Source organism: Lissotriton vulgaris, chromosome 4_1 (assembly GCF_964263255.1).
Source record: "Lissotriton vulgaris chromosome 4_1, aLisVul1.2, whole genome shotgun sequence".
Taxonomy (NCBI): Eukaryota; Metazoa; Chordata; class Amphibia; order Caudata; family Salamandridae; genus Lissotriton; species Lissotriton vulgaris.
Window position 1 is genome coordinate 1,516,389,339 of NC_141691.1, and position 72,089 is coordinate 1,516,461,427.

Sequence of the window (72,089 nt, forward strand, 5' to 3'; positions counted from 1 at the left end):
GATTTACCGGCAGGGCATTCCAGAATCTGGATGCAACCACAGAAAAAAGCTCTGCCACCTTTTCTAGCTCGATGGAATCTGGGGGGAGCAGGAGACGAAGGTGATTAGATCTAAGAGTACGTGGTGAATGGACTAGCTTCAACCTTCGTCTAAGATATCCAGGACCCCTCCCGTTCAGAGCCCTGAAGATCAGTACCAGGGCTTTAAACTGGATACGTAAAGATATTGGCAACCAGTGAAGGTTCTTCAGGTGAGGGGAGATAGAGTGGCGGTAGGGAACCTTGCAGATCAGCCTGGCCGCAGCATTCTGCATCTGTAACCGTTGTAGGAGGTAGGCTGGTACTCCCACATAGAGGCTGTTGGTTTAGTCCAGGTGGGAGGTAATGAGGGCATGGACTACCGTCTTCATTGAATCTATGGGCAGGTAGGGGGAGATCTTTTTTATCATGCGTAGTTTGCCGAAACAGGCCGAAGTAACTTTGTGGATTGTGTAGTGGACAGGGTAGTGTGTCATAGGCATTCCTTCCAGTGCAGTCAGCGTGGGGCTTATGGGCTGTGGTACATCAGGAGGTGGGGAGAGAAAGGAGTGAATGTCCTGGGGCCGCTGCCTGGGACAGATGGGGGGAGGGTGGGAAGGAGAAAAGACGTTGCTCATGCCGCGGGTGGATTGGGTTATAGGTCCTGAACCATGATGAGAGTGCCTCAGCGGGGGAGAAGGAGTAGCAGTGGAGGTACTCAGGGAGTGGGTCTGAGGGTCCTAGGCTGCCGTTCAGTTGGAGCGCACAGTTTCATTGATAGGGGAAAGCACAGAGAGGCGTAGATGTACGATGACAGGGATCCATGTGTGGAATATCCACACGTCTGATTGCCCAGCAGGGAGGGGAGGGAAAGGGAGAAAAAGTGATCGGAAGAGGGATAGGATTGGAGGAAGAGATGCAGAGAGGGAGAGAGGGAGAGAGGGAGAGTGGAGCAGGCTGGGGCAGTGAAGTGGGAGGGAAGAGGGAGGGAGGCAGGAGTGAGTATGGGGGCAGGGAGTACGTTCAGGGAAGGCGGGCCCTGACAGCGTGTGAGTGGCACAGCCGGGCGGGTGAGTCGGGGGGAGTGCAGCTAGCCTCTGCACCCGTTAGGGGTGGGAGGCGGTGTCGGTGCGATCAGCCTCAGAGGGCATCTTGGAGGAAGGGTGCCCATGTCTGAGTAAACACCTTGGCCAGGTTCTGCATACCATAGGTAACACACAAGTGGGACGCCGTCTGTATGATTCTCACCTTACAGACTTCGTGAGAGGGGGGTATAGGCGAACGCCACTGGCGAAGGATGCAAAGCTTGGTGGTGGACAGTGCCATGTGCAGGAAGCGGCGTTGCGGCTGGTATGAATAGGTATGGGGAACCTCTGAGACCCTGCAGGAGAAAGACGGAGGGAGTGAGGGGGAGCTGGAAAGGCATGGTTGTCCCCAGGGTGTCCCTGAAATGCGCCCAAAAGGACTGGATTCAGGGGCAGTCCCATAGGCTGTGGGTGAGGTCACATGGGCAGCCGAACACCTCCAGCAAATCCAGTGGGACAGGAGGCCAGCCCTTTGCAGTTTTTGTGGAGTCCAGTACCACTCGTGGAGTGTCTTAAACAGGCAGAATTTCAACCAGGCTTCCTGGGCGCCTCTGTCCAGGGCTTCCAGGAAGTCAGGCTAGTCCTCTTCCTCAATAGTAATTTAAAGGCGGTCCTGCCACTTGGTGCTGAGGCTACGAGAGAGGGGTTGGGAGAAAAAGTGATTTGTGAGGGTGCCGTAATGCCTCGACATCACACCCCGATGATGCCCCCAAGTGAACAAGTGTTCCACAACCGGCGAGGGTTGTTGGGACCATAGAGAGGGGCCACGGCAGTGTCGCAGGCAGTCTTGCAGTTGTAGGTACTGCCAGAGAGTAAGTAACAAAGTCCCTAGCATAAAGTTTATACAAAAGTGGGGATATTGTGGTTATCAAGAGCTCGTAGCAAAACATACAGTTACGCCAACAGTGTCAAACAAAATTTACATAAAAACAAATAAGTGCACAACATAAAAACCCAATAGGAGAAAAACATAAAGAATATATATCATTTATTCCAAACATGACAATTCCATCTTCATTTCATTGTTATAAAAACACAATCGTAATAAAATCATTGGATTCACAAAGAGAACAGTTGTCAACGCAGCGTTTCGGTTTTATGCTTTAAAACACCTTCATCAGGACCATTATTCTCTGTATCATATGCAGGGTGAGCAAGAAAGGGATGTCCTATATTTCTCTAGTGACATCTACTGTGCATGAAGATAAGAGGGAGTAGGTTTTCTTATCTGGATGACTTCCTTTGTATATTTAAGGAGCCTGCATGGGTTAATCTGTGTTGGAGCCACCGTTCTTTTCGGCTAAAAACAGGTTCAGTAGCAAGAAACTTGGCCACAACTGTTCTCCTTGTGAATCCAATGATTTTATTACGATTGTGTTTTTATAACGATGAAATGAAGATGGAATTGTCATGTTTGGAATAAATGATATATATTCTTTAAAAAAAAAATCTCTAAATTATATTGTTTTTATGTAATATTTTTTTGACACTGTTGACATAACTGTATGTTTTGCTATGAGCTCTTGACAACCACAATATCCCCACTTTTCTATAAACTTTATGCTAGGGACTTTGTTACTTTCTTGAATTTCCCCCTGTCCCGGATTGGATAGTTAGGGGACCTCCTTTGTTTTTTCTGTAGGTACTGCCAGGCCTGTCGTGGGTGGAGGCCAAACTCCTCCTTCAGGTGATTCAAAGTTTTCAGGTCGCGTCGAGCAGCACCTGGTCCAAGGTGTATATGCCCGCTTCCACCCAGTGTGTCCAGATAAGGGCCTGGCCGTCAATGTGGAAGCTTTCATTACCTCACAATAGCGCCCTGGTATGTAGTCGCTGGTCCACCCCAAAGAGGCGGTGGGCACAATGCCAGGCTTAAAATGTGGCCTGCAGCACAGGGTGTGGGTGGGGTGGTTGGAGGGCATGGTGCCCATAGGGAAGGCTAAGACCCTTGCCGCGCGCGAGGAGCGATCGTTCTGTGTGAACCCATTGTGAAGGGTCTGGGGTGCCTGAAGTAAGTAGGCAAGTTGGGAAAGGTGCAAGGCCAAGAGCATAGTTCTCAACACACGGAAGTCCCAGGTCACCACTGGAGCGATGCTCCATAAGTATGGCTACAGCTCGCCAGGGTCGGGTGGATCCCCACACAAATACCAGGATCCGGGAGTCTATGAAGCCAAGCGTGGCCAGAAGCACCGTGACGGGGAGCATGCGAGTATGTAGGTAAAGCGTGGTAGCGTGACCATCCTGGGCCCTGTCCCACATAGAAAATCCTAGAAGGGATCACTTGTCAAGGTCCCATTTAATATGCGTGATGAGGGGAGTCAGGTTTTCTGTGACCATCTTAGTTAGCCCCGTTGACCAGGATCTCCAAGTACTTGAGCCAAGATTCTTTCCAACGGAAGGGGTATATGTGGATTGCCGCCTTCGTGGTGCAGGTCGACAGACGAAGGGCCTCGCACTTGTCCCAGTTCACCTTGTAACCGGACAGGACCGCAAAGTGATATATGACTTCCAGTAGCGCTGGTAGGGAGCTGCGAAGATCCTGCAGGGTGAGCAGGATATCATCTGCACAAAGATATACTTTGGAGAGGCCTCCGGTGATAGGGATGCCAGCTATAAGTGGCGAATAGAGAATGGTGGACGCCAGGGGTTCCATTGCCGGAAGGCATAACAGTGGGGAGAACGGACAACCTTGGTGGGTGCCCCTCCAGATCTGGAAGGGGTCCAGAAAAAAACCCTCCACAGTTGACCTGCGCCATCGGGCAGCCATACAGCAGCCGCACCTTGGAGATGAATTGGTCCCCCAGTTCGAACCATTTCATGGTGGCGGAAACGTAGCCCAACTCAATGCGGTCGAATGCCTTCTCGGCGTCGAGGGAGAGAGCCCCAGCCTCCTTCGGGAGGTTCCTGGCAGTCCAGAGTGTCTGGGCCTAGGTGCAGAGATGATTCCAGAAGGAGTGGCCTGGTACAAAGCCGACTAGTGAGTTGTGGATGAGGGAGGGGAGGAACTTTCTTAACAGTGACACCAGAATGCTCGTGTGGATCTTAATATCACAGTTTAGGAGAGATATAGGCCGGTAGCTGCCACACAGCAACGTATATCTTCCTTGCTTGGGCAGGACCGGGATCACCGCCCTATTAAAGAGGGGTCCCAAAGACGTTGTCAGCTCTGCGTCCTGGAAGGCAGCATGAAAGGAGTTGATCACCTCTATTCCCGTCCACCGGTAGAATTCAGCCAGGAAGCCGTCTTCTCCTAGGGCTTTGTGATGGCCACTGCGATCTCTTCCTTACTAATGTCCCCCACTAGGAGTTTCTGGCCCTTTTCTGTTAAGCGTGGGAGATCGACCTTCTCAAGGGATGCTGCAATCTGATCCGCTCTTGCCGTTGCCTCCGGGGTGTAGAGTGTTGCCTAGAATGACGCAAACTCATTGACAATGGACTGCGGCCAGGTGAGTATCTCCCCGTCCATCGACTGGTTAGCCGGTTTAGCCATTGCAGCCTGCCGTTGCCGCTGCTGGGCTACCAGCAAACGGCCTGCCTTTTCCCCCTGTTCGTAGAGCATCCCCTTCAGGCATTGAAGGGCAAACTCTGCCTTGGAGATATAGAGGCTATTTAGGGACATGCAGGCCTGCTCCAGGCGGGAATTAAAGCGGTACATAATGGGGTGGTGATGGACGGAGCATCTGAACCAATCAAACACTCACACCTAGTCAACAGATCTGGGTTTAATCCATCACCCTTCTTTAGCCCACTCTGCCACCCCAGTTCAGATATGGCCATATGCAAATCAGTCTGACCCTGTGCCTCATGGGAACAGTCCAGCCCGAACTGCCAAGCCATGCCTTCCCTGGACCGGATTCAAGCTTCCTAGGACCGGTTTCTGGAATTACAGCCGTCTTCAGCCAGGTTTGCTTGAATCCAGTGGCAAAGTGAGCAAGGGACTCACATCTGAGTGTGCCCTGCCAACTTATGGCGAGCAAAGCGGTATAAAAGGGGGTGGAGATGGACGGCGCATCTAAACCAATCAAACACTCACACCCAGTCAAGAGATCTGGGTTTAATCCATCACCGTTCTTTAGCCCACTCTGCCACCCCAGTTCAGACATGGCCATATGCAAATCAGTCTGACTGTGCCTCATGGGAACAGTCCAGCCCGACTGCCAAGCTATGCCTTCCCTGGACTGGATTCAAGCTTCCTAGGACCGGTTTCTGGCATTACAGCCGTCTTCAGACAAGCTTGTTTGAATCCAGTGGCAAAGTGAGCAAGGGACTCACGTCTGAGCATACCCTGCCAACTTATGGTGAACAAAGCGGTACAAAAGGGGGTGGTGATGCACGGAGCATCTGAACCAATCAAACACTCACACTCAGTCAACAGACCTGGGTTTAATCCATCACCGTTCTTTAGCCCACTCTGCCACCCCAGTTCAGACATGGCCATATGCGAATCAGTCTGACCCTGTGCCTCATGGGAACAGTCCAGCCCAAACTGCCAAGCCATGCCTTCCCTGGACCGGATTCAAGCTTCCTAGGACCGGTTTCTGGCATTACAGCCGTCTTCAGCCAGGCTTGCTTGACTCCAGTGGCAAAGTGAGCAAGGGACTCACGTCTGAGCATATCCTGCCAACTTATGGCAAACAAAGCGGTACAAAAGGGGGTGGTGATGGACGGAGCATTTGAACCAATCAAACACTCACACCTAGTCAACAGATCTGGGTTTAATCCATCACCGTTTTTTAGCCCACTCTGCCACCCCAGTTCAGATATGGCCATATGCAAATCAGTCTGACACTGTGCCTCTCATGGGAACAGTCCAGCCCGAACTGCCAAGCCATGCCTTCCCTGGACCAGATTCAAGCTTCCTAGGACCGGTTTCTGGCATTACAGCCGTCTTCAGCCAGGCTTGCTTGAAACCAGTGGCAAAGTGAGCAAGGGACTCACGTCTGAGCATACCCTGCCAACTTATGGCGAGCAAAGCGGTACAAAAGTGGGTGGTGATGGACAGAGCATCTGAACCAATCAAACACTCACACCCAGTCAACAGATCTGGGTTTAATCCATCACCGTTCTTTAGCCCACTCTGCCACCCCAGTTCAGACATGGCCATATGCAAATCAGTCTGACCCTGTGCCTCATGGGAACAGTCCAGCCCGACTGCCAAGCCATGCCTTCCCTGGACTGGATTCAAGCTTCCTATGACTGGTTTCTGGCATTACAGCCGTCTTCAGCCAGGCTTGCTTGAATCCAGTGGCAAAGTGAGGAAGGGACTGACGTCTGAGCATACCCTGCCAACGTATGGCGAACAAAGCAGTACAAAAGGGGGTGGTGATGGACGGAGCATCTGAACCAATCACACACTCACACCCAGTCAACAGATCTGGGTTTAATCCATCACCGTTCTTTAGCCCACTCTGCCACTCCAGTTCAGACATGGCCATATGCAAATCAGTCTGACCCTGTGCCTCTCATGGGAACAGTCCAGCCCGAACTGCCAAGCCATGCCTTCCCTGGACCGGATTCAAGCATCCTAGGACCGGTTTCTGGCATTACAGCCGTCTTCAGCCAGGCTTGCTTGAATCCAGTGGCAAAGTGAGCAAGGGACTCACGTCTGAGCATACCCTGCCAACTTATGGCGAACAAAGCGGTACAAAAGGGGGTGGTGATGGACGGAGCATCTGAACCAATCACACACTCACACCCAGTCAACAGATCTGGGTTTAATCCATCACCGTTCTTTAGCCTACTCTGCCACCATTGGTTCAGATGCTCCGTCCATCACCACCCCCTTTTGTGTCGCCAGGCGGCAATTAGGCACTGTTGGGTGGGAGGAGTTGAGGCAGGTGAGGGAGGAGAAGCCTGTTTATGGCCACGGTGGCTTCCCTCATTAGTTGGCCATGTATGATTGCCTTCGCAGCTGCCCAGAGCACCCTGTGGGAGTCCATGGAGTGCGTGTTGTCTGCCAGGTATGCAGAGACATGGGCCTGCAGTTTGGACTTGCCCTGGGGTGAATGGTATCTTTGTAGGTTCAGGCACCATGGTTTGGGCCCGGTAGGTCAGGGCCACATCTAAAAACAGCAGTGCCAGGGAGTGGTCAGACAAGGCAGCCTCCAGTATGCAAGATTCCCCGTTGAGTGGCTGAGTGGGAGATGAGGAGGTAGTCTAGCCTAGATTGCGTGCCATAGACCGAAAACAGGAAGGTATACTTCTTATTTGTTCGATGGCTGAGACGCCAGTGATCAACGAGGCCATGGTCGGAGGTGATATCTCACAATAAGGCACTGCCTACATTGTTTTCCCTATTCAGGGGACCTGTCGTGTCTAGAATTGCGTCGCGGGCAAGGTTGTGGTACCCTCAGATGATGTACTTAAATGCACTGATCTCCAGAAGGAGGCGGTGCAGCTGGTGGAAGAAAGGGTGTTTGCCCCTGTCAGCGCATACACCAAGCCCACACACAGGGAAGTATCCCCCACCCTCAGCTTGGCAAACACATACCTGCCAGCTGGGTTGGACCATGTCTTCACGACCATGACAGGCAAAGACTTGAGGAGGAGTATCGCTACCTCGCATGTATGCTGTGGACTGCCTTCGGTGGTGGACTGTATTGAAGCACTGCTTTGTATCACTCTACCCACCCAGTCGCTACACAGTGTATCGGCTTCTAGGTCGCCCAAGTGCGTCTCCTCTAGGAGAGTAACATCCGCTCTTTTAGCCTGCAAGTACGAGAGCACTTTTATCCATTTGATGTAGTGCGTGAGACCATTGACATTCCAGGAAAGAACGCGCAGAGGTTGAAGAGAGTGCAGAGCAGGTGCAGTCATGTGGAGCCCGGGGTCCCACGGGGGGCGGCAGCATGGTGCGTGGGACAAGAGTGGGTGGAGGATGCCAGTCGAGAGGAAATGGCGCACAGGGACAAGGGGGGCAGTCCAGGCTGCTGGGGGTCACGTGCCATCAGAGGGCCGGGCAGGGGGGTGGATGGAAGGTGGGGGAGGGATGGGGCTAGACAGGGGTCAGGAGGGAGGTAGGGGTAGAGGGTAGAGAGCACAACGGGAAGGGGGGTGAGAGAGGGGGGTATAGTGGGGGCTGGAGAAATGGGAGTAGGGAGGAGGGCTCAGGTAGGAAGGAGAGGGAGTAGGTAGGCAGGGGTCCTGGGCACTCAGCGGGGGCACCTGCAGGCAGACAACAGCTGGGGCAGAGTGGAATATCTTGCGGCGCTAGGACACAACAGAGGGAGGTTCAAAGGAGGGAAAGGCAGGAAGCAGAAGGAGGGAGTTGGTGGGTGGTTTATGTGGAAGGAGCACAGCGCCGTGGGCTCTAAACTTTGGGTTGCGGGTCTAGGATTGCGGATGCAGCATGCAGAGAAGGCCCTGTGGGAGGGCAGGTTTGATAAACAGGCGTGGAGGCTGCAGTAAGGGTTTAGAAAAAGGTTTATTAACAAAGGATGAAGTTGTGATAGGGCGTGATGTCTGTCTTTGGGTTTCTTCGTCTTCTTCAGATGATACCCATGAGCTGGAAGGGCTGGATGTGGGAAAAGGGGTTTTGCTTCCTCCTTCCTCTGGACCGGGGTGATTACCCCGGAGGTTCATAGGAGTAAAGAAAAAGAACAAAGGGAACCGTAAGAATGTATTCTGGTACTAATGTGGTCGTGTTACACCATCACCACACTTCAGTGCTCAATGAATTTCTGGTGCCTGCACAGAAGAGGGACAAAAGGTCAAGGATAGGTTCCTACACCGGGATCTGTGCTTAGACAGGAATGGGGCAATTGTGAGGTATTTTTACAAGAAATAACCAAAGATACGGTATGTGAAGGTACTGTGCCCGTTCCACCCTCCTCCCCGTTTCAGGAACAACAATATCCCTCCCTCTCCCCCTCAATACACCCTCGAGCCGTTTGTACTCACCGGCTCCCGCCGTAACTCTCCTGAGTCTCGGCCGCTCCCCAGCCACCTCCGGACACCACCAGTCCTCGAACCAGCGTTCCTCGTCATCATCAGGATTCTCAGCTGTTCCGACCTCCGGTACTGTTTCACAGCTGCAGTCGGGTCCCGCGTCTTCTCCTCTGCACTCGGGTCCCGCGTCTTCTCCTCTGCACTCGGGTCCCGCGTCTACTCCTCTGCACTCAAGTCCCGCGTCTTCTCCTCTTCCGCCTTCGTCTCCTACTCTCTCTCTCCAGCTTACGATCGGCCCTCCTTTCATTGGCTCCTGCAGTTCTCTTCCCGTGTGCAAAGGCGGTACTTCCGGGTCACCCTTCCTTGGGGTAAGTACCCGTACCTCCTCACATCCCCTTTCCCTTGCTGTCTTTCTTCTAGGGAGGCAATCTTGTGGGTATCTGGAGAAGTAGTCAGCGTTTCCCTGCTCTTTCCCTTTCCTATGTTTAGTGTGGAATCTATACGGTTGTAACTAGAGAAACCATCTCAGTACCCTCTCGTTGTGTCCCTTATTTCTCGCCAACCTTTCTAGTGGTGCATGATCCGTGAACAGGGTGAACTCTCTCCCTTCCAGATAATATCGCAGGGTTTCTACTGCCCATTTGATAGCAAGGGCTTCTTTTTCGATGGTAGCATAGTTTTTCTCTCGGGGAAACAGTTTACGGCTGATGTACAGGATGGGTTTTTCTCCATGGGGAGTAACTTGTGACAAAACCGCTCCTAGACCCTGGTCAGAGGCGTCTGTTTGTAAAATGAAAGGTCGGGAATAGTCGGGGCTGATCAAGACAGACTCTGAAGTCAGGGAGTTTTTTAAAGCTTCAAAGGAGTTCAAGACCTCACTAGAAGGGGAACGTAACATGTCTTCTGTCCTACTGTTCTTCTGTAGAAGATCAGTAAGAGGAGCAGCCATTTGTGAAAAGTTAGGGAAAAACCGTTGATAATACCCTAATAACCCAAGGAAGGCTCTTAGATCTTTTTTGGTACTGGGCAACAGAATCTGTGCAATGGCAGACAATTTAGATGTCTGAGGTCTTATGACGCCCTCCCCTAACAAGTAGCCTAAGTACTTCACTGTTTGGGCAGCTAAATGACTTTTGTTTGGATTGATCTTCAATCCATGTGACCCCGACGTATGTACTACTTGGAACAGATGCGATAAATGTTGTTCCCAAGTATCGCTATAATCACAATGTCATCAATGTAGGCCCCAGCATAGGTTTCATGTGGTCTTAGAATCGTATTCATAGCTCTTTGGAAAGTTGCACGTGCCCCATGTAATCGAAATGGTAGCATCTTAAACTGGTATAACCCCTCTGGAGTTGAAAAGGCTGTTTTTTCTCTGTCTTCTGTCCTCAAAGGAATTTGCCAGTACCCTTTACATAAATCAAGGGTACTAATATATTTGGCTCTCCCTATCCTTTCCACCATTTCATCCACTCTTGGAAGGGGATAGGTGTCAAATTCAGATATTTTATTGACCTGCCTAAAATCAATACAGAAGCGCACCGACCCATCAGGTTTTGGCACGAGTACAATAGGGGAATTCCATTCACTTTGGGATGGTTCTATGATGTCCATTTGTAACATCTTCTATATTTCCTCCCTTATGATCTGGCGACGGGACTCTGGTATTCGATATGGCCATAACCTGACTCGTTTCCCAAAAGGGGTTCTGATAGCGTGTTCAATCAGAGTGGTTTTCCTAGGATTTAGGGAAAAAACAGAGGCAAGTGGCATTAAAGCTTTGCTCAAGTCGACCTTTAACGAGTGGGGCAGTTCAGAATCTATGCATTGTGAAAACAGGGGATTTTGGGTTTCCACGTGGTGTACTGCTATTGGGAGGGGTCCCTCCCATTTTTTTAGTAAATTCACATGATAGATTTGGGATATTTTCTTGTTGCTGTCTGTTTCAATACGATACGTTACTGGAGTGACCTGTTGGAGAACCTTGTAAGGTCCTTGCCATTGTCCTAATAACTTCTGTTCTGAGGAAGCCATCATAAGTAATACCTGATCACCTACTTGAAAAGTTCTCAATTTCGCCACTTTATCATAGTGTTTCTTCTGGGCCTCCTGGGCATTCTCAAGGTTATTTCGTACAATGTCTCTGATCTGTCTCAATGGGTTTTTAGGGTAGAGACATAAGCATGTAGGGGTTTTATGTTGTTAGGTTCAGTCTCCCATTGTTCCTGGGCCATGTCCAGTAAGGTACGTGGTTTGTGCCCATACAACAATTTGAAGGGAGAATAACCTGTGCTTTTCTGCTCCTTACATCTAATAGCAAATAGTGCCAAAGGTAAGATCTCTTCCCATTTCCGGGCTTCGAGGTCTAACAATTTCTTCAGCGTGGTCTTAATAGTGGCATTGTACCTCTCAACCAATCCATCTGTTTGAGGGTGGTAGGCTGCTGTACGGATTTGTTTAACCCCTAACTGTGTACATATATCCTTCATCATTTTTGACACAAACGGGGTCCGCCGGTCGGTCAATATTTCCTTCGGAAAACCCACCCGAGAAAAAACACTGATCATGGCTTTGGCTATATTCGCTGTGTCTGATCTCCGAAGAATATGGCCTCAGGGAATCTGGTAGCATAGTCTACTATGACTAGTACATATCTACAGCCGCTTCTAGAGGGAAGTAAGGGTCCAATGATATCCATACCTACTCTGCAAAAAGGTTCCTCGATAATGGGAAGAGGAAATAACGGTGCTCTTGGGGTTGATATCGACTATTCCTTTGACAAATAGGACACTCTCTACAATACCTTTTCACCTGATGATATATGCCTGGCCAATAGAAATTATCCAAAATGGTTTTCTCAGTCTTTTCGGTTCCAAAATGACCCCCTAACAAATGGCTGTGAGCCAGATACAACACTTTTTCTCTGAAAGGTTCTGGAACTAATAACTGTGCTTTCTGATCAGGATTGCCTTTTCTGTATAACAAGCCATTCTTAACAAAAATATAAAGAAGGACCTACGTGCTGTGGAACCTCTTCCTCAAGTGCTTTGTTCCAAGCTTACTGCAATACAGGGTCCTCTCGCTGGGCTGCGTGGAAATTCCTATCGGTTTCCCATGGGTTTTCTACTGGAATAACTGGCAGTACTAGGGGATCCATCCCTTTCTCGGCTCTTCTCTGTTTCCTGCTTTTTCTGGGTTTGGAATGTGGCCATTCTCTCTCTGTGTCATTGGAGAAGGGGGCGGAAGCTAACCACTCATCCTCGCGTTTGGGTGACTCTTGTAACAACAGAGGCAGTTTATCATAATCAATGCCTAGAATAGCTTGTTCTGGTAATCGGGGTATTAACCCCACAGTAAGTGAAGTCCCTGTATCTTGAGGGTGTTGTATGAGTACCCTGGCAGTGGGGTATGGTTAGGTGTCACCATGTACACATTTGATAGCTACCATTCCCTCTATGGGACCTATACTTTTACCAAGGTCTTGTGGTCTGACTACACTGTGTAAACACCCCGTGTCAGCTAAAGCGGTAACAGGTTGTCCATTTACGGAGACGGAACATTTATAAGGAGGTAGTTTTCTTTCAGGGGGAGAACAGTAGTAGTTACGGGCCATCCCTATTTCCATGGGCTTCTCTTTTTGTGGACAGAATCTAGCTATATGTCCCATCCCGCCACATTGGAAACACTGGGGTCCTGTTGTAGGAGGCTGAATAAATGGGACACTAGGCAAAGGGTTACAGGGGATAAGAGCCAGAGGTTCAGGTTTCTTGGTTAACGGGGGTCTGGATGGTCGATGGGTCACATGTCCCCCAGTCTTCCCCATAGCTTCTTCTCTTCCCTTTTGAAAATCTTGTGCCCTGTTATATGCACTAGCTATTTCAACTGAAGTTTCTAAAGTAAGATTGGCTTGTTTGCGGACCCAGCGTCGAATGGGTGGATGAAGAGAAGTCAGATATTGCTCAAGATAAATATTAGCCATGATTCCATCCTTATCAGTGGTCGACGGTTTAAGCCAGCGATCCGCCATGTCCTTCACCCTGAAATACAAGGCACGAGGAGTCTCCTGAGGACCTTCTTTCATTTGTCTTAGCTTTATTCGATATGTCTCGTCATCTATTCCTAATCTTTCCAAAACGCATTTTTTTATTTCTGCGTATGGGACCGCCCCTTGTAGAGTGGCTGCCTGATAGGCTGCTTGCAAATCCACAGACAGAAGAGGTCTCAAATATTGGCCCCATTTATCGGCTGGCCAGGAGGCGGCAGTCGCCATTCGCTCAAAGTTACTGAAAAAAAATCTGGATCCTCCCCAGCTACATATCGCTGTAGCACTACAGATGGCAAGGTGGTGGGGCCTCGTTGTTGACCTAGGGCTTCAGTGAGTTTATCCATAGCAGCTCCATGGGTCTGCCCTTGTCCAGTAAGTACCTGTTGCAACTTACTCCGATCTTCCTCTACTACAGTCAAAAATCAATCCATGACTTTGCCTAAGTGTTCTTGGTTTTCAGCCATCTTTGCTAGGGCAGTCTCCATTTCGCCTTCAAATCCCACTTCTGACACCACTTGTGGGAGGGCAGGTTTGATAAACAGGCGTGGAGGCTGCAGTAAGGGTTTAGAAAAAGGTTTATTAACAAAGGATGAAGTTGTGATAGGGCGTGATGTCTGTCTTTGGGTTTCTTCGTCTTCTTCAGATGATTCCTGTGAGCTGGAAGGGCTGGATGTGGGAAAAGGGGTTTTGCTTCCTGCTTCCTCTGGACCGGGGTGATTACCCCGGAGGTTCATAGGAGTAAAGAAAAAGAACGAAGGGAACCGTAAGAATGTATTCTTGTACTAATGTGGTCGTGTTACACTATCACCACCCCTCAGTGCTCAATGAATTTCTGGTGCCCGCACAGTAGAGGGACAAAAGGTCAAGGATAGGTTCCTACACCAGGATCTGTGTTTAGACAGGAATGGGGCAATTGTGAGGTATTTTTACAAGAAATAACCAAAGATACGGTATGTAAAGGAACTGTGCCCGTTCCACCCTCCTCCCCGTTTCAGGAACAACAATATCCCTCCCTCTCCCCCTCAATACACCCTCGAGCCGTTTGTACTCACCGGCTCCCGCCGTAACTCTCCTGAGTCACGGCCGCTCCCCAGTCACCTTCGGACACCACCAGTCCTCAAACCAGCATTCCTCGTCTTCGTCAGGATTCTCAGCTGTTCCGACCTCCGGTACTGTTTCACTGCTGCAGTCGGGTCCCGCGTCTTCTCCTCTGCACTCGGGTCCCGCGTCTTCTCCTCTTCCGCCTTCGTCTCCTACTCTCTCTCTCCAGCTTACGATCGGCCCTCCTTTCATTGGCTCCTGCAGTTCTCTTCCCGTGTGCAAAGGCGGTACTTCTGGGTCACGACTATCTGCCCGCTCCTGTAGAGAAACAGCAGAGGGATATGGAGGCTGTAGTCCGTGAGGTTGACGCTGCGCTGACATCCGCAGCGGGACACCCTTCCTTGGGGTAAGTACCCGTACCTCCTCACAGGCCCTTTCTGGGGGCAAGGCAGGCTGGAGGGTGCACAAAAGTGCAGGTGTGGGCACGGGGAACAAGAGGCGACCAATGGTCTGAGGGTCCCTGGGTGCAATTCGGGGTGAGGGCCCGCTGCTTCCAACGAGGAGCATGGTGCCTGAGACAATGCCATGAGTGTAGCGCGCAGTGGAGGATCTGTGTAGGAGCATGTACGGCATCCCAGAGAGAGCAGACATGTTGTGCGCGAGGGTGTGGGGAACAGGGGTACTTATAGCTGGGGAGTCGTGGAGGGGGGTAGTATGCCGTCCCCGGTCAAGGGATCAGCGCAGTGGTGCATGCATTGGTCATGATCAGGGGACCACGCACGGAGCGTGCAACAATTAAACACATGATCAGCAAACAGTGGCGGGAGAGCAGCATTGAAAGAAATAATAAAAGAAACAAGAAACATTCATAAGAAAAAAGAAAAGAAAGGCTGTCTACAAAAAGGCAGTCGGTTTAAGCCATCTGCCTTCTTTGATTGTCAACACTCGAGACGGAGTTACCCCATGGTATCAGGATTGGTGCAACTGCACAGTCCTCAGGTTTTGATCTCTGGGTCAGAGGCTGGTTTCAAAGGGGAGCAGGACTTGTCCTTGTCCTGCTCATTTGTAACTGCAACCACTGCGTGGAGAGTCTGGCTCTTGTTGCCTTGGGAGCGGGCCGCACTGTCATGATCCCTGCCTCTGTGCCGGGAGCCCCCATGAGTTCCGTCTGAGGCCACTGGCGGTGGTAAGATGGGAGGGCAGAGGCAGAGAACAGCCCTCAATGGTAGCTGAAGTGGCAGTGTCCATGAGTAAGTGGAAAGTTTGTCAAGGAAGGGGCGTAGGTCCTCCGGTTCGAAAAATTCTTTCGAATCACTATCCTTGGTAATCCTAAAGCAAGCAGGCTCAAAAAGACCATATTTGATGTCCAGCTGGTGGAGCTGAGGGTGGATGGATAGGAAGGCTTTGTGACACTTGTTTGTCTCCCTGGAGAATTCTGCAGCCAACAGAACTACGTGCCCTCAAACATACGGGCCATGGCGGGGGATGCCTAGATGAGCTGTCAGGCCTGTTCGTGGTGTAGAAAACAGGCTTTGAGGGGGTGTGTTGACGTGCTGTGCCAGTCCTATGCAGTGAGCTCGCTGCATCTCCAAGGTAGGGTCAAAGGTCAGGCCGATGAGTGCCAGGAGCATATCCTTCCTTATGGAAGGTTTTGGCATCCGGCCCCTCGATGAACTCCCGAAGCTGAAACAGTGTACATTGTCCTGCCGGCTCCGGCCCTCCAGGTCAATTACCTTGCTGCAGACGATTAAACGTTCCTGGTCCTGCTCTGGCAGGGTACTGATGAGGTCGTCCAGCATGAAGACTTGTTGGGTCAGGCCATCCACCTTGGTCTGGAAGCCTGCGATGTCCGAGCCGATGGATTTAGACTCGCCCGTCAGAGCTGAAATGTTCGCATCCATGCCCTCTAGGCAGTGGTCCACAGTGGTGATCTCCTGGGGGATGCGATCCACGGTGGTTTCCGGAGGACTGGCTGAGGTGGGTCGGGCGGATCCAGAGCAGGGGGAGATGCATGGGGGGTGGACATCGTTCGAGGCTGGGTGAGGGCCTCAGAAAAGAGCAGCTGCAGAGCAGGTTTGCCCATTGCCTTGCCAGGAGACATCACTGGTCGGTGGGCCTCAGTGGGCGGACGTTTCATGGTACATCAGGGGGTAGCGATGTAGGGGGCCCCGGAGGAGGCTGCAGGAGATTGAGCATCACCGCACATGGTCCCCCAGTGGTTCGGTGGTGTCCATGAGAAGACTGCGCAGGCGGTCGGCAGGTACACTGGTGCTGGCGGTGCAGTAGCCATTGAGAGAGGGGCAGACGGAAGGCCCCAGCACAGGCCCAGGCCCAGCATTCTGCGGTCTCTGTGAGTGCTCACCCTCAGGTGGTCCAACAGTCAGAGGAAGGCGCTCTGGATCATGCAGGGATCCATGTGGCATGCAGGTGTAAAAGGCACAGTGCTCCTCAATTCCCCCAGCGGGCTCTGCGGATGAAGGGAGGGCCGCATGGTCCTAATGCCGCCTGAAGTGAACGGGCCGCTATGTCTGCTGAGGTCTGCCCTGACAGGTCCGCCGCGGTGTAGAAGTGGTGGGATTGCGGGTCTGCTTCATGCTACCAGGTCTCAGTCACAGTGTGACAGGAGTACCGGTGCCTGCTGAAGAAAGAAGAGAGGGAGGGGGGACAGTATCAGTGGTCAGTGAGTGCGCCCTTGCTTCCCCTTGACCCGGAACAGCTCACCGTTATCCGGGCCATGGTGAAAAGGCCCAACTGTTGAAGAGCAGCCAACCTTACAGGCGAGCGGGCTGCAAGCAGTGTCTTTTGCGGGGACAGGCAGGAGCCTCTTCGGGTGCAGGCAAGGAGAAGATGGTGACTTCAGGTGCCGGATGCCGCCTGGAGGTAGGTCGCAAGTCAGCGCAGGCCACCCGCCTGGGGTGCACCAAGTGGTGGCGGCGTCATCAGGGCTGGGGGATCACACTTGGTGGGTCAGGGGCCGGAGCCGCGCCTCACTGGCAAGGTGTGTTGCAGGTATGGTGGGGGTACAGTGTTTCAGACCCTACTACCCTGTGAGGGGGCGCACCTGTCGCCCTATGTTTCTGTCAGAACTCCCTGCTGAGATCGGCCAGGCCGGGCCTCTCACAGTGTTGTGGGCAGCGGCTCCTCCTCGTGATGTAGGCCTGGCTCGCCTCAGTTAGCTCGGGACCTGGAGGAAACATCTGATAGCCCAATGATGCCTTCCCCCACAGTTTTGGTGCCAGTGGCAGGTACCCTGAAAGCAGCCGTGTTAAGCAGCCGAGGCGGGTGGCAAGTTGGATGAGCCCCCGCTTTGCAGAGGACACTGCAACCACAGCCCAGGGCCCATCTCTTTGTGGAGATCCAAATTCAAGCAGCTATCTCCATTTGTGGCAGAGCCCGTTCCCTACATGTGTAACTTTCAATTGGGAACAGCTATTGAGTAGGAGTTTAGGCCCTCTGAACTCAGACTGTAATAACACATCTTTTAGTAAAGGTGTTTTTTAAATTGAGTGTTTGAAAAATAACACTTTTATGAATTGGGTATTTTCTTGTGTACCTCTGCCTGTTTGTGTATTTACTGTCTGGTTTTAGAGTGAGAGGAGCTGGGGATATGCATTCACTCTAGACAGTCACAATGTTGGTTGAGGTGTGCCCTGTCTTTCCTGAGGGACTCATAGCCAGGCTGAATAGACCTTTCTGCATTTAGAGTGGTGAGAGGAGTTTTCACTAGCACCTGACTATGCTCTGTCTGCTCAGCCCAATGCTGTCTCTACCTCCTGTAGTAAAGTTCAACCAAGGAGGACAGACTGGTTTTTACTGAGCTCAGATACTCATGCAACAAAGACTATACAAAGAAAATGGGGAATAATTATTGGCCCTGAAACCCCAGAACTTTAGATCACTTCTGAAATCATGAGGAACCTCTCCCAAGGAAGAAGAGCTTAATAGCTGTAAGGAGGAGCCCTGCCCCTTTGCTGTATGATGCTTTGCTGAGCTGGCCTGCAGTTGTTGCTTCTGCCAAGCAAAGGACAAAGACTGGAACTTTGATGTGAAGCTGCTTGTGAAGAATCTCCAAGGGTTTGTGTGTGCTTGCTTCCTGTTCTGAAGTCTCAATGACACAAAAACTTTACCACCAGCTTCCTTTAACTCCACTGCTGGGAGTTCTGACCTGCCAGGAGATTCCTGTTCCAGTTATAGGCCTCTTGAGTTTTTTCCTGTTGCTGGGAGCTGAAAAAGCTTGATGAAACCAAGAAAATTGATGCATAGCCCTTCCAGCTCCTGTTTTTCCAATGCAGCACCTCTGAGCTGGAGACATTTTCGTGCTCCGCCACCGTGCTGCTGAAGAATTGACGCAGTGCCTACCAGGGGCTGAAAATCTGTTGCACACTGAGTCTTGTGCACCGATCCGAATTCTTTGCACCAACTCCAAAACAGACCCTGCTGTGTAACTGAAAGAATCGTGGGAGCGCGGCTGAAGAAATCCATGCAGCGCCTTTTTACAGCACCCGTATCTACCTTCGGCATGTCCCTAATTTCCACGCATCGCACCTGTGCAGCAAGTTCTCTGATGCATCCCCCACAGATCAGCACCGTTTGGAATCAATGCATCGCTTCCCCCTACAGTCTGGATTTGATACATCACTTTTCCTGTTGCAGCAGAACTGTTGCATCGCCTCCCCAAGGCGTTTTTCAACGCTGCCCTTCTCTGCAGCTGTTTTGCTTTGTGAATTTTTACGTATCTAAAGGTATATTGTGTAAAATCACGCATCCATAGATTTCTATTGACAGAATTGCTTGAAACCTTTTAAAAGTCATATTTTGAATTGTGAATGTTTGCTTTTTGTCGTTTTGGTCTTGTTTGGTTCAGATAAAGTTATTTTATTTTTCAAAACTGGTGTGGTTTCGATTTGTAGTGTTTTCACTGTGTTACAGTGAGTCTGTGTGCAAATACTTTACACATTGCGTTTGGGATAAGCCAGTTTGCTTGCACCAAGCTACCAAGGAGTTGAGCAGGGTTATCTAAAGTGTGTAATCACCTTACCCTGACTAGAAGTAAGGGGTCCCTTCTTGGACAAGGTTCATACCTCTGTCAACTAGAGACCCCCATTTCTAACAGTCTCTAGCTAGGAGCACATACTATATTGAAAGGACACTAGACATGTTGCAAAAACAGGTGAATATATTATCAGCATCCAATAAAGGAAGATCGCCCGATGGTCTGTCGTCTTCGTCTTCGTCCTCGATTCCCACAGTAAACGTCCATGTCGACATGGAGTTATTCAAAGGTGGCTACATTGTATTACAAACAGTTACATCAACAAAGGTTCTCATGGGAACCTTTTGCAGGCCTACTCTATTAGCTGTATGGTGGCCCATTGTGTAATAATGAGCTGCTTCATGGGATTCTGGTATGTCATGGTTAGATCACGAAATGTAAGCTGCATTAAGCATCTTCTTTTCGTAAATACGCTTTTTCATTGTGAATATGTAGCACATAAAACAATCTTAATACAATAAAGTCATATGGTATGAGAAGAAGAGAAATACAGTTTGCATGAGCCTGCACATTTCAAATAAAGGACAGGCTCTATATTTCAGTCATAACGGTAAATCATTATTTATGAAAGGCTTTTATTTTTCTTAAAGGGATAGAGAAGAATAAGTATAGTGTGGCATAGCAGTTGGAGAATGATAGTAATGAAAGCTTTCTGCAAATTTAAGCAGCATTTCCATTTTTGCATGTTTAATAAAAGCACATTTTCTAACATCTACTTTATTATGAATTTCTATGTTAATGTTTTTAACACATTTCTAAATTATTATGTAGGTACATTTTTCATTAAAATGTTTAGCTTCTTCAGCTGTGATACAATTGGTTGTCATTCATGTTAAGTTTTTCTAAAATTGGCTAGTGTTTCCTAAGCCTCATGGGAGTTGTAGTTCTTGCCTACTGCTATTTAAAAATTCAAGAAAGAAAATCATAATAGGAGCCTCTGGTCTTGCCAAAGAAAAAGATGCAAACAATTGTGTGTGGAGGATTGGGTTCCAGTCAGGAAACCTATGAGAGTGCAAAAAGGAGAGTCTGTGTATTCCTCACAAACTAAAGTGCTGAGTGCCAATACTGATGATCAAACAAACAAAGTATTTTTGGCAATTCACAAAATGTAAATGACAACAGAGTTATTCGTAGGACTTGAAAAAGGGTCCTTCCTGCAAAGTGTGATGATTATGGTTTGTACTGAACTTATCATTGAGTATTTATTAATTGATTGATTTTATTTATTTTTTAAAAGAAAGGAGGTGTTGCATTGATGGGTATTTATGAACATTCATTGCATGGTTCCTGCTTGGAAGGCATGTGGATGTTGGATTTTGACTCAATCAATGTTATAATGGGATGTGGAATGTTGCTGTAGGTATTTATGGGAGGTGGTGGAATCTTTGGAGGCTTTTCCTTTTCTGGTCTTGCTGGATGATGTATTTACTGTACTCATCTTGTGGGCCTGTTTATTGAAGTAAAATACTTGAAACTTTCAGGCTGCATCCTGTCTTATTAACAAGCATTTGCAATGCAATATATCTCGCCTTTGCAAGAGTTTAAGCTATTGGCAATGTAAAGGACAATGCCTTTTAATGATCTGTTTTGATAATTAACACATAAATTAAAGGCATTGCCATTTACAATGCCAAAAGCTCAAACTCTTGTAAATGCACAACCTATTTCATTTTAAAGAATGAGCTGCCATTGTCCCGGGCTGCTTGGAAAATGAAAGCACACATGGCGCAATGAATGTTGCTGGAAAGCATGTCGTGCCTGCTGTAGGAGAAACTTGTTAAAGAAAATAATGCTTAAATAGACATGCGGTGTAACAACAGAAGTAACAAGCGTTGGCATAGCCAATAGGTCTCGACTTTGGGACCTTATAAGTGGTTAGCCAGAGCTATCGCCTTTGTTAATGTCTTTAATCTGTGTTGAGTCTGCCTTGACACAATAAAGAGAAATATTTGCTCCTTGTAAAGATCATTATCATCGTTAGGAGATGCAAATGTGACTTTGATGAAGTTGCACTTATGGATGATGTTTAAACAACAATCTAGCAAGTTTGTACCTGCGTTAAAATAGTGTACAAGAGATTTTATTGTTTTTGCGCTATAATAGTTTCTTTTTTTAAAAGTTTACCAAAACACTCTACCTAACACTACTTTCATTTTTGACCCACTGTTTACACCTCCATGTTACCATTGAAACAGAGTCCCTCAGCCCGTTACAGTAAAATACCTTTCATCCCTTAACAACCAGTTCCCAATTAAAATATACACACGATCAAAAGCAAACAGACGCTGAGGAGGGACATGGCACAAGACAGTGCATAAACGTTTCGGAAATATAAATAAGCATGCGCGGAAAAGCAAATTATAAACAGTTGGCCCCAGAAATGTGTACGCATGCAGCAGCTACAGGTTTAAATTAAAGCAGAGCTGACTGTAACTTTCATGCTTCATACACAGGGGAGAGCATTATTGTAATGCTCTTATGTTACATTATAAAGACACAATATAAAGTTTTAGTAGCCAAAAACAGAACCTTTTAAGAAGCGCTATATAAAAAACTGATTTTATTAGCAAGGGTAATTTTTAGACAGCTGCTTAAAACACAAGAACACATTTCCTTTTGGAAGGCATAGGGAGATTAACTGATTTGACCAGAATCACAGGATGGTGAGCCAACACCGTGACTCAAACATGGTTCCCCAGCTTCCCACTCAGCAGCTCTTGCCATTACCCACATCATTGTGCTTTAGGGAGATTGCCTGTCGTTGTGTTCTGTGCCTATGTTCTGTTTTTGTATGGTTCTATTGCAGAGAGGGCTTCTGTGCCTCTAATGTTATGTGCAGTGCGCCACAGTGATGCAGTGCATCAGGTGTTGGTGTGGAAAGAGGTACTGTCCCTCTCGTTCCTTAGTAAGCGGCAGACTGAACACTCTACGCAGGGTACTGCATATAAATATTACAATACTCCATAGATTATCAGAACTGTTCCGATCTTAAACTCTCAAAATAAAACTCAGAAAAAGTAGTGTTTCAATCTGTAAAAGTAAGATTTGCATAGTCTTACCAGCACATGTCAAACTTTAAGAAACATGAGGAGCCGAAGAATCACGTGTTTCAAAAAAAGGTAAAAAGTATGCGCAGTAATGTCTTGAACACAAAGGGCGCTTCACAATCTTGAATAACATAACAAACAGTGTCATCCCATTTCTCAGACTGTTGTAGGGCATGAATCCTTCCTAAATGCAAGCAGCTAATTTGACAGAAGTGTCTGCCTCGAAGAGCAACAGTTAGTAACAAACCTGGGTTTCCGGTAACATGCCCCCCTAAAATAACAAACCTCGCAAGTGAGGCGCCCTGCGTGTGTCACGGGACTCAGCACTAGAATCTGTGCCCCGTTCAGCGCGGTCAGCCGTGAAGAGATGAGAGTCCCAGTGTGTAGAAGCGGTGCACGTTTGTATTTGGTCTGCTCTAATGTGGGATTTTATTTTGTTGCTTTCATGGATCTTAAACTACGCTCTAGTCATTTTCTTTTGCAACTCCTTTCAAGTTAATGGTAGCTTTCAAAATGGAATAACACAAGTAAGACAAGCATTGGACGCGCGGGGCGTTTGAAGGTGAAACTCGTGGGACTGCCTGTTATTTTCAAACTTATAACACATGTACAAAAGGAGTAACAGCTTCCTGCCTCTGCACCGCTCCCAGTGAAGCTGCTGCGGCGCTGTGCTGTAGAATAGAGATAGGATCTCTCATGTGTTTTTGTGCATGTGTATTAGCGATCAAACTTCATTAAAAACAAGCATTGCTGTGTGGCCGTGAAAGTGACGCGGCTGCAAAAGTGAAAGTCATCACACCCTGTAAGGGTGCCGCGAGCGAAGCGCTTAATGAGCCATGACGGAAAGCAGATGGTACCTGTGCGTGTAAACGCGCACATAACCACAAGCTTTAGATGCTCTGATACCTCCGGGTCTAGCCAGCGCTATATAAAACTTTTCAAATAAATAAATAAACAAATAAATAAATAAGCAAAAGTGTGTGGTCGGATTTTTAAAGCACACCTACTAAATGTCTCGCCTTACAGCGTCTGCGCTGGCTAAGGCGAGACCTAAAAAAAAGGCCAGTCCACATGGGAGGTTAAAAATGAAGACAAGGCGGTACTAAGGAGGAACTAACAAGCCTATTAACGAATCAGAAGCCAGCATTTACAAAGGACAATGACACAAGGAAATTAAAAGTATGGGCGGAGCTTTAAGTCCATACTCGAATATAACATGCCTCGCAGAGCATAGGGTGTTTTGTTACATCAATTCAAGATGGAGAACAATGTAAACACAGTTATGTTAGTATAAGCTTGGTTTCCAAAGTATTCAAAGCAAACAAAAAGAAAACAACTCTCACAACTTCCAATGTTAACACAGAAAAAGTAAGAAGCTGACGACTTTCGAACTAGGAAATCATGTTCGAACCTCGGCGTCGCTAAACATCCTGTGCTTCTAGGCAAGTAACACAACCTCGTCAGCTTAAATGCCTGCGGGGAGAGTTCGCACTATAAAAAAAAGCAGAAAATAGAGAAACAGTTGTAACCATTGGAACATGGCCGATTTGTGCTGGAGGTATTCTATGGAAAGCTCTTACCGTCTTCTATTTCAATGTAATTTTCATACCCGAAAACGGAATCATATATTGCATTCGACGGTTCGTACGAGTTATCTTTTAAAGATATAACAGTAATTCACACTGAGAGGAGAAACGGTGCTCAAGACAGTGGTCTTTTCGGGCGTTTCTAAGCCTAAAATCCGATGCCATAATTGTCTGCCATAGCGCCCTCGCATGTCTTATCCACACCTAATATGGCCGCCATCGAGAAGTGTCTTGTTTAAACCTCACTGTACTGGGTCTGAAATGGTGTTTGCTCACTCTTTAGTCGCTCTTCTATGTCTCCGACTTCAGCGCATCGTTTCAGTGTCCTTGGCTTTGGCAGGAAGCATGGCAGCGTCAGGGGGCGCAGGCGACAAGGGTTGGCAGCTTCTACGGAGCCTCCCCAGAGTGACCCTGGCTAATCTCAGGCCCAACCCGGGTGCTAGGAAGAGGGTGAGAGACGGAAACAGAGAGGATCGAGAAGTGCAGTGTTTATATTTAGCCCTACTTGCGAATTCATAACTATCCCGACAGGGCCACTTAATAAGGAAGACGAGCACATCAGCTTAAGCATTAAATGATAATTTCTCAAGGTTCCCTAGATTAAGATGTCTTCCTGCGCTAAGATATGCAACGCAGCCCTCGTTGAATTTTGTTGGCGTTTTATACCTGCCCAGCTTTCTTTTTCGTTGCCTTGTATCGTATGCGTTAGGGTAATTCCCACCTCTTTAGCCCTTTAAAGTGTGTAAACTGACCAGGTGATCCCTAGGGCTTCTAGACTCCGAGACGTTGAGATCATATGTGGGCTGGCTTCTTAGTTTTGCTTACGGGATGTGTGTTACTCTAGGATGTGAGCGTTGTTACTTCCTTCAGGTGTTCATTGATTAATATGATCTGGTGGGGCCCAATGGCACTTATCTTTGGGTACCAACACTTCGTTTTCCTCACTAGTCATTGATGCACAGTAAGAGAGAGATAAACATACAAGGGGAAAGGAGAAGGAAGAGAAATGTGGGAAAACAGTGAGAACGGAGAAGCAAGGTCCAAAAGATTCTGCAGGAGTAACATAAAGGGATAAGGACTTCCTAGTAGCATATTAAAGTGGCATAAGGTGGCATCTCCACTAGGAACCCCTGGTATTCGGCACCCCCTATTTTCTGATAGCACAGGCCGAAGGCTTCTGAGCATAACTTTGGAATTATTCTTTAACAAGTTAAGCAGCGAGGGCCCATTGTACGATACTGGCATTGTACTGGAATTTCTTTGTGGTTTAATAGTGGGGATCATAGTCTGGTGTGAGTTTCTCTGTGTTTGAGTTTCACCTGGGGACCAGCAACACTCGTGTATTCATGCGCCCTGAACTTTTGAAATGCTGGTTTTGATAGCTCTTAATCAATGCTTTAAATATAAACCTAGAAGTGCAGGTATATATCTTTAGAGTGCCTGGTTGCTCCTGATTAGTGCTGGTACTCTTCTGTTAAATGTATTACAGCAGTGATGAGAAGTGCAGATACTCACGCTTTCAAATTAAAAAATGCAGGTGCTCGGTACCGTAGAGTACCTGCCAATTTAAAGCACTGCCCTTTATCCTTCCACACAGCAGGACAGTGAATAACATTGATTATAGGTGGGTGAGGCAATGAAAGCCTGAGTCAGATCCATGCTTCTGGCTCAGCTTGAGATCTGCTTGGACTCTCCAGCCCAGCTTTCACGTGGGTCTGCCGTCCACCCATGCTCTAAACTCGTGCACCAACAATTAAAGACAAAGCAGTAGCATTTACCCTGATTGAGAGAAAGAGGCACCTATCGAGTGTTGATTTTCACAAGTTGAAACCAGAATAATTCTGATCAATCACAGCTTCCTCACTTGACCAAAATTTGTGATCCTAGGCAATTGTTATTTCACCGAGCCTACTTTTGCTTTCGTATTACATGAGGGCACCTTTAAATGTGTAACTTCAATATGTTCAATGTGCAAACATTTCTTGTAAATGTTTAAATAAACTATAATGCTGATCCATTCATAATAGAAATGTAGGCCACGTCTATGGTACACATGACAACTGTTTTGCCTCTTAGTTTACTATTGGCATTGTTTTCAATGCAGGGCCATGAATGTAAGTTTATATTTAGAAACTATCACTTTTAATGCCTCTAGTGCAGTAATACCATCTAATTTACTAAGGAGAAGCACTTCTGCATTAAGAAAATACATTTGTATTTTTAAAGAGACTTTATCATATTTCTACATATTTGTTGCACAGATTACTGGCCAAAAATGTCATGGTTCGGCTCATGCACAGGCTCTTAGAGCCAAAGCAGATCCTTGGTTCGTCTTTCCTCATTAATGTGCAGACTCACCCACCTCTGACATTGATGGCTTGGTAACGAGTTCCTGTGGAGAAGCACATTGAATTTTAAAATTGTGCTCATTGCCCTTTCTGTGTTGAGAAGAGAAGTTGCAGTTTAAAGAGAACTGTATTGTCTGCGGGCTAGATCTTTTATAATTGTATTTGATACTTCCCTTCTACCTATTTGTGTCCACTCCTGGTGCTGCCAAAGTTTGCTTTTATTAGTTAAATATTAACAGCGAAGGTCTGCTGCTAATGTTATATAGTGGGGTCAAATTTAAGATAGTACTAGCCCTCAAATCGACTTGAATAACTTGTACCGTTCTACAGAAAATTTTGAGCATTTGGAATTCACTCTCCTTTCTCAAGAAGATTGCCCAAATGTCAATTCCACATGGCTTTGTCAATCACAAACCAAAAATGTATCTCCTTCTTCTCTTGCCCAAGAAGTCATATCCCTCAGGATTTGGAGTGACTCAAACTCCTGTAAGATATCTCATGTCAAACACACTGTGAAATTGTCCATAATAACAATTTTCTCCACAAGGAGACTTAACCCCTTGTCAAAGCAATCTCAAATACGGTAATTACTGTAACTGGAAGAACATGTATTTGTAGTGTCTTCCATTGTGCGACCATCAATGAAATATTTATGAAATGACCCAGCTTCAAGAAGACCATCTGCATTTTATAGGATTTCTTTGTATGTTTGTAAAGCAAACCCTGTTAGTAAAGCCAGTACATCATCTTTATTTTCACTAGTTTTTTTAAACAGGCGCCTCATCGTTTCCAGGTTTGTCAAAAAGTTTAGGGAGACAATTGGCTGAATTTAAAAGTCTTAAGGTGAAAAATCTGCAAGGCATGCTTACATGTTATATGTAAGATTTATAATGTAACTGCATTTAGCACAGCTGCCTTTTCTGGATTTCTGAAGAAGTTCCAACTTGGTCTCTCTCCAAATCAGACCACCAATGCATCTAGATCAGGGGTCTCCAAACCGGTCCTGGAGGGCCGGATCCATTCCAGATTTTTTGGATATCCCCATTGAGATACATGTAGTAATTTTAAAATCTGGCATGGATCCGGCCCTCCAGGACCGGTTTGGAGACCCCTGGTCTAGATATTTATGAAGTTAGTCACCGACTGTGGTGGCATGTGTCACTAGCGGTTTAAAATGAGCACTACATGCTGAATGCTTTCAATAGTGGTTGCAGTGTTAGCTTTCTAAATTTCATATTAAAACGATTTCAAGCCTTCTATGTTAAATTTACCTAGTTGTTTCTATGTATTTGAAGTTCCTTTGAGAGTCGATCATCAGTTAATACTTGGAAGTAAAAGTACTCTGAGAATCTGTTTTTTATGTTTAATCCAACAACCTCGATCTTTTTTCACCAAACATTATTTTTGTTTTTGTTAGATTCACTGTCAGTTGAGTTTTAGTGCAATATTTGGCAAGTATAATTACAAATGTTTTAGGCATTTAATCAAGGAGTAGGTTGTCATTGGCACACAATGAGGAAGTATTGGGTCAATTTTTGGGAGTAAGCGGTTTACCCTCTGTAGTATCATTTCTATATTTGATTAGAAAATATTGATCAGCAGATGGGTTGGTGTGCATCCATGCTTAACTCCACAGCAAGAACCAGCCTTGTCAGGTACAAATTCGCTGCCATTTGGGCATTTTTGCAGCAAATGTGTTAGTAAATCGCAATTGCACACTTCTCAACAATGAAACTAGTAGTTCTTTGCTTTCCAGCTTCACCATATGAAGCAGCTTCCCTATCGCATAACAAGCCTGTCCATCTGTTTGGAGCAACCCTTGTGCCAATAATAGCACTGCACACAGACTTGAGGACAGATGTTCACCCTCTAGACCAGTAGTTTTTAACATGTGGTCTGGGGACTCCTAGGGGACCTTGAAGCCTCCTGTGGGGGGTTGTGGCTGCTTAAAAAGTGTAATAATATTAACAGATTAGTAAAGTGTATATAAATAAAGAAGCAAAATGTAAAATTGAGAATTCTAAAACGTTCTGTAAATGTGAAGTCATTTTAAATTGGAGGCTAAAAATTAAGTTTGTGTTCTCAGATTGATTCATGAAAGCAGTCATTACAAGTGCAACAAACAGAATAAAATATAGATGATGGGTGGCCTTGGTTGAATTTCGAAAAGTGCCAACCATCCCATTTAAACTACATTTTGAGTTTTTTAAATATTTGTTTGTGAATTAAATAAAATATTTGCATTTGTGTATTTTGCAGTTCCAATCATTGAAATTGATGAGGCCAGGCCCACAGGCTTCGCATAATGACTCAGTGGGGATCCCCACTTTTCAATAATGATTCATCGGAGTCCATGGATTCCAGTATATTCAGTGATGGTCATCAGGAGTCAAAAGGTTAAGAACCGTTGATCTAGGCAATTCTTTTAATGCAGTGCTGCCCAACCATCTGGACCTGATGCCAAGGAGTTTTTTCATAGCTGTAATCACCAACTCCATTTTATTAGTAAAGTGGAGTTTGCTGGATCATAGTTGAGACTTCTAGCTGAATCACGCCAAACTACTTATAAGCTTCATCTTTCCACTTCTTTGGAATGGTGACATTTTTCACTTCCCTTCTTGGTCCCTAGAGACTTGGCAATTAATTACTGAATTGCCATTGTTTCTCAGCTTTGGATTGCCTTTAACATTTTATCCCAGTTATGTGACACTTTCTTTACATTCTTTATGAGGTTCTTTAATTGTTTTTTTTTTAAATGGGGAACATCTCTGATTTTGAGAGCAGTTGATTTCTAGGCACATGCAAACGTATGTGTTATCATGCCTTTCGGATATAAGTGAATAACCATTTTGGGACTTTAGAGGAGGCAAAATATACTTTGATTTCTTAATATGCTGCCTCAATATTTATCTTAAAAAATATATAACTTTAGCATACGTAGACACTTTAATCTGGGGTACTTCATACAATTGAGGCTCTAACTGAATGGTTAGCATTAGCACAAGAAAACCTGTTTGCAGTATTAAAAAAATAAGAGAAATCAGATTAAGAGTTATGCCTAAATCTAGCTTCAGTACTACAATTTACTTTCTGGTGACTGATCAGGCATTCATATCATCCTTTTGAGGTGGGCATTTTAGTTGATTTAAAAAGTGAGTTATTTTTTTAGATATCGGATTCACATGTTGGTTCATAATAGTCTTGGCATATATTGAGTCACAGCAATTAATCTGGGACATGTGGATAATGTTCATTCCAGTGGAGCGGAAATTAAACTGGGCTCCCTCAAGTCTGCCCTGAGCAGCTATGTAATCCCTTCACTGTGATTTACAGTGGGAATAAAATGTCCTCTCCGCTTCCATGCCTCCTTATTTCTCTAACAATTGGACTTGCACAGCTCTGCTGAGTTCACATGCTAGTCAGCTGATTCTCATCAACTATCCTGTACCATAGGAACAGAAACTCTTGTAATGTTGAGGTCATAGCCAGCAATTTAAACCACTTGGAGTTGGTCCTTAGATGAAAGGCTGATAAACATGATTATATTTCGATACACACTAGTTGTGAATTCTGGGTGCATCATGTCATAGATTCACAAACACAAATGTTGCACCAAAGGATACCGTTTAAGCTAATAAATATGTGTGCAAATTTTGCACCACACTGATCTGTGATGTGAGTCCATATACTGAGTTTTGCACTGGCAGGAATTATCTGTTTTTGATGCAGTAGGATGATCATAATTGCAGCTTTTGTTCTTCAAGGTTTATTATGGGGTCAAACAAAAAGTCTTTCATAGACATTTTTCTCAATCCATGTAGCTGTCCTAGAGGTCTCCAAGCAGATATGCATCCTGTCTGGCGTGGGGATGTACTTTATGAAGTGCAATCCTTTTTTGGTTCATTGCACTAAGGGGCTCATGAAGATGTCGAGCGAAAACACCGACTCGGTCATGGGACTGACTGACACCCGGTCGTCGGTCCCTACCGCCTCAATAGGATGCGTCCGAACACTGTTCGGTCGTATTCCTATATTTAACTATCGGAGCATGCATTACGGCTGTAAATCGGCCGTAATGCATGCTCCCATAGTGAAATTGGAGGTGCAGATCAACAGGGGGGCACTATACGTGCTGCCTCGGCCTCAACCGGAGGCCGTGCACCAAAGGGGGCACTGCTGGGGAAAACCTAACACGCTTTCCGAAATGGTTTCCATATCGGACCGACCTGCATGGAAACCATGTCGGAAACCGTGCATTGTAATCTCAAGGGCGGAAAGATCCCCCCTTCAGATTACAGGCCTCATTCCGACTGGCGGTAGGGCTCTCAGAGCCTGTCGGAAGCCAGCCGGAATGACCGGTCCGATTCCTTTCTGACTGCCTCCATCAAGACGAGGCGGTCGGAAAGTAATCCAACCTGCATATTAGGATGTGGCCCTTTTCGGTCGGAGCCTTTCCAGGCTGTATTGTAATCGGCCCTTTTATATTTGTGTTGCACTAAACATGACAGTAGCGACAGTCTTTTTGTTTTGAATTAATATAATTGTATCACATCTTATCATTATTTATTTATTTTCGTATAAATTGTGTATTTATTTAACATTTTACTAGATAACTCGTGGGCTGCATGATATTGGGGTGCTTTATAGATAACCTATTTTCACATTAGATTTGGCAATACAAAGAAAATGTAAAGTGTAAATGCCCTAAGCCAGTGGTTCTTGACCTTTTATCTTCTGAGACCCCCCATGTAATCATTACAGGGACCCCACTGAATAATTATTGGAATCCAGAGAATCCTACTGAGTCATTACTGGAAGCCGGGGGTCTCGGCCTAAGCATTGTCGAAGATTTGAACCACAAAGATTACACAAAATATACAGAAAGAAGTATTCATCAAACAACTACACAAAAGATTACATTTTATTTAATTCATAAACACATATTTAAAAAAAAAATTAGTAGTAAGGTTGTAGTTTATCAAATTCAATTGAGGGCATTTATTGCCCACCCTATATTTATAATGTTTCATGCTTACGCTTGCAATGCTTCTGTGAACCAATTTGAGGTTACTAAATTAATTTGTATCCTCTAAATCCAAATTCCTACACATTAACAGATTTTTTTTTTAATTTTCAATTGGACATTTTGCTTCTTTATTTATATACACTCTACTAATCTGTTAATGATGGTTCATTTTCTAAGTAGTCATGGATCCCCTGAGCAGGCTTTGCGGCCCCCTTTGGGATATTTAGGCTGTAGTTTAAGAACCACTGCAAGGCAGTTTATTTTTTAATGAATGACTACAACAATAAATAGGTATGCAATAGGTGTATTAATTGAAACTCGTAAGGCATTAGGAACTGGCAGACAGTGTGACTCTTAAGATATTTCTGAAAGCATGAAGTGCATGTTTCTCCCTAATTTCTGGACGAGGGATTGCCAAGTGGTAGTTGTGACAACCCTGAAGGATTTCTTTAGAACTGTTTTGGAATGATATATCTGAAGTTGGATGGTAGTTCTCATTCTGTAAGCTCTCTGGCTACCATTAATGTAAAGCATTTTAGCTAAATAAGGAGGTTTGTTCTAATGCAGTAGTATCAAATATTTTCTGTAATGAGGGCTACTTCTCATCAGTGAAAATAGTCATGAGCTACTGAAGGCCAAGCAACTCGCGCATCGTTACCAGACAACCCCTCGCCCAGCTTCACTGACTTTAAACCAAATGTCCATGGTGCCCAATACTATGGGTTGAAGAAAATACTGTGACTAGGGGTAATTATGGTGGGGCTGCCATGTACGCCAGTGAGTGCATGGTCAGTGGGGATGTATGAACATGTGTGTCAAAGAGTGGGATATGTGTGTAGGGGTGACTGAGCTTGCGTTTTATGTACTTATGGCACATGACATACCTGGCGCCATATGTGGCACCATTACTCATACAACATTAAAAAAAAACATTTTATTTTTAAATGGGAAAAATTTAAGTGCAGAAAAATATTCTGCAAAAATGGTGCTAATAGGGAAAAAAATTCTGCACATTATATTTCTCCCATTAAAAAGAAAATTACTATATTTTTCAGTTATAAATGTGGCACTGTGTCTCCAGCCACTGGAAGCAAAATGCCTCCTGTTGATAAATGTGACACTATGAAAAGGGAGAAAAATAATATGAAGAGTTAACCTAATAAATAGGTTAACTCTTGATTTTAATTTCTCTCATTTAAAAGAATTCCAAAATATATTTTTTTTCTCATGCTCCAATATTGAGTTGAGAACTGCTTATATTTAAGTGTTAAATATCTCAGTGCTTTAGCTCTGAACCTCTTTCATCCGCATGGGTCATAAATCTAAGTGGAGCTCTGCTTATTGTCAGGCTTTGCTATCTGCAGCCTTATAATAATATAAAATACATATAGCCTTTCCTTAACTTTAAAAGGAAAATTCAACACTAATTTATTGCAGTTCTTTGTTAAAATGGAACTGAAAGCCGTGAGCTGCTCTGAAGGCTTCTGCAAACTACTAGTAGCTAGTGATCGACTGGTTCGAGACCCCTGTTCCTGTGGATGGCATTGTAAGCCATGTACCAAAGATTGAATTGGAATGTAGCCATTGGAGATCATGCTTTTGGAGAACAGGGGGTTATTTGGTCAAATTTATAAGCAGTGGTGACAAACCTTGCCGCTCAGTGTGCTGCTTTGAGCAGTGCAGTAGACACTGGAGGTAGCTTATGATAGTATTTGAATTCAGTGTGGAGATAGCTAGATGATATACTGCGGTTCCCCAATGGTCTGAGGCATTAGGTGCATATGGAAGGGATGTTCACCAGTATCTCGGTCATGGAAGCTAGTAAGTACTTTAAGCTGAGTGAAGTATCTGGATTGGATGGGATCCAAAGTGTGGTGTATAAGATAAATCCTACTTTACATTGTTTCTTTGCCCATTGTACATTCCTATAGTTATATCAAATGAGAATCCTACAAGTTGGACGGGTTCACTGAAATGCTCTATTTTTAAGAAAGGAAGCCATCCGTATCCAGTGGCTTTTAACATGAATTCCTGTGCTTGATGTATCATCTAAGATTTGATTAAATGCATTGGAAAAGTGGGTGAATACATTTCTACCAGTAGAGCAAGGTCAAAGAACATCACATCGTATTTACATATTGAGCTATATCATGCATAATGCCACAGGGTTAGGCAGTTTTACCTGTCTGTTTTTAAATGCATGAAGATACAATTGTCTGCTTTTTGCTATTTGTTGATGAATGAGATATGAGTAGGGGCAAGAGCTAGCGTTAAGAGATTTTAACATGCAAAATAGTGCTGAGAAGAGAACCTCAAGTTTCAAATTGTCTAGAAGTATGTTCCTGGTAGACAGCATGAGGACGAGGAACCGTTTTAAAACTGTTTAAAATAAGGAAATTCTCAGACATCTAGTTCTGTAGTCTTGCAAAGCCTCTGTGCGTAAAGTGGTCATTTTAGGTACAGAGTGTCATTGACATGTTAGTGCACAGAAACGCCTCGGTCATTGAGGGTTCGTTCACAGATTAAGCAAGGTAGAAGATCAAATCGAACCCTGGAGACACCACATGGAAGTGTCCCTTTATCTTGTTACTAGCAGCCCGTCCCAACCTTGTCCGGGAGCAACAGGCTTCCCCGACCCCCGCCCGCCCCGACATTGTCCAGCAGCCCGGGCCCCCGCCCGGCCCGACCCTCTCCTGCGCCGACCCCCGCCTGCCCTGACCCCCGCCTGCATTTTCTTTTCTCCTGCAGCCCGGGCCCCTGTCCAGCCAGTCCCCCGCCCAGCCCGTCCCCCGCCTGCCCCGACATGGGTCCCCTTACCTCAGCCTCCACTCCTCCCGTCTGTCCGCTGCTCGCACCGCCGCTGGCCTGTCCGCTGCTCCTCACTTCACCGCTCCCCCCCGCGCCATGTCCGCTGCTCCCTTACCTCAGCCGCCGCTCCTCCAGCCTGTCCGCTGCTCGCACCGCCGCTGGCCTGTCCGCTGCTCCTCACGTCACTGTTCCTCCCCCGCGCCATTTCCGCCGCTCCTCGTCGCGCTCCTGGACGCCGCTCCTCCCCGCGCTCCTGACGTAAGCACGCACGTCGCGGCCGGCGCTACTTCGGAGGGACTACTTTTTTTTTTTTTACTGTACATTTTTAAAAAAACGTTTTTTTTCTTTCTTTATATAGCCTATAACCATCTGCACACCTTGACAATTCCAACGGTGTATCGGGTGTGTGGATTGGCGCTGTGGTTCCCGAGTTTACCCGCCTCAAAGTTCTTCCTTTATTATAGTAGTATAGATTTTTGGGTGAAGGAGGATTTTTTTTGGTGAAGAACGAGGCAAAACCACATATGATCTGTCCTCAAAAGCCCACGTGAAGTGCCTTCATTAAATTTATCCTGATGTCATCAGTTCTGAAGGCCCTGGTGAGTTAGGATTTTTTGGTAAACAAATGTGGCCTTTGTCCTCGAGACAAAGCATGTCGTCTAGTACGTACAGGGAATTATGCAGCAAGGAAGGACCACATTATGTGGCAGACTTTACTAAATTACGCAGCAATTAAATGCAAATTATGCGACATAATACAGCACATTTTGTGATAATACAAGTTCATTAGTTTATATATGCTATCACTGTCTAGACAAAGGGGTCACCTTATTAGTACTAGTTCGATGCCCAAATAAAAGATAGTCAACCTTTTGGAAGTGTCAACCCCTGGCAGCAACTCGCATCGCCGGATTTTTAGTAACTTTTGATCGCTTGAGCTAGAAACAGGTTTTTTGAGTGTAAATCTGCAATTATATAGCCTTATGCTGGATCATATGTCAAACACGGCAAATCCATAACTATGCGAAAAATGTCCGCACCCGCAGAATCGCATAATTCCAATGACCCTGAGTAAGTGCAAGGTAGCTGTTTGGATATATGGCACGGTTTTAGTTGAGAAAAACTCCTTGGTGCACACAACACACATCTGAGGCTGCAGCAGTGTTGCTGTACACACATGAACAAACATTTCGGAGTTCTGCAACACGACTTTGTTACCCATTAGTTTTATTTGAGCCAGAGAACTCACCTGACTATTTGAAGGCTTTTCTGCAATCTCTATTGTGCAATCTCTATGCAGGATATGAAGGAGATTACTTATGTGTGCCAAAGTTCCTGTTGGAGCAGTTGGTTTGCAGTCTGCATGGTCTGGGGTTGAAATGTAGGTTCCATCCGCATCAATCATCGGAGACACCCAGTGGTCGAAGTGGGAAAAAAAGTAGAGGAACTGTGGGTGGAGAATCAGGGGGCGTGAATAACCGAAGATTGAATCAGTGGGCGGAGTCAGGGGTGTGGCTAGAAATAGAAAAACATACCAATTTTTTGTACGTTTAGCATTTCACTGACCAGTTACAGCTTATAACGTTATTTAATTAAAACAATGGATAAATATGTTTATTTGAGGTTTAATTCTGGAAAAAGCAAACACTCATAGGGAATACAGGTTTATGTAATGCGTGTGAAATATAAGCAGGAACAACATGTTACCTTTAATGCTTTTACTCTCATTGTTCAGAAATCCATGATTATTTTTCGTCTCAAACATAGAGGACATGAATACAGGGCTCCTCCTGTACACATGTGTTAAGCAGGGCTCAGAAGAGAAAGGGACTCTTCAGGAGAATCTAGACTCACGGAATTATAATATAGCAAAAAGAACACCTGGTGGACAGAATGCAGAACAATGTCATACATTAACCCCAGTACAGAGATCTGGGCCTAAATCCATTGTTTCTTTGCTCACCGTGCCATTCCAGTTTGGAGCCAGCCATATGCAAATCAGTCTTGATCCTGCACCCAATGGGAACAGTCCAGCCAGGCCAGGTCCTCCCTGGACTGGAAACAAGCATCCTTGGACCGGTTTCGGGATTTCAGCCCTCATCAGCCAGGATAGCATGATTCCAGTGGCATGGAGAGCACGGGACTGAGCATACCTGTCCCACTCGGGGTGACAAATGCAAAAAGAACAATTGATGGACAGAAAGGAGAACAATGTCATACATTCACCCCAGTACAGAGATCTAGGCCTAAATCCATTGTTTTTTTGCTCACCATGCCCTTCCAGTTTCGACCCACCTATATGCAAATCAGTCTTGATCCTGCGCCCAATGTGAACAGTCCAGCCCGATCTGCCAGGCCATATGTATTCAAGTGTCCTTTTCATTCGGGAAGTGAACACAAAGCAGTACCCACTGAACTATGCACATAACATATTCCTCTTTGATATGCATGGTACATGTTCTTTGCAGCAGGCATATTACCCCTCTGCGCTACCTTAGATGAGTAAAACAGCCACTAGACAAAACATGCTCCCATCTCTCTCCAGCAGGTACATTGATCACCAACGTTATCTTGCACTTGTATTGGTGACCGAAACCTGCTGAATATACAAAGAACGTTGCAGTGTTTTTAAAACTCCTGCACTTGTACAAAACCGGTCCCCCCCCAACTAAACTGGCCCCCTACTCTTCCAGTCGCCCTGGGAAACGCCTGCTCCTGCCCTTTCACTGCTCCTGTCCAGTCTGTACTCCTGCTAATGCTCGATCAACACTCCTGTTTCGTCAATTCCCCTGTCCCCTCCCTTCTTCTGGCCCGTCACTTCTCCTGGCCCGTCACTTCTCCTGTCCCGTCACTTCTCCTGTCCCGTCACTTCTCCTGGCCCGTCCACTGCTCCTTCCCCGTTCACTGCTCCTTCCCCGTTCACTGCTCCTTCCCCGTTCACTGCTCCTTCCCCGTTCACTGCTCCTTCCCCGTTCACTGCTCCTTCCCCGTTCACTGCTCCTTCCCCGTTCACTGCTCCTTCCCCGTTCACTGCTCCTTCCCCGTTCACTGCTCCTTCCCCGTTCACTGCTCCTGACCCGTTCACTGCTCCTGACCCGTTCACTGCTCCTGCCCCGTTCACTGCTCCTGCCCCGTTCACCGCTCCTGCCCGGTTACCGCTCCTGCTCATGCCTAACCACCACTCCACCGCTCCTGTCTCATTACTTCTACTGCTTCGTCACTTCTCCTGCACCGTCACCTCTCCTGCCCCGTCACCTCTCCTGCTCATCACACCACCTGCCTGTCATGCCACCTGCCTGTCGCTTCTTGTGCCCGGTCACCTCTCCTGCCCCATCACTGCTGCTGCCATGTCGCCTCTCCTGCCCCATCACTGCTGCTGCCATGTCGCCTCTCCTGCCCCATCACTGCTGCTGCCATGTCGCCTCTCCTGCCCCGTCACTGCTGCTGCCATGTCGCCTCTCCTGCCCTGTCACTGCTGCTGCCCCGTCCACTGCTCCTGCCCCGTCCACTGCTCCTGCCCCGTCCACTGCTCCTGCCCCGTCCACTGCTCCTGCCCCGTCCACTGCTCCTGCCCCGTCCACTGCTCCTGCCCCGTTCACTGCTCCTGCCCCGTTCACTGCTCCTGCCCCGTTCACTGCTCCTGCCCAGTCACCTCTCCTGCCCGTTCACGGCTCCTGCCTATCATGTCACCTGCCTGTCGCTTCTTGTGCCCGGTCACCTCTCCTGCCCTGTTGCCTCTCCTGCCCCGTTCACTGCTCCTGCCCCGTTCACTGCTCCTGCCCCGTTCACTGCTCTAGCTCCTGCCCCGTCACCTCTCCTGCCCCGTCACCTCTCCTTTCATGTTGCCTTTCCTGCCCCGTCACTTTTCCTGCCTCGTCACCGCTCCATACCCGTTCCTGCCTGTCACCGCTCCATCCCCGTCACTTTTCCTGCCTGTCACCGCTCCATCCCCGCCACTTTTCCTGCCTGTCACCGCTCCATCCCCGCCACTTTTCCGGCCTGTCACCGCTCCATCCCCGCCACTTTTCCTGCCTGTCACCGCTCCGTCCCCGTCACTTTTCCTGCCTGTCAACACTCCGTCCCCGTCACTTTTCCTGCCTGTCACCGCTCCGTCCCCATCACTTCTCCTGCCTGTCACCGCTCCATCCCCATCACTGTCCTGCCTGTCACCGCTCCATCCCCATCACTTCTCCTGCCTGTCACCGCTCCATCCCCATCACTTCTCCTGCCCTGTTCACTGCTCTTATCCGTTCACTGCCCCTATCTGTTTACTGCTCCTGTCGGTTACCGCTCCTGCCGGTTACCGCTCCTGCCCCGTCACTTCTCCTGCCCCGTCACTTCTCCTGCCCCGTCACTTCTCCTGCCCGTTACTTCTCCTGCCCGGTCACCTCTCCTGCCCTAGTACCTCTCCTTTCCTGTTGTCTCTTTTGTCCAGTCACTGCTCCTGCCCAGTACAACATTAACAAATTGCACAAGGTGTCAAATTCCCCACAGTACTCTGAGGAAAGCTCCTCTGTAATCACCAACGCCGATCTCACTGGCACTTGATATTCTAAGGGCGAAAGGGCAGAGCCAGGAAATCCATTGTTGCTGACTGAACCGGCCACCCCCTGGCTCCATGACCCCAGCGCGACCCGGCGCTACCGGTAGTACCCGGATTGAGGTACAAGCGGACACTTAGGTAAATTATGTGTTCCGCCCTTGGGCCCGAGAACTACAACCATTGAAATTTCCCGGCTAAAGAGGCTTATATTCTAAGGCAATTATTGTTTTGTCCTGATGATGGACCCGATCATTTAGTAGGGGGTCCGAAACGCCGTCGACCTTTTGAGTACCATATACCTGTATAATGAATTACTATATAATACTATGTAATGGTACCTATAAGAATTTCTCTGTATAATTGGAATTCTACAGAGATTGCTGCTCTTGCCTTGCAAGCCCCTTTTGTGTGTTGTCTGTGTCTACGTATTGTCGTGGTGGGGTACAGGCTTGTGCCCCACGCACGTGAACTGTTGAAGGTGTTATTTTGTGTTTCAAACCCTTATTTAAGTATAAACTTTGAAGACCTCTGTCCGGCTGGGCATGTCTTCGGCAGTATAGAACTGACTGAGTCTATATTTATTTCCCACTATCCCTTGTCTTCTTGCTTGGGACCATTGTTGTGTTTGTATGAAGGGCAGAGGGCGGGCGCATTGTCATTCGAAAGGGGATAATCTGCCTAAATCGGAATGACAATGGGCCTGCCCTCAGTCTGTGCGAGCTCAGGGAGGGGCTGCTGCAGCCTCTGGAGTTCAACAGAGAAGTGCGAACAGCCCCTAGAAGCTGAATGAAAAAGTTATTGTTTGCCGTCCCGGGACGATATTTTAAAAGAAAGAAGTAGGGGAATGGACTGAAATCCTTTTTAGAAGTAGGGGCTCTCCGTGCCCCTCCGTCCCCGCCCACTTCTAACACTGGAGACACCAGTGTTACAGATAAACCTCTAATCTCAGAATATTTATTGACCCCGTCCTAAGAGTAAAAAGTAGTTTGTCACGAAAATGTCTTGTTTTATTCATCCCAATTCATGCGCATTCTTTTTAGGTATTCAAGTAATGACGTCAATTTTGTTGACACTTGCAAAATAAAAAAATAAGTTTGCTTTAAATTATTTCTCGTTTTCTGACTTACCTACTTCTTAAATTGTATGTTGTAGAGTGTATTTTAGATGCTGCCACAAGAGGTCAGCGTCTGACTGATTTTCATTGTTAATTTACTTTGCCTCTCACATTGACTTCCTGCAAATGAGTTACTGCTAGGGATATTTCCTAACCTTCAGATCTTCTTTATTTTACTGTTGAAAACTCCTGTTACGTTACAGATCCGAAGTCTTTGTGCCACCCAGATTTTATCCCTCTAAAAGACATTTAAGATGATGCTAGCGAGTTGGTGCATTGCACTTGAAATCCTCGCCGCTTAATAGGGCAGAGTCTTAGAACTCCTTAAGTCCAATTATTTTTTTATGAAGGAAATCCCCCCTACGATTTAGTGTTTTGATTTTGGATGCCGTACTATGCTATGCTGCACTCGTGAATGCTGATGAGAGCAACACATGCGTCAGCATTTGCATTTAAGTGGTCCAAGTTGGCTTTGGTTGTCTTTTCCAATTTAAAATCCATACTGCTCATGGAATAGCTAATGGTCATTTTGTTTTCCTGGCCTCTACCTTGCTAATACAGCGACTTACCTTTAATGCTTTCTTGAACATCGGAGTAAATGTTGAAGTTGCAGTGGCTTTAACATACCACCAGCCATTGTTGTATATGTTTATGATGGCTAGACGAATTAGGGATAGAAGCGTGAACCTCTCTTACAACTATTAATTTCTGAATGTCTACACTGGCAGCAAAAGGTGTTCTGAGAAGTTTATGAATTAATGAAAATGTACGGTATAACCATAATATCTCCTGCTAATTTCCAGAAGTGGGTGGAAAACAATATATTCAAACAGAAACTTTGGCAGAAAAGCGACCTTTAGGAGAGCCAGTTGCCAGTGATTCATTTCACCTTCAGGCGTGCGACAGCCAATGGAACATTAAGACATTTGTCACCTACTAAAACAAACAGATACAAATAAAACGTCCTTATATTTATGTTTAGCCCTCTACTTTCCCCCAACATTTGAAAATCTGGGGATTGTACGAAAAGATGCTTGTGTTCGTCCCGCTCTTCCCCCTTCCTGTGACAGCAACGGTATTTTGACATTGACTGCATGAACCTGAACAGAATGACTCGTACAATAATCAAACAATTCAAAGAAAAAAAATTAAATAAAATAAAAACGTCTTCTCTCTTTGCACTGATGTTGTTTTTCCCCCACAAAATTCATTTTGGCCAACCCTGTGTAAAAGTTCTATTACACGGAGACCGATCTATCACGCCTTATGTGGTTGACACTGCACTGCTGTCATTCATTTAGCAAATATTTTCCAAAAACTGTCATTACAAATTCAACAATGTTCCAGAATGCCCTCCTCCCCAGGAACACCTCATTTGTACCTGGGCCTATTAGACTTTGAAAATGGCTTTGCCCCCATTCATTGAAATGCTAGTACTCCATGTTCCCCAAAGTTTGGTTTGGTTGCACCCCAGTCCAGAGTGTCACAGCTGAGGTGTTGAGCATGACTGAATGGCATGTCTGGCTTTATTTGCATACAATATATACTTGGTCCAGCTGCATAAAAATAAGCAGAAACTGTAGAGTAGTCCTTCACTTTCTGCTTCATTATTGTATCCCAGTTTGTGGGCTTTTCTTTTTTTGTGACACATTTGCAGTCATGAGTAGATAAGCTACATTTATATCTTGATTGTTTGGGCATGAGTTCTCGAAAGGATTTCGGTTGAGTCTCGTGCCTTTTGGTAGAATGCTTGCTTTATGAGAGGATTGCTGCTCCATGGGTTGGGTTGACCCTAGAGAAAGAGGGCAAGTAGAATTTAAACATGGCCAGTACATTGAGGTTCGTCTCTCTTTTTGCGTATCAGCACATTTGGTCTATTGCAATGTGCACTCTTGAGTTTTACCTGTGTCATTGGTTACGGGCGCAGTATGCCCTGTAGAAAGCAGGGCTGTTTTATCTTAATTTATGCTTAACCCTGTTCATTGCTGTCACTTCAAAGCTTTGCCGCACATGGATTGCAGTTATCCTTGTAATTTGTGGCGCCAATGTCTTTCTTGCTGCCAAAGTATACCAATTTAAAAACTGAGAAACAACTGCGAATATTAATGTTAATATTAATTGGTGGATTTGGACTTCTTTTTCCTGTGAGTCTTTGATTGTATATTATACACTAGACTTAATGTTGTAATTTGTGATTTTAAACGTAGGGTATTTGATCTGACATTAAGGCTATCCTATATTTGTTTTAGCCCTGATGAAGTCAATTGGCGTACTTGCCTGACGAAACACATGTTGGCAAGAATTCTTTTGGTTACCCTGTGGTTGAAGAATATCCAAATAAGAACTGTAATTTCAGAAGATACTATGGAAATGGAAAAATAAAGAGAAGAAAAGAAACCTAATACCACTGGAGAGTTTTGATTAATATGAACATTAATATTCGCAATTGATGCTCAGGTTTTAAATTGGTACTTTGTATTTGGGGTGGACTTTGTCTTTTTGTTTTATAACTGCTGGCAGTGGTTGTTTTTTTACCTTGAGCACTTTTTTGAGAGACTGTATTGCTCATGTTTCCCCTACTGTCAACCTTTGTTTGAATCTTCTTTCTTGCTGCCCTCAGGAGCCTAAACGAGGCCGCGGTATACATGGAGGCAGAAAAAGTGGCAGAGGTCACAAGGGCGAAAGACAGCGTGGAAACCGACCACGATTAGGCTTCGAAGGAGGACAGACGCCATTTTACCTGGTGATTCCAAAATATGGCTTTAACGAGGGTCACGCGTAAGTGTTCATTACACCTTCCTCCTCAGTTCATGTGAATGCTCCATGACGTTTGAGCTCCCAGCGAGCTTGTTCTGAGTCTTGTAGATAATTGTAACTGTTTTTTCGGCAGATTACCACACGTTATGCAGACTGTAATAGCAATACACGTTCACCTCTCGCCTGTTACTTTATCTCTTCCCAGATTTAGGAGACAGTACAAGCCTCTGAGTCTCAACAGGCTTCAGTATCTAATTGACTTGGGACGAGTGGACCCTACCCAACCCATTGACTTGACGCAGCTGGTCAACGCGCGAGGAATCAGTGTGCAGCCGCTAAAGCGAGATTATGGCGCTCAGCTGGTTGAAGAGGTATTATTCCACCATTTTCAATTTGCAAAATATGAAAAAAAGTTACCTTAAAAAGTTTACTGTTTCTTTCCTGACATTCTACTTTGGGACACCTGTTTCAAATGTTGGCAAATTAATTTAAATAGTTAACTGTATATAATCTGTTCTGATGGAAATGTGGATATAGTCACGCTTTGCCTGTATTACAGAACATTTGCATTGTTGGAAAAACACAGGTTAAATCCATTTGAACCTTTTGCTGCTTGTGCAATAGGAAAGCAAGCAAACCATATTTGCACGAGTACAAACCTGGTGCAAACTGATTTTCACTTCTTTCATTATCTTTTTATGTTCTAAGAAACAAAGCGCATTTTCCCCACTTTTCCAAGGTGAAAGATGGGACTGTGAGGCAGATAGATTTGTTCCACAGCAAATAGCAAATACATTAAAAAGCAGTGTGCTATACTTTTTTTTTAAAGAAACGGTTATTCATTGACTATACTCTGTGTACAAGTCATTAACACATGTAGAACATTTATATTCAAATATGAGTGGCCTATTTGTTAATGGGTATAGTCGTCATATTCTATTTCGTCTTTTTTGCCCCAGTGACAAAACCTGTATGTAATATGGGCTTGGTAGAATTTGTTTGTACTATTCCTTGTTGCAGAAGCAGCAGAATTACTTTGTACAGTTATTTATGTCACTGCAGAGTTTATGTAAAACCATCACTGGTTAAATCTTCCATCTAATGGGTCTGTGCTCAATGGAATGAGAGCTGTTTTACTGTATCCAGTGGACCAAGCAGAACTAGTGAAACTACCCTTATTATAATTACAGTGCGCTGTGCTTTTCATTGGGACATACATTTCCACATTTAATAGATGTGATGTTGACAAATCTCTGCCTGACGTAGGACTGAGGCTCTTATAGGTACTGGCCCCAACATTACAGAAAGAAAAGGGCGAGTGAGACCTTCAAACATGTAATATAAAGACTCTTGTTTACCTGGCGTGCGGCCACGCCAAAATTATCATTAAATGACCCCAGTGCCTAGGTATTGCAAGCTGCAGAAATATTGAGCTCCGATGGGTAAATTACCAAGTAAAGTCGGATGTTAACCGACTCAAAGCATCAGGCCCCCAAATAACCACCACGACAAACCTCTGTAAATACACCTTCCTTTCCCCAACCTTACTTAACAAACCCAGTCCAGTAGCTCAAATCCGCTTGACTTTGCCTTTCCAGATCAGCCATGATTTCCATCCCCTGCAAACTACATATTTCAATTTAATGAGTTACCGTTATGTTTTATTATTTAAAGCAACAAACTGGGTAACGCCAATCTATCCCATGTGTTTGTCAGTGTTATTACTTATTTTAGGATTATTTTCGGTAGATTAATTTCATAGTAATTCATTCCGAATCCTGATTGTTTCAAAATGTTATGAAAAGTAGACCGGGTGACAAATTTCCTATTCTGCGGATGTTAATTTAGTTTTCGTCCGTAGATGGCAGTGTTGTGCCATCTACAATTATTGTTCTATTAATATTTTCGAATGTCGAATTTATTTAACTGGGGAGACTCCTGCAAGCCACCACCTTTTTAGTTCGAGTGCTCTGCAGGCATGATGTATTCAGTGCATGACCTTCAAGCTGGCCCATCGCTTGTCACCATATCATTGTTTTTTCCTGGTGTATTTCTACATTCCTTACTTTTGAATGGTAAATCATGCCCATTTGTCCTTCCTTTTGGTCTGTCGTTCCCTCCCATAGCATCTGGCCCTGTTACAGGGTTCATTTCTCTTCAGTCAGTCCATTTCAGTTCGTTAGGCGCACTTTTTTTCCGATTGCTTGCCTTGTGTTCTGCAAATATTGCAAACGCGAGCAGCTGACCAGTGTTACTGCTTTCTCCTTCCACCCACCGTTTCTCTGTGTGTTCTCCCCTTCGCACTGTAGCTTTCACATATGAGTAGGGTTCCTGGTTCTGTAGTCTTTATTTTGATAACATTTTCATCTGTATTTATCCTTAGTTATATTTTGGCCATTTTATTGGTATTTATCCATATTTATTTGTGTTTACACAAGAAATGGAATTATAAAATGGTAAATTTCCACATTTATCTTAGACGTGCACTCATACATGGATGCCTGTTGCATTTTAGCAAATTAAGTAGCCACTTAACACTATACAACAAAAAAGTACACCTACAGGTACATATTAGTGTTAAACTACAGATATATGTTAACATATGCCTGTATTTAAGGAAATCTGATCCGATTTTGTAACTCGCCATGCTAAATATCTGCTCAGCTTTTGCCTGGAATTCATGAAAGACAGCATGGAGAGTCTTTCCTAAAAAAGCATAATTTTCAGTATGTTTCCACTTTTAAAAATAAATACAGACAGCAAATACATTGCTTCATGTCTGTATTTATTTGTAAACATCTGTAAAAATGGGAAACTTATGATCTACGGAGTCTGGGTTACTGAAGATCAAGTTAAGCATTCACAAAGTTAAAATGTAAGAAATTTGACTACTCTCTAGCTCCCTTTCTCCCAAATTTGTGTTTCTAGCATTAATTTGGTTTCATTCGCTCAGAGCTCTGTTGCTCCATTCCTTTAAACAGGGCTTTAATTTTTTACCTTTATCTGGTCACAAATGTAGTAGCTACCTCTCTGTTCCCAGTGGTAATTTACCTTTCTTAGTCCTCTAAGCGTGCTGCTAACTGCTTCTCTGTTCCAAGTGGTAAGTCCTCATTCCTCTAGCCAGTACTGCTAGCTGCTTCTCTTCTTCCAGTGGTAATTCCTCATTTAGTACTCTAGACAGTGCGGCTAGCTGCTTCTCTGTTCACAGTGATAATTCCTCATTCTTAGTCCTCTAGGCAGTGCTGTAGCTGTGTCTCCGGTCACAGTGGTAATTCCTCATTTTACTTCCTCTAGGCAGTGCTGCAGCTGCGTTTCTGTTACCAGTGGTAGTTCCACATTCTTAGTCCTCTAGGCAGTGCTGCTAGCTGCTACTCTGATCCGGTCAGTAATTCCTCTTTCTAAGTCCTCTAGACAGTGTTGATGGCTGCTTCTCTGGTCTCATCTGTAATTCCTCTTTCTACGTCCTCTAAACAGTGCTGCATCTGCTTCTTTGTTCCTGTCAGTAATTCCTCCTTTCTAAGTCCTCTAGAGAGTGTTACAGCTGTCTCTGTTTCTAGTGGTAATTTCTCATTCTGAGTCCTATAGGCAGTGTTGTAGCTACGTCTCTGTTCCTAGTGGTAACTCCTCATTCGTAATCCACTAGGCAGTGCTGCTAGCTGCTTCTCTGGTCCAATTGGTAATTCCTCATTCTAAGTCCTCTAAGCCGTGCTGCTAGATGTCTGGTCTCATCAGTAATTCCTTATTCTAAGTCTTCTACACAGTACTGAAGCTGATTTGTTGGTCCTTTCAGGGTTTCCTCCATTCTAAGTCCTGTAGACAGTGCTGCAGCTGTCTCTTTTACCAACAGTAATTCCTCATGTTTAGTTCCTGTAGGCAGTGCTGGAGCTACGTCTCGGTTCCCAGTGGTAATCCCTCCTTGTAAGGCCTCTAGGCAGTTCTGAAGCTGTGCCTCTGTTCAAACATCCACTACACTCCAAACCAAAACACATAGATAAAAGACATTGGACCAGATGTACGACCATTCCATTTTACGAGACGCAAATTGCGATATTTTTTTGCAACAAACAATTTGTGACTCTCATAATGGAATGTACAACAGTGCCTGAGACACTGTTTGCGATTCCCAAATGGGTCACAAGGGACATGCCACCATGTCTTTGACTGATTTTTTTAATAAAGCAGTTTAAAAAAAATGCATTTCAGTTAGAAAAATGAAACTTTTCAGTTTCATGTTTTAGGAGCAGACAGGGGTCAACTATCAAGAGCCCCCACTCAGCATGGTGTTTACAATTTTTTGACCGTTACAACTCCTTTTTAATTCATTCAACCTGTAGCTCCTTTAAGGAGGTCAGAACAGGGTTTAACGCACCTGATCTGCTTCAAGGGTAGCTGAAATACAAAGGGCGAGTAGATATGAAAGAGAAGCGTGTTGTTTGCTAGGATCTGTCCTGGCTTAATTTCTTTGTTGTCCTTCATCTCCTGTCCACCTCATGACAATCACCAACTACGGGATCAGTGCTTATACTGCTCCTGTGTTAGGGTACCTATTTTCTTGAAAGCACGTTTGGTTCTTTGGTTCCTTGTAACTACATACCATTCCTTCATAAGAGATTGAGTAGTAGGGATAGAAACTGACTGTAGGGCTATAGTCCTGAAGAAAGCCCCTGACCTTCTAAGACATACATTGTAGCCACCTTATGTTGACTATCTTGATTCATAATAAGGGTCATAATAAACTCTAGAATTTTTAATCCTATAGGTAGTGGGGATAGGAATTAAAATGATAGTCCACTGTAATGCATTAAATCTAACTATTTCCAATATTAGCTTATGTAGGCAGTGGCTAAGAGCCTGAATAAGGTCCATCTTGGACATGTGTCCATGACGAAGAGCGCCCTGATAACGAAGCAAGCTACTGTGGTGTGATTGACTCCATTATATCATTTTACAATAGTATGCCTGTGGAACCCTACGCCGTACGTTGACCACCCACCCTAATGGGAGATTTAAAGTCTCAACAATGGGGAACAGGGGTTAAAGATTCTTTTGTGGGAAATCGGATTCAGATTCTAAGAGGCCATGATATAACTCATTTGAAAACCTGTTTTCCTCTTGCTTCCCCTTTATGTGGAATTGAGTGTTTCTACGATGCCATTTATAAATACCGTATTTTCCGGCGTATAAGACGACTTTTGAACCCCTGAAAATGTTTTGGAAAGTCGGGGGTCGTCTTATACGCCGGATGCAAAATTAGACCGTCTGTTTTCATGGTTTTTTTTTTACTGCGCGGACTACTCCTGAAGGTTCCCGCGCTTCCGGCCCAGCCGGAGGTGGGGGAGGGTGGCTCTAATCCGCCCGCCAGCCACAGAGTCGAAGAGTCGAAGAGCATTGCATCCTGGGGGCTCCCGCGCACAATTGGCTTTCAAGCCGCAACTTCGCCCCTACTGCCTGGTGGGTACCCCCGAGGCCTCCCGCAGAAATTGGCAGCCATAATGCCGGAGGATTCCCGCCGGAGCATTGCATCGGTGGACAACGCTGAGGATCCGCGATAGCATCCACGGAGTCGGAGGACGCCGCCGGGCACTGGAGCTGCTTCACTGCGGTAAGCTGAGCGTACTCGGAGGACTAGTGGGTGGAGAGATTAGGCTTGCAATATTTCCAGCATACAAGCAAGGTGGAAGAAACATTTCCCGCCTAAGTACGGTATACAGTGCTTACAACCCTACCGTATATTTCTAAAAACCAAACGTTAAGTTACATGGTTCAAAAGTGACAATAGCGAGCAACCAAAATACATGAGGTAGCAATCGGTACATTACAAGAGAAAAAAGTGATAAGTGTGCAGGTTATAACAAAATACATGAGGTAGCAATCGGTACATTACAAGAGAAAAAAGTGATAAGTGTGCAGGTTATAACAAAATACATGAGGTAGCAATCGGTACATTACAAGAGAAAAAAGTGATAAGTGTGCAGGTTATAAAAGCGTACAAGGTACGAGTAGAGCGTTGGACTGTGCTGGAAGTGGGGGTAGTCTTATACGGCGAGTATAGCACAAAACCTAAATTTTATCAAGCAAAGTGGGGGGTCGTCTTATACGCCGGGTCGTCTTATACGCCGGAAAATACGGGTAGCTCCAGTTCCCTTTCTCCCGGTAACAGATGTGGAGGAAGGAGGACACCAGGCAGCTGACTACATCCCTGGTGTCCCACTCGTATGAAGATTGAAGAAATCCTGCAGGAGTATGGCATCCCTCGAATGGCAAAGTTTCCTAAAAAAGAAAGTGTAAGAAGGACTGTAGGGACATATCCTAACCGTAGTTTTAAAAAAAATAACAAAGCAGTCTGAGTGCTCGGCAGGGCTCTCCTCCTTAGTGCAAAACCAAAATACAGTTTTGTTTTTTTAAAAGCGCCAAACAGTTTCCTTTGTTAATTCTTTTTTTAGCTCTATCATGGTTCACAAACACTGGGTATCATATGCAAAAGACAAAACAATCAAACAGTGGCTGCTTTGGAATGGATTGCGGCTCGCGACCTGTAACACTTCACTCCCAGACCAGTCATTGTAATCACTGCAGTGTGATGGCGGTGGTTTGCAAACTTGCGAAAATGAATTTCTGTTGTTTTTAAAGAAAAAGTTTTCCATAAAACACACTTTACGTCGTGATGGCATATGTGTAATCTGCAGTCTCAACCTGCTTTTAGGAGCGGAGGCATGATCCCAGCACTTAGCACACCGCTGAGCTCCTGACAGCCAGTGAGCAGCGAGAAAGGCGTTTTCCAGTGTTTCTTGACCTCCACATTTCGGTTACATCTCGGACTCTATTTAAAATGTATGCTTAGCTGTGCTGTGTGAAATTAAAAATAATAATAATTGTTCCTTTTTCTGTGCCCACTGAATATCTAATTTCTCAGCTACATAAGACGTATTTGTATAAAAATGTGATGTGCTGATTTGGACAGCTCTTTATGCGTATAGTCGTTGCTACTTTGTTTTGTGTAGCTGCACTTCTCAAACAAAACATTATACTCCCATGTGAAGTGCCCAACCAGCATGCCATGAATTATTCCTTCTAACTGCATTATTGGCTACATGCCCTAGAATTAGAACACCTGCATGAATACAGCACCATTATGACCATTGGCAAAGGCCATTTATTTATATTAACCTATAATACATGCCAGAATAGAGGAGTGTTATCTTCCAAATCCTTTACTATAAAATGGTAATTGCTTTTGACTGCAGAACGATAGACCGATTACTGACGTTTTTAACAAGCCTTAGCAAAGCCAATAGGTCTCAGCATTGCAGAAGCTATTGGTTTTGCCAATGTCTTTTAGCCATGTTGTAAAGCAACCTGGCTGCTGTTCAACATGGCTGAAAGTCAGGGGGGGGAAAGCGCTATGACACTGCTATACAACACGGCTAAAAGAAATTGACAAAGCAAATAGCTCTCAACTTGCAGAGACTTATTGGCTTTGCCAGTGCTTGTTTTTTATTGAGTGAGGGCGAGGCTGGAGAAAAATCAAAGGGAGGGTGTGTGGGTGGAGTCAATCTGCACAGGTCAACTGTCTAGTGAGGGCGAAGGTAGTGTTGTTCCATTCAGTAAAACAATGCAAGATATTAAAGGCCATACACAGAGAAAAAAAGTTTTGCCCTCTCATGCCTTACTAACAATTAGCAAAAGTAGACTTTGTAGAATGTTTATTTGATGAAGTCAGCATGAGGGTTTTGAGACATCGTTCACTGGATGGGTACTTCCAAAGGCAGTCGTATTTTAAAAATGTTCACAAAGGTTGCAGCAAAGAAACTTGGAAAATACAAAAAGAGGTGGCTTTCTCATAGATATCCGGGTTATAATATGGTTATGGTGCGACAATTGAATACAATTTTAATACTAATTTATGGTAAAGTGTTGTGGGGCCTCTCGCAGGTCAGTTAACCCAACCAGCTAAATTATACAGCAAGTACTTATTCATCCTACATGTTATATCTACAGTATTTGAGCAGACCCATGGTTCTCGTGAAAGAGTGCTTAATTTAGAGTAGACTTTGACTTTTAAAAAGCTAATGCTTGGCACGCCAGGCCTGAAATGGTTAGTGTTGCAAATTTGTAGACAACATAGGTCTGAACTATTATGATAATTAACGACAAAGGCAGTACACCATACATATTCACTGGGAAATGGATATTTTGAAATCAGTAGGCATTTAAGGGTGGGTCGTTATTACAGTATAGTATTGTCTGTACACAGGTACGGTAGTAAACCAGGATTATGTTGTTGGTTAACCCCTTTGAAAAATCCTGAGGGTAGAAGCTTTGCATAATGTTAATCGTTGCTACCATTTTAGGAGGAAATATTGTTTTTCCAGTTTTAACTTTGCACATATAGTAATTTTTGTCTTTTGCATTTGTAAGAAATCTTATGCTCAATACAGTAGGTATAAGTTGGTTATTTTAACAAGTCAATGAGAAATGCTAGATGTCTGATGGGTTCACTGGGAAAAGTTATGCTCGATTACATACGTCTGGTCTGTTTATTATGACATAGAATAGACCTGACTTTGCTATGGTTATTAGCCAGTGATAAAGTATACATGCCTGATTGGTTTGCTGTATTCATTAATAAATGTTATTTCAAAAGTAGTAGGCCTGACTTATTTATCACAGAAAGCATATGTTAAAACAATAAGCATTTTAGGGTGGATGTTTAGTATGCGGTGATAAATCCCATATATAAATATTTCGTTACATGTAATCTCACAGATTACCTTGGAGGTAAGACTTTTGGTGTTGGTTAGCCTCCTCTGATAAAACCTCATAGTAGAAGATGTGTAATGTGTGAACCGTGATCTGTGCCATTCAGGAAGTTTGGCTATTGTTTTGCCAACTGATATATAGCAAAGCTTATGATTAATACATTAGGTCAGTACTGGTTATGGTAAAATACCAATGATAAAGGCTACAGGCCTGATTGGTTAATTGCAAAACGTTTTCTCACATACTTTGATCAGCAGTAGGTTAGCCCTCAACAGCCATTTGACTCTGTTTGCCATTTGAAAACCAACATTTTGCCTGATCCCATATGCACAGTATGCTGAAATTGAGTGTGCTGGTGTGCCAGTCACTAGTTTTGTATTTTTTCATTTGATAGGTTTGCCATTTTATTATTTTCTCTTTTGTTTGCTTTCTTTTAAATTGTTGCACGCAGAGTTCCCTGGCCAATTCTGATGGGCTCTTATTTACTGCTCATTTCCGCTGCAGTGCACTGCACCCCACAGGGCCATTGATTCTAAACTAGGCAGCCATCTTAAAGGATATTGTCCATAGTGTAGAATTGTTCACTGTTTCAATGTAACTGCCACACCTCGAAGCAACAGGTCAGCCATCTTGGATTGGTACAGTAAGGTCACTATATAATATCATTCACTCTTATACTTTTGCGTATTCTTAATTGCAGACACTTGATCGATGTGTCTATGCAGGAACATTTCACTTTATCCTGCTTGTTGAGTTTGTGTGGGTTTTATTGTGGCTAATGAGTGGATGAATGTAAGAATGAATCTGAGTTGATGATTGGATACTTAATGCAGGGATGAGTAACAGAGTGCTTATATGTGAGTTATTGAGTACCTAAGCTCACTTGTAACTGAAGAGGCACTTTCGAATATAAGCCAGACCTATTGGAATTGCCAGTGTTTTCTTAGGTTTTTGCGTCACAACAGTTGAGCTTATTTTAGGGTTTTATTTTCCGACTACTTCTATAAAAACCTTAGCTAAGATTTTGTCACGGAGTATAGAGATTTATTCCACACATACTAAATTAAATGTTACCCAATAGCATGTCATTTGGAGCAAGTGTACCAATAAACACATTAGCGTATTAGTTACAGCAGCACAAAGATCAGGCTTCATGTTATCAGCACCATACAGCTTAACTGATTTGATAAACCTTCTTGTGGATACCAAAGCACCAGCTTTATCTGTGTTAGGATTTAGCTCGTCAATGTTTGATTCCTATAGGGTTGATTTAAATGTCTTCACTTCTGACTATTCTTAGACGTAGTCAGTTAGGCAGCTTTAATCCGCCCACTTGGTGGCAGCGTTTACGTATAAAACCTATTGTTTAGTGATTTACAACTTTAATAAATACAGCCTTTAATGAACTCTGTCTCTTCGATCTCCTGCAAGTGCTGGGAACATAACAATGCAGTATCTTTTAAAGGTGACACCAGACCTCGACTTTGTTGACGTGAATTATATAGATAACTTGGCTTAACATATGTTTGGCATTCAGTTGTGTTAATTCACAACTTGATTTCAAAAGAGTAATGTCGCGTTCAGACATTTAATTCTGTTGCATTGCATGTTGTTTGTGATTTATATTACGGGATCTGATTTTAAAAAAACGCTCTTTGCTAGGTAAATACAGTTCTAAACTTTTTTTAAATTTCATTACTAACCTCCAGACTTCTAATACTTTCAGGGAGCTGACATTTTTGCTGCAAAAGTTAACATTGAAGTGCAGTGGGCATCAGAGCTGGCCATTGCTGCGATAGAGAAAAATGGGGGTGTGATTACAACTTCATTCTATGATCCAAGATGCTTGGGTGAGTATATAATGCAAGATTTCATTGCAGGGTGCTTTGTGTGGAATGATAGTTTCAATATTTGACAGTATTCAGCAACGATAAAACGGCACTCCAGACATCGAAAACTGCCAGAATACTGATAGTTTAGTTGCAAAAATTAACATTGAAGTGCAGTGGGCATTAGAGCTGGCCATTGCTGCTATTAAGAACAAGAAACCGCTGGTACGTCTTTTTGACAGGTGCGTGCTATGCAAATAGCTCTTCATTCAAAACTTTTTTAAAAATTGGCAAAAGCCAATCTGCCTTACTTTTGGGACCTATTGGCTTTGTCAGTGGTTCTAGACATGCTGTACAGCATCCCTTAAAAAAAAAAAAAAGAAAATGCGTATGAGACAGCCGTCCATGTCACTTTTTAGGTGTACGCACAAAACATGTATTTGCCTACAAATTAATACAAACATTTTTTTCCTTTTGTTTACCGATCCTAGTTGGATATATATACAAAAAGAAAGAAAAAAGTAGCAGAGAGGAGGGGAAACAAATTGGAAAGGGGGGGGGGGGCAACATAGAGCGAAGGGGGTGAGGAAATACAAAATGGCGTAAGCAGCATGGAGGGAAGGAAGCAACAGGATGGTGTGGAGCAAAGCAATAGAAGGGTGAAGCAATAGGACCACAGGGGTGAAGCAAAATGGAGGGCACGAGCAGGGGAAAGGAACTCCCAGTGCAAAGGTATGGAATGCAAACAAAAGAGCGAGTGCAATGTCCAGCTCGGTGGAGAACCACGCAGGTGTTGAAAGCGATGTAAAGCGAGAGTAACCACACAATGCTCCCACACACAGCCGTGTACGCAATGTGTTAGACAAGATGTAAAAATGGGGTTGTTCTTACACTTAATTCTATGATCCTAAACGTTTGGGTTAGCATGCTATGGAAGGCTTAATTACATCACACTTTGTGGGGAGACTGTCAGTTATTATTTTTGACAAAATAGTATGTGACCCCTCCAGGAGTCTTATGAAAAGAAGCAAATCCAGCCACGTCTGTTTGTGGAACAGAGAGCAGCAGCCCTTTCAGCTGTATTAATCAGCCTGGGCTGAGGGACCATGATTTAGTGGTAGGGGGTGAGGGAGGTTGAGTGTTAATAAAGGAAGGGTGTACCAGTTCCAGATCAAACGTCTCTGCCTTCTACAGGTTCTCAGACATTGCCCCCGAGTGATAGGCTTGTTGTACTTTAAAAGATCTTTCCAGCCTGTTGATAAAGAACATATATTCATGTGAATGAAATTAATCTCTTTAGTTATGAGATATTAAGTCTTAATTACAGTCCGCCCTGCAATGTCCTTTACTCATTAACTTTCTTTCTAAAGTTTACTACATCTCCTATGTATTGCTTTTTTTACAGATTTAAGTGCATTCATTCTTTTTGATATATAATTCTACAAGTTCCCCTGTCTTCATTGCTCAGACTTTGACGTTCTAGAGCTAAAACGTAAATATATTGCAACTTGGGCACGTGTATCTTGTGTAACATTCCTATTGGAACCTCGATGGTGTAAATCAAAAAAATTGGACAAAACCTACTACAAGCGACATAGGATAGGTAAGCAGAAAGCTATAAAGAGAGCCAAAAAGGCTTCCTGTGGCCTACCACTTGCACAAGGCCCTAATCAGTCAAAGGAAATCTTCAAGGTCGGGAACTGTCCAACCCAGAAACTATAAAACGCAACTTTTACGTGAATCAAACCTGTGAAGACCACCTAAAGTTCTTCGAATCCATAATTTCATCATCAGTACTTCAGATGTGCCATTTTACTCTCACATTGAACCTCTTACACTACTGTTAATTTGTTCATCTCTTTTAAACCTCTTGCATCAACTGAAGTCCTAACCTTGATTATCAGAATAAAAGTATCTTACTATCCCTTGATCACTGCTCAGCTTCTTATCTCCAATCCCTCTTTTCTCTTCCTTGTCATGGATGATTCAACTAACATGATCCATGCCTCTACTCTATGTAAACTATGAGAAGCACTATCACCAGACTCCTGTAGAAAACTCCATCCTTACACAACAAAATAGTGACCAGCTAATAGTTTATATCCAACTTCCCCTTTTATCAGCAAAATTGTGGAAAGTGTGGTGATGAGCTAGCTTTAAATATACATTGAACTTAGCCTTCTTCTTTACAAATGTCATTTGAATTCACATCGAAATGGGCACATCAGCCGGCTTCGCCAGTATGAGAGAAGAGCTCCTTCTTACATCGGAGGAAGATACAAAATTTGCTCTGATATTTTTGATCCATCCATAGCCTGCAACAATGTTGACCATAATACATTGTTTGAAGGTCTTCAATTCTTTGCAAGTATATCAGGATCTGCACTGCAGTGGGTCTAGTCTTTTCTCATCAGTGGCCCTCCCAAAGCTATTATTGGCTTAGTCAAATTGTTCACTTGCTTAATGAACTGCAAAGATCCTCAGAATTGTCTTCTTTTCAATAGCCATATTCTGCTCTTGTCGCAGCTTCCTGAACAACATCAGATGACTTCTAATGTACACAGATGTCACACAAATCAATGTCTGCTTAGCAAACATCCCAAAGAACCCAGCCTTTGTCGCAGGGTTTCTGCTGGTAAGCAGAACTGTGCCTTAGTTTGACAGGACATCGGAATGTAGGGACTGAGACGCTCTACAATGTTAGTATATGCAGGCCCAAATTCTGGCTAACTCACAGTGTCTCTCCTAACCTTCCCAAAGTAGCTGATGATTTTGGCAACCTAGAGCATGACCATCTAGTCTTCAAGGGAATCGTGGAAACAGATAATCACCTTTCATCTCTTACTCATGCGCGTGCCCTTGGTAAACAAAGGAAAATAATACAAATTTGCAATGCATTTTTTTAAACTATCCTAGTCTAATATGAAGCATATGTTCTGCGATAAGTAGGCAAATACAACCAAGCAACGTAATCCGCATTATTAGCAAGCTGTATACAATAAACAACCCCACCATGGCAAATTATCTGTCTATCGCTATTTATACTGTGTAAGCAAAGGGATATATTTATGATCCCTGGAATTAGCAATGGACCCCATGCCTGGTGTGATTGTTAAGTGGTCCGCATCATGGGTGTAAACTCCATTTACAGAAGGCTGTCTGTGCTTTTGTTACAGGACAGGTCTCTTTGCCGGAAGACACAGTTTATATGATAAAACTACTGTGTTGGAAAGCTGCAGCTATAATACCATATTATGCCTAAAACGTTAGGAGTTGTTGCTGACTGGGGAAGAAAACCAGTTCATTAAGGTATTTATGCTTGTCAACCTTGTTCAAAATGTGCAGACTAACTCCAGAGAAGAATCAATGAATAACAATGCACCATTGTTATATCTGTCATCCTTAGGGTGGTCGCTCCCCCAACATTCTGCCTCCATTTCTGCTGATTCTTTCTGGTGGCCTTAGGACTCTGAGCCCTTTACCACTGCTGACCAGTTCTAAAGTGCATGTGCGTCCCCTAAACATGATGATATGGGTGCATGCCTGATTTGCATATTTGTTGCACTAGGACCCTTGTAAAGTGGTTTACCATATAACCAGGGCCTGTACTTCAAATGCTTCTAGTGGGTCTGCCACCCATACAAGTAGCCTTTAAAAACCTGCCCCAGGCATGCCACTGCAGTGCCTGTGTGAGAAGTTTACTGACACTTCAAATGGGCTTTTAAAACCACGTGCCTATTCTCAAACTCCCCTTTTATTACATGTACCTCACCCCTAAGGTATGCCCTAAGTATCCTTAGGGGCAGGGTGCTATGTAAGTTCAAGGTAGAACATGTACCTTTATGTCTTACAAGTCCTGGTAGTGACAAACAGCCTAGTTCGTTTGTCACTGCTGCGGCCTACCTTTCTCAATGCCATTATTGGGAATTCCATAATGCACTTTTAAGCTGTAATTCCTGGTCATAGAGGAGTAGCTTTTTTGTGTTTAATATGTTTGGAATAGTAATGATAAATCCTCCTTACTGGTGAAGTTGGATTTAACATTACTATTTTAGCAATGCCACTTTTAGAAAAGAGGTCATTTCTCTATACTTACTGCTCTTTGTGCCCGACAGCCTGTCTCCAATACTCGTCTGGGATGGGTGTCCTATACACTTTATGCATTCCCTCTAGACTGCTGCAAACACAGGAAGGTGAGGTTCGTCTAGATTCTGAGCACTCATTTGCATTTCTGATGGGTCTTCCTGAGCAGGGAGGAATCTAAGGGGATGACTAACTTCAATGGGTATTGTCCTGTTCCCACACAAAGGAGTGACTAGCCCTGTACAGGTAGCCTGGCAGACAGGACTGAGTTGAAATGGATCCTTGTGTACTTTATAGTGCTGCTTTGAAGTCACTCCCTTCGGCAAAGGCACTTGCTGGGTCTCCGAGCCCCTAAAATCGGACATTTATGGATCTTGAACTGAACATCTGTCAAAAGCACTGCTGTGCTGCTTTAAGGACTCAACTGGACTACTTTTCAGAAAGGACAGATTTTCTGCTTGTGGCTGCTGCTCCCTGACTGCTGGAAGGACTCTGCATTCCCTTCAAGTGATCTCCAAGGGCTTGCTGACTTGCTTCCTGTTTTCTGAAGTCTCAGGGACACACAAGATTATTTGCAATTCTGCTGGTGCTGCTGGCCTCTGCCTCCTTTGAGTCCTACCTTTGTTTTAGGTGCCCCTTCCAAGTTCGGGGCCTCTGAAGTGGGTTCTGCAACTAATCTCTGCAAAAACTGACTCATTGTATCTACTGTGTGAAATTATGCTGCATCACCCTTTGACGTTAATGCAAAGCCTGCCCAGCCACAGCAGATCCACAGCCTGCCTGACTCAAGGATGATGCTTCGCGCGGCTCGGAGATGACACATTGCATTCACTTCAACGGAGCTTGACGATGACTTGCACCCCCCTTGACGTGACTAGACGACGATGCAGCAGGTTCTGTCTGGGTCCTGCAGATGGCCTGTGTTGATCAGTTCTCAAGTAATCTTTTGACCGCTAGTGACTTCTGAGCACTATTTTTGCATTTAATCTTTAAACTATCATATCTCTACTTCATGGATTTTTGTTGTTTTGGTCTTATTATGCCAGACTATACCTTTAACTCTATAAGCGAGACCACATCAAAGCCACCCTAAAAGCTCTCCATTGGCTTCTAGAAGATGTGATTGACATTTAAACTGCTGTACACTGTACACAAAGTATAATGGCACATATGCCTTGCTTACTTGAAGCAATGGGCATCTCATTGCCATCCTATCAGAGACCTGCCCACCTGATTAAGAAATCAACTTAAATTTAGCACACCATTAGGTTTAGCATTCTGAAATGCCATAAACACTCACTTTAATTATGAAGCTAGTTACAAGCATTTCACGTAACCGTTAATAACCAAACTACTCAGACTGCATGTAAAGGAACATAACAAGACCAGGGAAGTGAGCAATTAACATCTGTCATGGAAATTCATCCTACTAGGTTAGACTCTGGTTTGTGTTACAAACCGGATGCTGTATTTGTCATCTTTTGCTGCTCTCTAAACTGAAAGGTAACCAGGAGAGCTTTAAAAAAAAAAAAGTCCTCAAAGTAAAAAAAAATGTAATCGCTATTGACATTGGAATAAAAAAGTTTCAAAACAGGGCTACGACACTACTGTACATAAAGGGGCAATTTCACAAACCTTCTAAAGAAGTGAATAACTTCTTTATTGGATGTTTATTTCTAATAGTTGAAACAGAAACTTCCCAACTCACAGAAATCTACACGTGTTGTAGATTTCAGTGATTGCATCCTATCCACTACATTTATTCCTCTAATGTATGTTTGAATATGTATTTTACTTTTTTTTACTTTTTCCAGGGACGGAATCCCCCCCCATTGCCACTCCTACCACTTCCTTGGGAACAGCCTTGACCCTCCCGAACCCCAAACATATCATCATAGGAAATCTACTATTTCAAGTAGATTTTCCACGGGACTAAATGTATCCTGTATGCTGTGATTTTAATACTCAGTACCTGGGGATTATGCCCGCAGTTAAATATGCATTCATTAGTTAATTTCGTTTTCCATGTGAAGTAATGATCCCCTGGTAAGTCGGATAAAGTAATGTGTATATTGGTATCAACCAGAATAGCGGGTTGCACACATTATTCCATGGTGTGTTTTAACTGGAACAGTTCAAATGTTTTTTTCTTTTGGATTTGTGTTGACTAAGTTGTTGTATTCCTTTATTGCAGAGATTCTTTGCAAGCCAGTGCCATTTTTCGTGCAAGGGAAGCCAATACCGAAACGCATGCTCCCACCAGAAGACCTTGTTCGTTACTACACTGATGCTAAAAACCGCGGCTACCTGGCTGATCCTGCAGCTATCCAAGAAGCCAGGCTTGCACTTGCAAGGAAATACGGCTATGTTTTACCAGACATTACAAAAGATGAACGCTACAAAATGTTGAGCATGCGCAAAGACCCTCGTCAAATTTTCTTTGGCTTGGCTCCTGGATGGTTGGTAAATATGACTGAAAAGAAAATCCTTAAGCCAACAGATGAGCGATTAGTGGAGTACTACAGTTCATGAGCGTTGTCTACAGAGAAGACTTAAGAACTATGAATTAATCTGGATCACAATGAATAAATGTCACCTTTTTGTATTTCTTTCAGTCCGCTATGTAAAATATTAAATTTATGTTGAAGTGTAACCATTTTCTAGTCCTTCCTAAGTGAGAAAATGATACCAGTGCACAGAGGAGAGACGCATTGCAATATCTGATAGTGCTTTGTGATCATATTGCTGCTTTTATCAATATGTATGCTGAAAAGGTTATGCAGCAACCAATGGTAACATAATTAAACTACAATGAATACACATATTTTATATGTTCAATGCAACATGATCAGTCATGCCTCTTGATAATTTTCTGTGCCCTCAATGGTTATTTTGACCTCCACACTCATCTCAGATCCACATGGAAGAATATAGAAATGAAATATTGGGATGCTACTTTATGAATGAAAAAATGTGTACAAAAATTATCATGCATTTATAATTAAAAAGGCAATGTTTGAAAGTATATATATTTTTTTAAAACCAAGTTCGTTCTTTTATGAAGGATCTACTAAAATAACTTGATAGTGCATAAAAAGTATTTGAAAAGATGGCGTGGTGGTGCGGTACTCAAACCACATCAACTCTTCATCCTCAGAGTTAGGAGCCACTGGAATCCCCGAATCATTACTTGCAGTAAAAATACATCTTAAACTTTTCAGAAAAAAGGGATACTGTCCAGGTACCATAAATGAACAGACTATCCCCCAAAAAGAGATCCTTAAATTCAAATAAAAATAGGAGAACCTACTACCCTCCCACCATCAGCAGTGAACATACCACTGCGTACTTGTGAAGAGCACTCACAGTAATACACTCTCCACCTGCACTAGGTCCAGTCAGATTTGGTTGGAAAACTTAGCTCAACCCGGAGAGCTATGACTCTGAACACTCATGGTTTGCCAAAGGAACAAGTGTAAAGCATTAAGAAGTACTAAAACAGCAAAACATAACAAACAAGACTCGATAAAAATCCAGTACCCATTTATGAAAATAGGGTGTATTTTTATCTTCCAAATCATACCTCTGTGTCAAATATCCAAGGGGATTCTGGAGATTTGAATTTTTAAATGAACAATAAATCACTGCTTTTTAATTCAAAGAAATACATTGTTATAATGGACCACGCTCGAAGGCAAACTTTAAAAACTTTGGAAAACTTTTATAAAGTTGTAAACTTATACTCCAGCCTACTTTGGGTGACCAACTACGGCAGGGGGGTGAGTCACAGGTGCCAAAGAAGCTTGGCTGGACACATACATCGCCGTCCAAGCAGTCTCCAGTCCAGTTCCAGACTCCGTGTGAGAAATCCATTGACAATAGCGTAGTGGTCCTGATGCAAAGGATACAGGATGCTGAAGATGTATTTCTGGTGACAGGGAGGGGGGGGGGGGGCGGTACTTGGGGCGGCTATTAAGTCCATAAACACAATGAGGAGTCTTTGACAGCAGGGACCGATGTCCCTCCAAATCCATCCAAAAATCACTTGTAAGTGGCCTACTTGTTTCCAGTTACAGTGAAACCAGCAGTTCCCTTTGGTAACTGTTGGTAACTTCCTTTTTGGGCGACTAAAGTGCATTCTGACGAGTCTTCTGGGCCCAGCCGTCTCAGATGCAGCTTTTATGGGTTGAGTCTCGGTCTCCCAGGCTGCACTTTGGCTGTCAGCGGCGGTCAGGCGTTTTTAGGTCCCAACTCTCCAAGTCAGGCTTCTTCAACTTTTCTCTAAAGCTGTAACTGGAAGTCAGCCAGCTGACTCTTGGAGTCTCTTCTTCTGTCTGAGGTTTGAGGGCGCTTTTTTCTCAAGCAGGCTACCACAGGCAGTCTTCTCTTTGCTAGCTCAAGGAGCAGCGGCTGATGTCTAGCCTTGGTGCGTCCTCTCTTTATTAGGTCTAATGAACAGCAGGGCAGTTCTTCGATTCACTCTTCAGTACAGATGTGATCAGTGGCCTGGGACCAGGACTGCCACTTTCATGGCCAGTGTGTGTCCTTTTTATGGCCAATTTGGGTGGAGACTACTAGCCAATGGGCTACCTGGTCCACTCCTACCTAATGACTTCCTGTGTAGTGTAACAACTATAGCAGAATACACTATTCTACCCAATCCAAACAGACAGAACCCATCTCTTGATCTGTGAAGCCCTTAGCCCACACCAGAACTGTGGCTACCTGGGGGCTACATGCCCACGGAAAAAAAGTTTCACTACAGCTTCCCTATTTTTCTCCTCCACTCCAACCTGTCAGCAAGAGCTAAAGAGTAGTAGCTCTTGTGTGTGTCCACCATTTGCCCTACAAAGGCGGCTTTCCCTTTGAAGGTCACCTTATAGGCTCACAACCTGTTTGGCCTTCCTGCCAGGCAGAAGCCATTACTCTTCCAATGGCAGGCCCTTTGTGTTCCTTCCTGATAGTCGTTCACACCTCCTCCCAAAAGTGCAAAAGCGGTCTTATGGCCAGCAACCATAAATTTTCACTTGAAAACTTTAGGGAAAAAAGTGGCTGCTTACTAAAGTTGCCACTTGTGCAACAGTTACGTTAAATTTAACTTGAGCATCAAGTTGGTTTATTGGAATAATATTTTTATTACCTTGAAGTATCCCATTTAGTAGCCCCATTCAGAACGGAGCATTGCTGAGCTGTCGACGTTTAACCCTGTAATCGCTATTGGGGCGACTAGCATTTCCACAGTAGAAACAGCAATGCAGGGTTTTCACTCTCAAGACATGTAAGTTAAGGAAGGACTACATGTCCAACTTTTTAATATAATGTACTCAGCATTTAGGGCTCAGTAGGCCTGCCTTAGTGGTGACGTATAATTATTTAAAAGGAAAGATTGGGCTTTTCCATTACTTTCAAGGCAAAGCATATACCTTTTTAAGGGTCAAAGCACTGGCATGGAGTACTGTTTAGCAGGCCTCAGTGCATCTTCAGAGCTGAAAAACCATTGGCCAAACACTTGGCACTGATCATGCAAAAGGAGGCATTTCCTTACAACACTGCTAGTTTTAATTAGAAAATTGTGTTCTATTTTGAAAAAGAATGTTTGTTAAGCAATTGTAGAAACTCCTTGAGCAATTAAATGTCTTAATTATTAATTCTGAATAATTCTGTTACTGGGATAGGACGCTGTGCTGTGTGAAGATTAGATTAAAAATAATAATATTAAAACAATATTACCCCAAAATAAAACTTGTTTAATTCTGAACAGATTTGTAACCATTTTCACTAATTAGCCTTTTACTTTAATTGTAAGGTATTTCTCACTAAATATGTCTTGCTTTGTTACTATTAACTCATAGCCAAGTGCTTCAATTTTTCCTTGTGTAACTTTATATTTATTAGTGGATACAAATTATGCATTTAAGTTTACACATTGTAATAGGGCAATTGTCTTACAAAGGGTCTACTTTCAATGGAGGATGGGGGCAATTTTGGGTAACTATGAATTTTGCAGCAATCTCTATAAAAATATTGGATAGAAAGTTGTGGGTTTTACATTTTGAAGGACAGCTCGTGAAATATTGTATTTAATTTACTACTTTACAAATATAGTGGAACCACAAAGGTCCAGGATGGCAGTCTGCTATGCTTGCACATTCTAAATGTATGGATCTTGCAGGTAACAGATATTTCAATTATGCCAGTTTGAAAATAACCACATTACCACCTTGCCAGTTCCTCCATTTTCCAATAAATCACTGAGAGAAAGTGTAAGGAGGGCGACCACAAGTAATAACGTCACTTTCTTGTTAGGTCCAGTTACAGATGTCAGAGATTTAAGCCTGCGCTCAACCCCTTGTAGCTGTGACACAGAGCAAACAGGGTTAACTTTGACAACATGTGTAAAGCACTTAGAAACACTAAAAAAAGTAAAAAACACAACACCTTAAAAATCCCACTCCAGTGTAGATACATTGATTAGAAGTTAATGAATACAAGAATAAAAATCCTATAAGGTGAACAGTAGATATGGATTTTAGAAGATTTAAATGAAAATAGTGTCACAAAGCGAAAATGGTAGACGGTGCTTGGTGTCGACGGGGGCCTAGGATGGAGCGCTGGCCAGATACACCAACCAGGTTCTACACAGTCCAAGGGTTTACCTTTAGACTTTAAACGGAAGGCAGAATCCTTCAGCGAGGTAATTCCGAAGGCTGTTTCAGAAAAATTCATCACCAAGTCACATCAGTGTTGGTCATGGTCCTGCTGGTGCCATTGGGTTTAGAGGGTAAAGCTCTGAATGGGGAACATTTGAATTTCTTACCTAGCTAAGTCGTCTTGCCCGCCAAATTCTTTTGGTGCCTTTGCCTTATCCAGAGTTTTACCTACAGACTTAGTCTCTTTTTCAGAGTTCGGAATCCTACGGGTAGGCAAGGCTGAATCTGGCAAGGTCCCGCTGAACCGGATTCGCTGCTGTAAAGAAGCTCAGTGTGAAAGAAACCTGTTTCTTCACCCCAGCAAGGTTGTGCCTTGTATGGATAGGCTGGTGAGCTTCTGCCCGGTACCCCGAAAGCTTTGGAGTCCAAAACATTTCTACATCCCAGCTTTTCAGAGGTGATGGGGAAAGCTCAGTTTGACATAGCCAATGGTCCTAGGACCTTAGGAACAGCACTTAGGATTCAAGACTCACTCGAGCCAAGGCTCCCAGCAAAGTCCAGGTCCGGCCCAGTTAGTTCTGGTCAGCTGAGCAAATCCGGGAAAATACCCCTTGCAGCTTGTTGTGGCCCTGTAGCTTACACAGTAGGTCAGCCAACTGACCCTTGGAGTCCACTTCTTTGACTTTGGTACAAGTGGGAGTAGGTCTAGGCCTTTAGTTCTCCTCACAGGTCTAAACAGCAGGTGAAGTCCTTCTGTTCTTCCACAGGTCCATAAGAGGGTGCCTGGGGATGTCACATTGATGCCTGACTCTAGCTAGTAGGTGGTCACTTACTAACCAATGGTGTGAAAGTTAAGAGGTAACTCTACCCACATTTGCAGAAGGTCCTTTTTGCCTTACTGCAAACCATCACAAAGTGCCCTTCACTCTCAAACTCCCATGGTAGAGAAACCCTTCTTCCCTTGTCTGGAACCTATGTGCCCACCCAGAGATGTAGTCAGGGTAATGAGCAGTCCCATCTCCTTTGTCACTTCTTACCATTTCTGGGGCTGCTTTTCCACGTCCGTGTTTGGTGCCTGCCTGACTAGAAGCACAAAAGCCTTTTTAGGTGCCACCACAATTTACTTGTGACTGGGAATGCCTCTTAGAAGTAAATCAGTTTCCTGGGCCCACCCCCAAATTGTCTTCCTGCCAGGTGAGCAAAAATACCCTCCCACACCCAAGCTTTTGTCTCTGCTCCGGGAGCAGTTTTCACAGCTCAACAGGAGCTATTCACTGGCTGGGCTCCAGTTAGAAAGCTGATGGAAATTGACCCGCAGGAGCTTCAGGCAGGGAAAAGATAACTTTTTAGAAGCTACTTTCCCTTAATATTTATTCAAAATCCAACTACACCATTAAGTTGGGTGCTTTACCAAATATTAAACATTGTTGTTTAATGATTTTTCTAGTAGGTCCCTAGCTGGAGATCAAAGAATGGATATTTAATATATTTTAGAAGAATTGAATGGGCCAGCTGATTTTGGTACAGTGAAAATAGCTTTTGAGTGTTAGCTTGCATCCTGCCTTGTGGGCTACTCTATCAATATGGGAGTGAATTTTTGGTTGGGCTGCAAGTTTTAAATTGCAGCAACCAGGCTACAGTGGTAGGCCTGGAGGGATTGGTGTCAGTACAACGCGATGTTTTACAACGCGTTCCGTTACAACGCGATTTTTACATCGCAAATACCATTACAATGCATGCCATTACAACGCATGGCATTACATAGCAGATGGTATTACAACGCATACCATTACATCGTAAGTATTGGTAAGTATATCTTTTTTTTAAAAAATGTAATAAAGTTAATTAAATTAATTTAAAATAATAAAAATAATATAACATTATTAAAACAGTAATTAATTTAATTATAGTAATTTAAAATAATATAATTAATGATATATAAAAAATTTATAAATAGAAAATAATATAATGTAATTAATTACAATAAATATAATTATAATTTAATTAAGTTATAAATAATACATAATATAATTATAATTAATAAAATTAAAAGAATTTAATTAATTAAACATTTTTAAATAATATAATTTAATTATAATCGTTTATTAATACAATTAAATTAATAATATATTATTTTTTTATATTTAAAATAATATAATTAATGATATATAAAAAATTCATTAATATAAAATAATATAATGCAATTAATTACAATAAATATAATTATAATTTAATTAAGTTATAAATAATACATAATATAATTATATTTAATAAAATTAAAAGAATTTAATTAATTAAACATTTTTAAATAATATAATTTAATTGTAATCGTTTATTAATACAATTAAATTAATAATTGTAAATATTGTTATTAATTTAATTAAATTAAATAAAATTAATTTAATTAATTTAATTTATATAAAGTCGTAATACCCCTGTACCCCAAAACCCAAACCCTGCCCTAAAACCTAAAAACACCCCTGTACCCCAAAACCCAAACCCTGCCCTAAAACCTAAAAACACCCCTGTACCCCAAAACCCAAACCCTGCCCTAAAACCTAAAAACACCCCTGTACCCCAAAACCCAAACACTGCCCTAAAACCTAAAAACACCCCTTTACCCCAAAACCCAAACCCTGCCCTAAAACCTAAAAACACCCCTGTACCCCAAAACCCAAACCCTGCCCTAAAACCTAAAAACACCCCTGTACCCCAAAACCCAAACCCTACCCTAAAACCTAAAAACACCCCTGTACCCCAAAACCCAAACCCTGCCCTAAAACCTAAAAACACCCCTGTACCCCAAAACCCAAACCCTGCCCTAAAACCTAAAAACACCCCTGTACCCCAAAACCCAAACCCTGCCCTAAAACCTAAAAACACCCCTGTACCCCAAAACCCAAACCCTGCCCTAAAACCTAAAAACACCCCTGTACCCCAAAACCCAAACCCTACCCTAAAACCTAAAAACACCCCTGTACCCCAAAACCCAAACCCTACCCTAAAACCTAAAAACACCCCTGTACCCCAAAACCCAAACCCTACCCTAAAACCTAAAAACACCCCTGTACCCCAAAACCCAAACCCTGCCCTAAAACCTAAAAACACCCCTGTACCCCAAAACCCAAACCCTGCCCTAAAACCTAAAAACACCCCTGTACCCCAAAACCCAAACCCTGCCCTAAAACCTAAAAACACCCCTGTACCCCAAAACCCAAACCCTGCCCTAAAACCTAAAAACACCCCTGTACCCCAAAACCCAAACCCTGCCCTAAAACCTAAAAACACCCCTGTACCCCAAAACCCAAACCCTACCCTAAAACCTAAAAACACCCCTGTACCCCAAAACCCAAACCCTACCCTAAAACCTAAAAACACCCCTGTACCCCAAAACCCAAACCCTACCCTAAAACCTAAAAACACCCCTGTACCCCAAAACCCAAACCCTGCCCTAAAACCTAAAAACACCCCTGTACCCCAAAACCAAAACACTGCCCTAAAACCTAAAAATACCCAAACACCCCAAAACATATACATCAGTACCCCAAAACATATACTCCTATACTCATACTTATTTTAAAAAATACTTAAATTAATATATTTAATTTATAATATTTAAAAACGAAATAAATTTTTTTTACAATTAATAATAATTAAATCAATAATAACATATTAAATAAAATAAAAAAAAAAATTAAATACTTACCAATACTTACGATGTAATGGTATGCGTTGTAATACCATCTGCTATGTAATGCCATGCGTTGTAATGGCATGCATTGTAATGGTATTTACGATGTAATAGCTGCGTTGTAACAGCATTACGTTGTAAAAGTTCCGTTGTAACGGTAACACACCGGCCTGGAGTCATGTGTGCCTGGTCACACTAGTGGAAGCTACAGTAGTGCTGTATTCCTAAAGGCGATATTTAACTTTCCATGACTTTAGACACCATATTCTATGGCCCTATATGAAAGTCAAATGTCGATTATGAGTTAGACCATTTCGCCCTGTTTTTGGAGTCGGAGAGCATGCACTGCAGCCTGATTAGCAAAGCCCCAGTGCACAGAGTGAAAAAAACCAGCATCAGCCCAAATAAAATGGGAATGACCACACAAAAAGAGACCCTCTCACAATCTCCATGTAAGATTTCCTAACGAGTGGCAACAGGAGTGCAGTCCTTTCTTTGTCTCTCTTAAGCGTGCCCTGGGGCCACAGATAACAGGAGCACTATCTTCTCTCTCACTCAACTAGTATATGTAAGGCAGTAGTAATGTAACAGCTTCCCTAACACACAGGACAATTCGAGGTTGGTTGTCACCAGTGGAAACGTCCCTCAGTGTGCACAGATACGCTCATGCAGTATTGTTGGATGTAACCTCTGTACAGAATTCTGAATTAACTGCATTGCAAGCATCCATATGTGAGCCCACAGCATTTACACTGTGAATGTCCACAAGCTTTCAGGGTGGGTAGAAAGCAAGTCAGATTGAAGCAGCCTGCTCTTTTCCCTGATCCTGTTTGACGATATTCTATCCCCTGCTATAGAGCAGTGTGCCTACTCATACCTCTCATTCTCTCCTTAACAATCTCTATGCCATCCCTATTTACCTGTCTCTACATCTGTCTAGCTCCCTCCAAACTACTCTGCATCTTACACCCTTTCAGACCCAGTCTCTCACGATCTAACTCACCTCTTGTACTTTCCTCTCTTTCCTTTTCCCTCTGCCTATCTGTGCATCTCTCTCCATCTGCTTGCTCTTCATCTCAACTCTTGATGCCTCACCTTTCTGCTCACCTTCCTCTCAAGTATTCCATCTCTATCCTACATTCCCTGCCTATTTATTTTACAATCTCACCTCTGTCCAATGCGGTGTGCCCTTCTTCATGTTTCTTTACCCCCTCACTCTCTTCCTCACCCTCTCAACTTCCACTCCATATTCCTATCCCACCTTCCAGTTTCTCATCTTGTATCCATTTGACCGTATCTGTCTCTACCTTAACTTTCTGGGTCTGTCTGCACCTCACTTAAATGTTTTTCATTCCATCTCTCCCTCATTTCTCTCTACTCACATCTCACTAACTGGTCTCTCTATTCCCCAACTTTCACATGCTACCTAACCTCTCAGTTACCCTCATCGATCCTTCATTACTTCATCACGGTATCGGTTCTTTCTATTTTTGTTAACCTCTTACTATGCTTCTCCTTTATCACTGCCTTTGTTTTTTTTTTATCTCCAGGAGCGTCAAGCACGGAAATAGATACGTTTATCAAAGTTATTTTTCCTAAATATATCAAAAGTATTACATTACCATTAGATTGGATTTTTAATATGTCAGGAATAGTGGTTCATCATTTTTCTAGCTGGTCTAAAACCCAAAGTAATATTTTAATCTGTACCCTAGTTTTCTCACTGGACAACCAGATCCTTATTCCGTTAAACAAGACTTTTAGGGGCTTGTCACTGAAGGGACATTGTAACATTACATTTCCCACTTTTAAATACCATGCACCCTACCTTGTGTGCTACAAAGCCTTCATGGGACGCCATTAAATAATTGAATGTAGGTTTTTCCCATGTTGAGGGTTTTTTTATGGGTCTGGCTTCATTTTTTTAACTGCACTTGTCTGGCCTACTTTGGTAGGCCTTCGTGTGTCACTTTAGTGAATGGAACAATACGTCTGCAGTCCACAGGTAACATTTTGCTTTCCTTGCCATTCATGTAGTTTCTGATAGTGATTTTTAGCCACAGGTTCCTCACCTTATAACTATTTTCCCAGGCATCCGCCTGGATCCGTAAACTTGTTTCAGAGTACCTCTATGTGCCAGAAGATGGCACTGTGTGGCTCCGCACCCATGCAATTCCACTCTTGAAGTGATGTGTGGGGCACTTAAAGGTGCCACTCCTGCATGCTTACGCAGTTCCTTTCTTTCGGTACCTCTAGACGCGGATCCAGAGCTTCTCCTCTCTCAAGAGACTGCTTTTTGTTAGACATTTCTTTTCAAATTTCCAGTGTGCATGGTATGTTTTCCCCCTAAAATGACCAGTTTCATGCCCTGTAAGGACTCTTGCAAACGGATTCCTGTGACAGATCCCCACTAGGTTTGCCTTTGGTGTCTAGGTCGAGACCATGACTCCAAGACCAGCGGAGACTGTGTGTTGATGAACTGTAAGTACAAGAAGGATAAGAAGTAGCGGTGGAATTCTGCTGCTTTGTCCCACTCCTCACTCCCCTTACAAAACCGCGTGGGTGACACCAAAAGTCCCATTTCTGCTCGGAGCTGATACTGAAGCTGTTTCTGGTACAACCAGAGATTCCGGGGCCTTCAGCCATGCTGTGCCAAATCAAAGACTTTTGCTCAGTTATGGTCTGGCACTTCGCATCTCTACTGACTCCCTCTGGTGTGTCTTTCGTCTCCACAGAGCTGAGAGGCCTACCGCGTGAATTTCCACCAATAGGGTTGCCCTCCACGGCAATTGTATCCTCTGAACCACTTCCACCCTTGGCTCTAGTACCAACGGCGGCCATATCCAATCCAGGTACGTCGACTTCACCACCAAATAAAAGTGGTCCCGATTGTGCTTTCAGACGCCGACTCGATGCTGGTTCAAAATTCAGCTAACATCACAACTGAATCTGACAAGCGTCTCTGCTCTTGCCTTACCCTCAGGCAGGCAACACTCTTTACATTCTCGTTTTGGTACAGACTCCGACAACGATCCTGACCAAGGTGATGAGTTTGCGCAGTTCTATGATGATAATTGCTATGAGGACTTGCAAGATGCAATTTGGCTGGACACCTTCCTGTAGTCAGCCCTTTTTTCCCCTCCTAGCTTGATCACTGAATAGTTTGCATATGCCAAGGGTATGCTTAGAGCGGCCAAAGTCATTGACATTCTCTTACCCACTATGGAGGTGAATACCAACAACCTGCTATAAGTCCTACAGCCTGGTTACACTAATTATGAACCTCTCCTAACTTTTAATGAGGCCTTGACAGATACCCTACAAGGGGCTTGGACTAAACCTTATTCCAGCCCTGTAGTTAGCTGGCAAATTGCCAGACGCCATTGCCCTGCTCCAGGCAACCTGGTCTTTTTTGTTGCAGCACCCCTCTCCCAAAATCATTGTGGTGCAGGCCTCCACTATCCAAAAAATCCCCAACAATCTTCAAACCACTTTATCTGCCAGTTTGGCCCTACTGTCCATTAATGCACCTGCTTGGTAGGCTGCTATACTCGCTCGATTAATCATATCCACCCAGGTTTTCCTGAAGGCCTTGGCTCTGTTCTGTCACAGGCCATTCAGGATAGTTGGGGTTGCGTCCAAGCTCACACTTCACTGTGGTTTGAACACCACTGACTCCGCGGGGTGGTCTATAGGCATTTGTATTGCTGTTCGTTGCCATTCGTGGCTAAGTTCAACTGGATTCTGGGGTGATGTCCAGTCCTCCCTGATGAATGATGTTCGATGGATCTTGCCTGTTGAGTCACTCAGTCAAGAATTCTTTATTTCGGCCATTTAGATCATAAAAGCACAAATTAAAAAAAGTACAGCACAATTCATTCATTTGATTTACCTAATAACAATTCCATTGAATGCCTTACAAATATCTTGATAAAATACATTTCAATATGCTTTTACATCAATTCCATTAAAGGATAAAATGTTAAAAGATAAAAACAAGATACAGTCTTATGCTGTTAAAATATTACAAAGACAACTTAAGCTAAATTCTGCGATCAAATGGGATGATCAAATCGAGCAGGATCTTGCTTTAAAATAGCTCAACGAACACACCACGTAGAAAATAAAAACCGTGAGACGGAGTACACAATTGGCATGCTAGTGTCATTTAGTATCATAACTGCCTGCATGCAGTGTTTAGTTCCTAAATTTCTGCATAACTGCAAAAGCCATCTGTGTCTTGCCGCCTTGTACCCTTGGCAGAAGAATAGTATGTGATGATCTGTCTCAGGTGCAGTATTACATGCCGGACATTCCCTGAATATTGTACTCCCCCCAATTGTTTGTAAAAACACATATTGGGAGTACCCCCATTCTTAAACTGTAAATAAAGTTTTTTTTGCAAGGGCTGTCTGAATATATTCAAAAATTGGCTATAACCTATATTGGCTTTTTATCTCTAAAAACGCTGCAGTCAATACACCAAACGCAGGCCTACCCTGCATTCGGGAAAGATTAAGCTCCCTATAACTCTCTATCAGAGCCTTCCTAGACGTTACCGAACAGTTTTCTTTGGAGTTAACCCACAGATCACCCATTCCCATTGCTGGTAAAGTGTTTTTGATAAAGGCCAGCCATAGGAATTTGCTTGCTCCCCTTAGACTCAACACCCCCTTAAGTTCTTCTCTGATCGCAGCCAATTCTGGAGTGCTCCATAGG

The 72,089-nt window shown here is 44.0% G+C and overlaps 1 protein-coding gene across 1 annotated transcript; it reads left to right on the forward strand.

The window, feature by feature from the left end:
• The first annotated feature begins 24,056 nt into the window (after positions 1-24,056).
• MRPL15 (mitochondrial ribosomal protein L15) lies at positions 24,057-59,682 on the forward strand. The gene is made up of 5 exons (XM_086965755.1): positions 24,057-24,211; positions 42,221-42,378; positions 42,563-42,728; positions 52,844-52,967; positions 59,224-59,682. Exons 1-5 carry the CDS (start codon positions 24,107-24,109, stop codon positions 59,559-59,561), a joined length of 891 nt encoding a protein of 296 aa, XP_086821881.1. The 5' UTR covers positions 24,057-24,106; the 3' UTR covers positions 59,562-59,682.
• The last annotated feature ends 12,407 nt before the right edge of the window (positions 59,683-72,089 follow it).

What these genes read in the sequence shown, in the direction of transcription:
- MRPL15 (XM_086965755.1), top strand. Translation starts at nt 24,107, where the DNA reads ATGGCAGCGTCAGGGGGCGCAGGCGACAAGGGTTGGCAGCTTCTACGG. An exon ending in GCGCTCAGCTGGTTGAAGAG is followed by an intron (nt 42,729 to 52,843) that starts GTATTATTCCAC and finishes TAATACTTTCAG; the next exon opens with GGAGCTGACATTTTTGCTGC. An exon ending in CTATGATCCAAGATGCTTGG is followed by an intron (nt 52,968 to 59,223) that starts GTGAGTATATAA and finishes CCTTTATTGCAG; the next exon opens with AGATTCTTTGCAAGCCAGTG.